At 38.7% G+C, this 60,502-nt stretch overlaps 1 non-coding gene and 1 pseudogene across 1 annotated transcript; one reads left to right on the top strand and one right to left on the bottom strand.

Annotated features, from left to right (window-relative positions):
- Window positions 1-46,886: 46,886 nt before the first annotated feature.
- On the top strand, window positions 46,887-47,344 carry LOC116593622 (annotated as a pseudogene).
- A 12,571-nt stretch (window positions 47,345-59,915) lies between these two features.
- LOC116594601 lies at window positions 59,916-60,020 on the bottom strand. Its single transcript, XR_004287312.1, has one exon. It is a non-coding gene; the product is annotated as a U6 spliceosomal RNA (small nuclear RNA).
- Window positions 60,021-60,502: the final 482 nt, after the last annotated feature.

Raw genomic sequence — 60,502 nt, 5'->3', positions numbered from 1 at the left:
TTAAGTGGACCTTTTCCTGATTGGTCCCTGCCTGACACATTGGATTGACCGTGTTCCTAATCAGGAGCAGCTTAGTCTTTGATAAATTGTGATGATTTTTTTCTGCCACTGAAATTAAAAGGATTCCAAAGACACCTCGGCAAAATAATAATAATAATAATAATAATAATAACAACAACAACAACAACAACATCAACACCCTGAGGGCAGATGAAATGAAAGGAGAAAAACACTCTATCAAAAGCAGCAGCAAATGCTCAAGCCCAATTTTGAAAGCATTTAGTAAAGGCATTTCAAGAACCCTCAAGGTCATTGAACTTACTCTGATGTTCATTTTAATGACTCTACGTGCTCCTAGTAATTGGGGCTTCTTGGTAATCCTAAAAGACATTGTAAACCTCCCAAAAAGTAAGATCTTTGAAATAAAAATAAGAACCTCTGCTCCTGTTTCTCTGTTCTTATTAATGGTTTAATCACTGGAATAGAGGGAAGGAGGGACAGAACATCTACTTAGCAAATACAAACCCTCCACAGGCAGGTTCTTACATGATATAATTTGCATAAAATGCTGGCACCCATAAAAAAGAGTCCGTTACCACAAGATGCTGGCTAATGCTTAAGGTATTCAGATTTGTTTTTGTAAATTTGAGTTCCTAGACTTAAAGAAAATTGATAAAACTTTATTTTTATTTCTATTTTAATATTCATTTCAATTTCTAAAATTACAAGAGGCAACATCATTTATCAATCACCACTCACTAGGAGAAATACTTTTTTTTTTTAAGATTTATTTATTTGAGAGAGACAGAGAGCACACAAGCGTAAGTGTGAGGGAGGGCCAAGGAAGAGAATCTCAAGCAGACTCCCCACTGAGTGCAGAGCCCCACGGAGGGCTTGATCCCATGACCCTGAGCTCATAACCTGAACAGAAGCCAAGAGTCTGACGCTTAACCGATTGAGTCACCCAGGTGCCCCAGGAGAAATAAATTTTAAGTAAAGAGATGAGTTGTATCTTTTTTTTTTTAATTAATTTATTTATTTTAAGATTTTATTTATTTATCAGAGAGAGTGGGCGAGAGAGCAAGCACAGGCAGACAGAATGGCAGGCAGAGGCAGAGGGAGAAGCAGGCTCCCGGCCGAGCAAGGAGCCCGATGCGGGACTCGATCCCAGGACGCTGGGATCATGACCTGAGCCAAAGGCAGCTGCTTAACCAACTGAGGCACCCAGGCGTCCCAAGATGAGTTGTATCTTAATACAGCAACCTATCTAGTTAAGTAAAGGATTTTACTGGGACGCCTGGGTGGCTCAGTCAGTTGGACATCTGCCTTTGGCTCAGGTCATGACCCCAGGGTCCTGGGATTGAGTCTCATATCAGGCTCCTTGCTCAGTGAAGAGCCTGCTGCTCCCTCTGCGTGCCGCTCCCCCAGCTTGTACACTCTCTCTCTTTTTCTCTCTCTCTCTCACTCTGATGCATAAATAAAATCTTTTTTAAAAAAAAGAGATTTTGGGGACGCCTGGGTGGCTCAGTTGGTTGAGCAGCTGCCTTTGGCTCAGGTCATGGTCCCAGCGTCCTGGGATCGAGTCCCACATCGGGCTCCTTGCTCGGCAGGGAGCCTGCTCCTCCCTCTGCCTCTGCCTGCCATTCTGTCTGCCTGTGCTCGCTCTCTCTCTCTCTCTGATAAATAAATAAAATCTTTTTTAAAAAAAAGAGATTTTGCTAATTCTTTAGATCAACTTTGCATAGTTATTAAAGAAGTTCAATGATTAAAATTACTGAAGTTTTGGAAGGGGAAAAAATTCAACTTTCAGGGAACGCTGTACTACATCTGTTGATATTATCATGACAGCATTTAGGTAATTGTCATGGCAACCACAATTTAATCCTCCATTAGTGTCTTGGAACACTCAGGCACCCCGGGAAGTGAGGAGGGTGATTCAGCAGACAGCACACTCCTGTCCTTGTGAGTCAGGAAAATACCAATGTTCTCACTCAGCATAGGAAATAGAAGATACTGCCACTACACGATCTGTGACAGTTTCCATAAGTGCAAGGTACTGGTTTCCTTAAATATTCTTTTTTTGTTGTTTTTTTTAAAGATTTACTCATTTATTTGACAGAAATCACAAGGAGGCAGAGAGGCAGGCAGAGAGAGAGGATGAAGCAGGCTCCCTGCTGAGCAGAGAGCCCGATGTAGGGCTCGATTCCAGGACTTTGGGATCATGACCTGAGCTAAAGGCAGAGGCTTTAACCCACTGAGCCACCCAGGCGCCCCTCCTTAAATATTCTTAATCACATTCTGTGTTCATGGATTTTGAGACAGATTTTTCACTTTGTGCTAATGTGCACCCTTTATTTGTCTTCCTTTTGTTTTCAGGCAATTCAAAACATATTCTTCACTTTTTTGGGATGCAAGGTCAGTGGAAAGTGAAACAGTTCTTTTTGCTGCCTTACCAGTTTTGTTTCGAAGGGAGAAAAGAGGGGCGCCTGGGTGGCACGGTATGTTAAGTGCCCAACTCTTGGTTTCAGCTCAGGTCATGATCTCAGGGTTGTAAACCCAGGGTTGTGGAATCAAACCCCACTTTGGGCTCCCTGCTCAGCATCAAGTCGGCTTGAGATTCTCTCTCCCTCTGCCCCTCCCACTTGTACACATGCACTCTCTCAGTCTCTCCCTAAAATAAACAAATAAATCTTTAAAAAAAAAAAAAGTGAGAAAAGAGATTGAATTTAATGGTTAAAATGAGATCGTTTTTTTCTTCATTTCCTGGCACGCCATCACAGAATCTCAAATTGTCAGGACTACTGAATTCAAATCCAGAATTGTGGTAAAGCTCATATGTTTGTGTATTCAGTGAGATCTGTGAAATCAGAGCAAGTTATTTAATGAATCTTAAACATCAAGTATCCACAGCATGATAAGTGGTAAAAAGAGGTTCTTTTTAAGATCTTCTTTATTTATTTGTCAGAAAGAGAGAGCGCACAAGCAGGGGAAGCAGCAGACTGAGGAAGAGGTAAACTCCCTGCTGAGCTATGAGCCAGATATGGGACTCAATCCCAGGACCCTGGGGTAATGGCCTGAGCCAAAGGCAGATGCTTAACCAACTAAGCCACCTAGGTATCCTAAGTAGTAAAAGATTTACCTTAACAGTAAGAATAAAACTAGGTAAATAATCTGGCTACTTTGAAAAAAAGCATCACAAAAGTTCTTGCCATGTATAACTTCCTAGGGTTTTTTTCTGTCTGATTAACTCATAACATTTCACGTGTGTGTGTATGTGCACACAGAATAAAAGAGGAGAGATTCTTTTATATCTAAATATATTTTTTTAAGTTTTTTTTTAAAGATTTTATTTATTTATTTGAGAGAGAGACAGGGAGAGAGAGCATGAGCAAGGAGAAGGTCAGAGAGAAGCAGACTCCCCGTGGAGCTGGGAGCCCGATGTGGGACTCGATCCCGGGACTCCAGGATCATGACCTGAGTGGAAGGCAGTCATCCAACCCACCGAGCCACCCAGGCACCCCCTATATCTAAATATGTATTAAATCCTACTTGAGTTGGGAGAAAATATATAAAAGAAAACAAAAGTTCCTTAACCGTTAAAGAAATTGTGTGTGGGGGGAGAGATTCTCTCTTGATTTGACAGTGTGTCTCCCCTCTCCATCTAAGCACCACTTATGATTACATTTGAATTTTTTTTTTTTTTTTAACAGAGAGAGAGATAGCAAGAGAGGGAACACAAGCAGGGGAGTGAGAGAGGGAGAAGCAGGCTTCACGTCAAGCTGGGAGCCCAATGCAGGACTCGATGCCAGGACCCCAGGATCATGACCAGAGCCCAAGGCAGATGCTTAACAGCTGAGCCATCCAGGTGCCCCAACATGTTTGAATTCTTGATCATTTGAAAATATCTACTGGTATGATTGATTCCCCTTAGCCTCACACAAATAAATCAACCTGCTGCCTGTTTTCCCCATCTTTGATGAAGAGGATTCTCTGATGTATTGGTACTTGATTTCCTCATTGCAATCCACACTAATTCCATAGAGAGTTCCCACATTCCCTTATCTGATTAGCTGGAAAGAGGGGCATATATTGTTGAATCACAAAGATTCTGAAGCCCTCTTCCTTAGTGTAACAAATTTGTTTCTTCTGATATTAATCAAACTGTTGAAACCAGATTGCAGGCTCTCTGTCAAACTGGTTCCACTTCATTTCGGTGACCTTTGTCCTCTTGTGTTTGCAGCTCTGCCCCAGCTGATAGACAATGGTATTGCATTGCAAGTGTAAGTTTAAAAAGATGCTTCCGCTGATTAAAACCTGCTCTTTGATGCCTATTTCTTAAACTTTCAGACCTACAGTATGTTATGTTTCAATAAACTCACATTCTTTGTCAGAAAACTTTACATACATATTTTAGCCTATTTGAAATAATCTTTTTTTTTTTTTTTTTAAAGTAGGCTCTCCACCCAACATGGGGCTCGAACTTACAACCCTGGCATTCAGAGTTGCATGCTCAGACAGGTGGCCCTGAAATAATTATTTTTACTGTGAACAGAAATTTAGCTCTCACAATAAAGAGGGAGCTAGAAACAGTTCCTGTTAAAGATGATCAGAAAATAAAATATAATTCTTTACTCTTAGAAGTTTTTACTCACTGGATGAGGGGAGAGAGGCAGGACAGATTTCTTGAGGCAACTTGGGACTAGTATGCTAACTCTGACAGGAATTAGCAGCATCACTTTATACGAGTGTAATTTTGGATGAAACCTCTCAGAGCCTCAGTTTCTTCTGTCAGACAAGAGAGTTCACTCTGATGATTCCATGGTACTTAATTCTCTTTATTGACCTCAGGATATTTGAGAGGAGAGACCATTTTTCAGTCTTGACTTATGTTCAAAAATGACATTTATTGGGGCGCCTGGGTGGCTCAGTCATTCAGTGTGTGCCTTCAACTCAGGTCATGATCCCAGGTCCTGGGATGGAGCCCCACATCGGGCTCCCTGCTTAGCAGGAAGCCTACTTCCCTCTCCTACTCCCCCTGCTTGTGTTTCCTCTCTTGCTGTTTCTCTGTCAAATAAATAAAACCTTTTAAAAATAAGTAAATAAAATAAAAATAAAAATAACATTTACTACAATGTAATAAACACTTAATGCTAGTTCTTTCAACCTCAAAGATTTATCTCTTATAATGTAATCTTCAAAATATCCGTTGGATGAGAGGAGGAACTATGATTACCTGCATATTTCAGGTTGGGAATTTAGGAAGTTTCAAGTGCCTATCAGTATCCGAGCCCTGTTTATCTTGAGCCCCGTCATTACCCGTAGGAGGAATGTTCTCTGAGCCCGGGTCTGGATAGTCACCTGTGCAGAGAACAGTTCAGTATCACTTCTGGGCTAGTAGTCTGCATTTATGCCCCCTTCTCTACTTGCTCTTGTTGTATCCATGTAAGAAAAATTATACATGGAAGTGCCAGCCTCCCAGGAAGGGCTAGAGAATAAAGGATGACACTCCAAGTTAAATTAAATTAAATGATAGCTAATTAGATCATTTTAAAAGATGACCCTGGAATGGCAACATGTGTGGAACAGCCATGGCCCCACTGTGACTCATACTGACGTGTATTTCTGGTGTTATATCATACAGAACGTAACATTTGAAAAGTGGTCAAAACTTACTAGAAGGCAGTTTTCAAGTGAGAGCTGGGTTCAGCAAAGGAACAGAACATTTTCACCACGGCAGTGTGTTCTTTTTTATTTCATCTGTACAGCAGAGGGAAATACATCACCGATCTTTCCTGCCCTTCCTGGTTTCTCCCTCACGGTGCTATTCTGATGCTGCCTCTGACAAGACTTGAAAGACCAAGACTTGAGGCGCCTGGGTGGCTCAGTCCTTAAGCGTCTGCCTTTGGCCCAGGTCATGATCTCAGGGTCCTGGAATCAAGTCCCACATAGGGCTCCCTGCTCTGTGGGGAGTCTGCCTCCCCTCCCCCGCTCCTGCTTGTGTTTCCTCTCTCACTGTCAAATAAATAAACAAAATCTTAAAAAAAAAAAAAAAAAAAAAACTTGCAAGGGGAAGAATTCCAGGACGTTGCATATAGAAGGTTCTCTGGATGGGGCTTGGTAGTTCTCTTTGTAAATGGGGATTACAAAGACCCCAAGAGATGAACAGACAAAGGGCATAAGTAAACAATTCATAAAAGAGGAAACTCAACTGTTTAACAAACAGTGGGAATAGGTTCCATCTCACTAGTAATCAAAGACATGCAAATGAAAGCACCAGTAAGAGGCCTTTTAGCAAACTGTTCGGTTGCTTGTTTTTTATCAGAATACCCAGCAATGGCATCAGTGTGAAAGCTACATTCTGCACATTGTTACTAGCAGTGTAAACCGATTTGGCTCCATTAAAAAGAAAATTGGCAGTGATCGAACTCAAAATTAAAGCATTAAAATATTTTATACTTTCTGGGGCACCTGGGTGGCTCAGTGGGTTAAGCCGCTGCCTTCGGCTAAGGTCATGATCTCAGGGTCCTGGGATCGAGTCCCACATCGGGCTCTCTGCTGAGCAGGGAGCCTGCTTCCTTCTCTCACTCTCTATCTGCCTGCCTCTCTGCCTACTTGTGATCTCTGTCTGTCAAATAAATAAAATCTTTAAAAAAAAATATTTTATACTTTTTGAATTAGTGATTCCATGCTTGGGAATCCATTCTAAGAAAGTCTAAATAAATGTGAACAGTATTTTGAATACACCAATGTGTTCATCACTGTGCCATTTGTTGAACAATAAAGGAGAAACAAAATCAATGTCCAACAATAGGTTAATTAAAGTACAGCTCAATCCTTACTAAAACACTATGAAGCAATTGAAATTATTTTATTGTTTCTAATCACATAAGAAGATACATATGTTATCATGAAATGTAAGAAATCAGGTCATAAAAAGCATGAAATCATCAAGAAAACAAAGGTTTTCAGAAGATAAAAAGAAACTTATTTCTAGAAAAAAACTGTGGGAGAAAATATGCTAAAATGTTAATAGCAGTTGTCTTCAGATTGGTAACTCTTTTCTGTTACCAGAATTTCAGGACTTATATCCTTTCTTCTTCTTCTTCTTTTTCTTTTTTTTTTTTTAGAATTTCAGGATTTCAATTTTTTCTATTGATCACTTATAATGAAGACAAAAACATATTTTAAAAAGGATAAAAGTTTTATTACAGCTCCCTTTATAAAAACATTGTCTAAAGGGAAAACAGAATTCCCTGGATTACATCTCTTCTCACTATTGTCTTTTTTTTCCCCCCTTTATACTTTACCTACATTAAATAGATAATTGTTTTGTTTAACAAAACAACAAGAAAAAAAATGTTCGTAGCTGTTTCGTAGAAGTTTTGTATGGTTGTGCTCTAATAAACAACTTCTTTTTAATTCCTTCCAGTTTCTTTTGAACTCTATTTAAAATTATAACCTTTATCTCATAAGCTAGAGCTTCTTTTTAAAATTTGGGTGACTGTATTGTTATTTTTCAAAACAAAAGAAAGGAAAATGGTAAAAACAATGATAAAGGATAGTACTATTTAGTCTTCAGAAATAACAGCCTGGCTTTTACCACAGGAATATTCAGTACTTAGAAAAAAGAACCCAGAGGAGGAGAAAATGACACATACCCAGTGAGAGAAAAATCCTTTCCCATGTAACCTGCCAAGGTATAGAACTGTACAGGAATTTTGCGCTATAGCATTCTGGGAATTATATGCATAAGATAGTGTAGCAAAGCGCTGGATTTGTATGCTTCCACCTAAAATCAAAAACAAGTAGGTATGCTCAATTAAAGAGAGTTTGAAAGACCGGTGAAGAAATATCAGGTTGCCTGGGTGGCTCAGTCAGCTAAGCGTCTGCCTCCGGCTTAGATCGTGATCTCGGGGTTCTGGGATCCAGCCGCACATCATGCTATGCCCTCTCCCTCTGCCACTCCCCCTGCTTGTGCAGCCGCTCCCCCTGCTTGTGCTCTCTCTCTCTCCCTCTGCCAAATGGATAAATAAAATCTTGGAAGGAAGGAATGAAGGAAGGCAGGCAGGCAGACTGAAATGTTTAAAAAAAAAAAAAAGAAGGGTGTCTGGGTGGCTCAGTTGTTAAGCATCTGCGTTTGGCTCAGGCCATGATCCCAAGGTCCTGGGATCGAGCTCCTCATCCAGCCCCGCATGGGCTCCCTGCTTGGCGGGAAGCCTGCTTCTCCCTCTCCCGTTCCTCCTGCCTGTGTTCCCTCTCTCACTATGTCTCTCTGTTACATAAGTAAATAAAATCTTAAAAAAATAAAAAAAAAAAAAAGAAATGTTAGCAGGATTCCTCTTCAAGTCATGGTGGCAGGGAAGAGAAATGGCCTCAGGTTTCAAGAGCAGTTCCTAAAGATTCCTGTCCTCTACCCTCTTCTGAAAATACTCTGAATCTGTGACTTTTTCTTTTAAATGAAGGTAATTTTGAATTTATTTTTTAAGTAGACTCCATACCCAACGTGAGCCTCAAACTCACCAACCCAAGATCAAGAGTCTCACACTCTACTGACTGAGCCAGCCAGGCACCCCTAAATTTGTGCCTTTGGTTAGGAGTATACCGTGTGTTTTTGGTGCTGAATTTGATAAACCCTACTTGAAAATCAACAGCTTCTCCACTCTATTAGCTTGCCTTCCTATGTGATTCTGAAAACAAACAAAAAAGTAACAATGGTACAGCTTGTTGTATTCTTAAATTTTACACCGATGAAGATGAGCGGTGTGATTCCTTTTATGATGGCTGTGATGGCTATGATGCCGATTTAGCAACCCCTTATTTATTGTCTTCTCCCGGGACTCATCATTTTTCCTACATTACCACATTGCAAGCTCATAGCCTCTAATGCTCACGCCCTTGTGTACATTCCATTCGGCCTGCTCAGCCATTATGGATTATTGCCATCTGGTGGAAAAACAGGGTGGACAACCAGATGGTAGTTTTGAAATATCCGGAAGTTTTCATCAGGGGAAAATATGCATTTGTTTCTCTCATGCATATTCTGGGGTTCTGAAAAAGCAAGCATTTTCCTCTTCCATTTCACTTTGGGGGAGTATACAATATGTTCTGCGGCTGAGTAGACGAAAGATCTGACTTTCTATAACAATCACACAAGAACAGTGCTTGTGAAAAAGTTGGGCCACATTTTTAACCCTAGTACTATAAAACAAAAGTGACAAGATGAAGCTAAAATGTCTCAATTGCCTTTCCCTTCGCCAGGGAGGAATGCAGTATTAGATGTTTTCTGCTTCTAATTTCTGTAATAGCACACTTGAGTCATTGAGCAATTTTCAAGGATATTAGTGCTTAAAATGAGATTTATTCATATTCAAAATTTAGCATCGTCTTCAAAGTGACAGGATGAATATAATTCTAAAATAATGAGGAGTTGTCATAAAATTTACTAACAGTATCACAATTTTTAAAGATCTAAATTGAATAAGATAGCAGGCCTGAGCTCCTCAAAAATGTCAACATAATAAATACAAAAAATAGCAGGGGGTTTGTTTCAGAGAAAAAGAGATTAATAACACACAGTAACAAATGCAGTAATTGTCAATTGGATTGTGATTCTGGAAAGAGAAAAGGATAATTAAAGAAATTTGAATGTGGGCTATGTAATAGCTAAAATTCTTGTATCAGTATTAAATTTCTTAGGTAGAATAATCCTATTGTGGTTATGTTAGCCTTCCTTGGAAGGTGAAGGATAAATATTTAGGTGTGAAACTGACTTTCAATCAATTAAAAATATATGGAGATAAAGCATATGTAGTAAAACACTAATTTGTCAAATCTAGATGAAAGGCTACGGATTTTCATTGTTCAATTTTTTCATATTCTCCAAAGCCTTCACATTTTTCAAAATCAAAAGTTGGGAGAGAAAACACCCCAAACGAGGAGAATAGTCTTTTAAAAAGACCTTAAAGGGGAGGGTGCTTCTTTTTTTTTTTTTTTTTTCCAAGATTTTATTTATTTATTTGACAGACAGTGATCACTAGGCAGAGAGAGAGGGGGAAGCAGGCTCCCACTGAGCAGAGAGCCCGATGCGGGGTTCGATCCCAGGACCCTGGAATCATGACCTGAGCCGAAGGCAGAGGCTTTAACCTACTGAGCCACCCAGGCGCCCAGGGAGTGCTTCTTTGTTAGCACATAATACTAAATGTCACTGATACACAGTGGATATTTGACCGAGTGTTTTACTCTCATTATTAGGCTTATTTCTCTCATCACTAGATCTCAGACCATGAGTAAAGTCATTTAATAAAACCAAAACCATCAAGTGGTTATTTATTCCAACCGTAATGGAACAGAAATTGGATTTACCTTCCCATCTTCAATAAGAAATTGGACAAAGCCTATGAAACATCTGTTCACTGACATTGGATAACAGAAAGCTTCCCCCTGGGAAGGAAAACAATTGAGGTGAGCACTACCATTGTCACAGTTTACTGTCTACAGTTTCCAGACTATAGCTCAAAGATGGGGGAACCCAAGCAGAGCCTAAGTTGAGGAAACAGTCGGAAATTATAGAATTGAGGTGAAGGTGGTTAGAATTTGGGGGAAGAGGGGTGGAGTACTGGACAGGAAGGAGCTGTATAGAAAGAGAGCTATGGGAGCTACCGGGTGTGCCCCTCAGGTTTCCAGTTGAGTTTTGATCAGTATATGCCTGTAAGGAAACTACTTGAGGCTAGAGAAAGGACCACCAGAAGGGAGGAGGCAGGGGCACCTGGGTGGCTCAGTTGGTTAAGCAACTGCCTTCGGCTCAGGTCATGATCCTGGAGTCCCAAGATCAAGTCCCACATCAGGCCCTCTGCTCAGCAGGGGGCTGGCTTCTCCCTCTGCCCCTCAACCCTTTCATGCTCTCTCTCTCTCTCTTTCAAATAAATAAAATCTTAAAAAAAAAAAAAAGAAGAAGGGAGGAGGCAGACTGATCCTCAGAGATCAAACAGGGTTGGGAATGGTTATTGTTCCCACCAGTCAGAATGAAAACCTTGTAATTATTAGACATTAAATAGACATTATTAGGCATTAATTCAGGTAAAGGGTCAAATCAGCTTTAGAGTAAAGCTAGTTTTTGTTCTACCTCCCAAAGTATAAAAGTAAGCCTTGACAAGATCAGTTTCCAAGTGACTTGATTGCATCCAAAGGCAAAGCTCAAAAGATATGTATAGGCATTAAAAAAAAAAAATCCAATACCTAACAATGTAAAATTCACAAAGTCTGGCATCTAAACAAAATCAAAGCATAAAAAGAAACAGGGAAATACAACCTATAGTGAGAGGAAAAATCAATCAATAGAAGCAGACCCACCTATGGAACATATGATAGAATTGGGATACAAAGTCATTAAGACAGTTATTATAGGGGCACCTGGGTATCTCAGTTGGTTAAGTCTTGATCTCAGCTCAGGTCTTGATCTCAGGGTCATGAATTCAGGCCCCATTTTTTAAAAATATTTTTAAAAAACACAGTTATTATAAATATTCTCCATGTGTTAAAGAAGCATGGCAAAAAAAAAAAAAAACCTATATAGAAGATATAACCCACATAAACTTCTTAATGTGGAAAAAAACGGGGGGAGGGGAATTAACAGCAGATCAGACACCAGAGAAGAAACAATTAGTGAATTTGAAGACAAAGCAATAAAACCTATCCAAAATGAAAAACAAGAGAAGAAAGATTGGATGTGAAAATGAACATAGTTCAGTAAGCTATGCGACAACATCAAGCAACCTAATATATGTGTGATTAGAGTTCCAAAGGGAGAGAATGTGGAATGGGTGAGTGGAAGTAGAAAGACTACTGAAACAATAACGACCAAAATTTTTCCACATTTGGTGAAAAGTATACACCCACAAGATCCATGTAGCTCAATGAACCCTAAGAACAAGAAAAATGACACAATTTATAAGACTTTATAACCAAATTGCTTAAAACTGTTAATAAAGAGAAAAAAAATCTTAAAAGCACAGAGAAATGACACAAGCATCTCACTGAAAATAATGCAAACCAGAAAATAGTCAAGGGACATCCTTAAAATAATGAAATTAAAAAACAGCCAACCTAGAATACTTTAATTGGTAAAAATATCTTCACAATTAAGGTAAAATAAAGACATTTGGAGGCATATAAATGCTGAAAGAATTCATCAGACCTTTGACCAACCCCTCAAGGTAGGTGAAAGTCCTTCAGGCAGAGGGAAGTGAAACCAGATGGAAATCATCTGGATGTCAAAGGAATGAAGACTACAGGCTATGGTAAATATGGGAATACTCTTTAAAGAAAACATAGTGCTAATAATTTTGAGGGTTTAATACATATTTACATGTACAATGAATAACTGCAATAGTGGAAAGACTAAGAAGAAAAAATGTAGGCAAATTGTAAGAGTCTTTAACTTATATGAAATTCTATTTGGCAGTAGATTGTGGTAACTGAAAGATGTAAATTGCAGCCCCTAATAGAAAACAGTAAACGTATTTTTAGATCTGTGATATATTTTCTAATCTTCCTTGTGATTTCTTCTTTGACCCACTGGTTGTTTAAGGGTGTGTTGTTGAGAGCCTGGGTAGCTAAGTAGGTTAATTATCAGACTCTTGATTTCGGCTCAGGTCATGATCTCAGGGTAATGTGAGATCCGAGCCCTGCATCAGGCCCCATGCTGGGTGTGGGGTCTGCTTAAGATTCTCTCTCTTTCCTCTCCCTCTGCCTTTACCTCCTGCTCACACGCTCCCTCACTCTTGCTCTTAAAGGAAAAAAAAAAATACTGTATTGTTAGATTCCCAAGTCTTTGTAAATTTTCCCATTTCCTTTGGGCTCTTGATTTCTAGTTTTATTCTCTTGCATGCAGAAAACATACTTTGTGCAATTTCAGAATTCTTAAATTTTTTAAGACTTCTTTTGTGTCCTAACATGTGATCTGTTCTGGAGAATATTCCATGTATACTTGAGAAGATGTATTCTGTTGTTGTTGGATGGATTGTGTATATCCAGTATATATCTGTTCTTCACACTTGTTTTATAGTGTCCTCAAGTCCTCTGTTTTGTTATTTCTCTTCTGCCTGGTTTTTGCATCCATTATTAAAAATTAGGTATTGAAAAATCCTACTATTTTTATGTTGTCTATTCCTCCTTCTAATTCTGTCACTGTTTGCTCTTATATTTAAGAGCTGTCATGTTAGGTGGAGATATATATATAATCATTATAATTGGAGTGCCTGGGTGGCTCAGTCAGTTAGGCATCTGCCTTTAGCTCAGGTCATGATCCGGCAGTCCTGGGATCAATCCCCATGTCAGGCTCCCTGTTCTGTAGGGAGCCTGCTTTTTCCTCTCCTCCTCCTCCTCTCTAACAAATAATATTTATTACAGAAAGAGAGAGCATGAGCAGGGGAAACAGCCGGCAAAGGAAGAGAGAGAAGCAGGCTTCCCACGTAGCAGGAAGCCTGATGTGGGGCTCAATTCCAGGATCCCTGGATCATGACCTGAGCTGAAGGCAGATGCTTAGCCGACTGAGCCACCCAGGCACCCCAATAAATAAAATCTTTAAAAAAATTTGTTATATCCTCCTGGTGAATAGACCCTTTTATAACTATATAATGTGCTTTGTCTCTTGTGAATTTTTACTTAAATTGTATTTTGTCTAATGTAAGCATGCTACTCCTGCTGTCTTTTGGTTGCCATCTGCATGGAAAGTCTTTCTTTTTTCCATTCTTTCACTTTCAGGCTATGTGTCCTTAGATCTAAAGTGAGTCTTTTGTGTAATTTTTTTTATCCATTCAGCCAATATATGTCATTTGGTTGGGATTCAGTACTTTCACATTTAAATAGTTACTGATAGACAAAGACTTAATATTGCCATTTTGTCAATTGTTCTATCTATGTCTGAAGCTGTCCCTCTTGTACTACCTGCCTTTGTGTTGCATTGATTTTTTTGCAGTCACATGCTTTGTCATTTTTGTTCTTTTTTATTTGTTTGGAAGGGGGTTAGTTTTTTTTTTTTTTAGAAGATTTTTAAATTTTTTTGTTTGACAGATAGAGATCACAGGTAGGCTGAGAGAGAGAGAGAGAGGAAGCAGGTTCCCTGCTGAGCAGAGAGCCCAATGTGGGGCTCGATCCCAGGACCCTGGGATCATGACCTGAGCCAAAGGCAGAGGCTTTAACCCACTGAACCATCCAGGCGCCCCGGGGGTTAGATTTTTATGAGTTTCTTTAGGCTATGCTTTTATTTTTTAAAAACTTTAATTTTTAGAACATTTTTAGGTTCAGAACAAAAATTGAGTGGGAAGTACAGAGCATCCCCATATACTCCTGTCCCCACACAGGCTAAGTGCCCCTGCCATTGACATCCTACACCACCATGATACATTCTTTATGACTGGTAAACCTACACTGATATTTTATCATCCAAAGTCCATAGTTTACATTAGGGCTCATTATTGATTTTGCACATTCTGAGTTTTGACAAGTGTATAATGACACCAATTCAGTGTCATCAGGAATAGTTTCACTGCTCTAGAAATCCTCTATTCTCCCTCTCGTCATCCCACTCTCTCCACACCTCTCCCTACCAGCTTTCAGTTACCACCAGTCTTTTCACTGACTCCATACTTTGGCCTTTTCCAGAATGTCATATACATGGAATCATATAGTTTGTAGCCTTTTTTTTTTTTTAAGATTTTATTTATTTATTTGACAGAGAGAGATCACAAGTAGGCAGAGAGGCAGGCAGAGAGAGAGGAGGAAGCAGGCTCCCTGCTGAGCAGAGAGCCCGATGCAGGACTCGATTTCAGGACCCTGAGATCATGACCTGAGCCGAAGGCAGCAGCTTAACCCACTGAACCACCCAGGCGCCCAGTTTGTAGCCTTTCAAACTGGCTTCTTGTGTTTGGTATTATGCACTTAAGTTTCTTCCATATCTTATAAAGGCTCGAGAGCTCATTTCTTTTCAGCATTGAGTAATAGTCCATTGTCTGGATATACCACGGGTAACTTATCTTTTCACGTACTGAAGGACAATCTTGGTTGCTTTTAAGTTTTGGCAATTATAAATAAAGTTGCTATAAATACCTGTGTGCAGGTTTTTGTGTGGACATAAAATTTCAATACCAAAGAGCATGACTGCTGTATCATATGGTGAGAGTATATGTAGTTTTGTAGGAAACTTCCAAACTGTCTTCCAAAGGGGCCACTCCACTTTGCATTCCCATGAGCAGTAAATGAGAGCCCCTGTTTCTCCACATCTTTGTCAGCATAGGGTGGTGTCAGGGTTTTTTTTTTGGGGGGGGGGGTGGCCATTCTAACAGAAATGTAGTAGTGTCTCATTGGGCTTTGGATTTTTTTTTTTTTAATTTGTCTTTTAGAGGGGGAGGAGGGGCACAGGGAGAAGGAAAGAGAATCTTAAGCAGGCTCCATGCCCAGTGTGGAGCCGCATGCTGGGCTTGATCTCATGACCCTGAGATCGTGACCTGAGCTGAAATCAAGAGTCAAACACTTAACTGACTGAGCCACCAAAGCACCCCATACTATTGTTTTAATTTGTAATTCCCTAATGAGGTATAATGTTGAACATCTTTTCATATTCTTACCTGACATCTGTTTATCTTCTTTGATAGGTGTCTATTCAGGTCTTTAGCCTATTTTTTAAATCAAGTTTTTTTCTTGTTTGTTTCCTATTATTGAGTCTTTAAGAGTTCTTTGTATATTTTGGATAATAGTACTTCTTGCTCTGATATGCCTTTTGCAAATATTTTTTTCCCAGTCTGTTCCTCATTTTCTCATTCTCTTGGTGTTGTGTTACAAAGTGCGGAAGTTTTTAATTTTAGTGAAATCCGTTGTTTCTTTCACAGATTGTGTTTTTACTGTTGTATTTGAAAAGTCACCAAAAAAAAAAAAAAAACACCTATATTTTCTATGTTATCTTCCAGGAGTTTGATAGTTCTGAATTTTACATTTAGTTCTATGATCCATATTGGATCATAGTTAGTTCTTGTGAAGGGTGTAAGGCCTGTCTAGATTCTTTATTTGCATGCAGATATCCAGTTTTTCCAGATCCAATTGTTGAAAAAGACTGTCTTTGTCCATTGCATTACCTTTGCCCCTTAGTCAAAGATTAGTTAACTATAATTACGCGAGTCCATCTTTGGGCTCTCCATTCTGTTCACAGATCTATTTGCCTATTCTTTCGCCATCTGGATTAGTACAGCTTTTTAGTAAGTCTTGAAATGTCAGTCCTTTGTTCTTCTCTCTCAATATTGAGTTTGCTATTTGGGGGGTTTTTTGGTTTTTGGGGGGTTTCTTTTTGCTTCTCCACATAAACTTTAGAATTACTTTGGCAGTAGTCACAAAATAATTTTCTGGGACTTCGGTTGCATTGAATCTATGGATCAAGTTTGAAAGAACAGCCTGAGAATGTTGAGGTTTCCTGTCCAAGGACATGAAATATCTCCCCATTTATTTAGTTCTCTTTTTGGTATCTGTTATGGATTGAATTATCCCACCCAAATTCGTATGTTAAAGTTCTAATTGCCAATGTAGTGGCATTAGGAGGTGCGGGTCTTTGGGAGATAATTAGGTTTAGATGACATCATGAGTTTGGAGCCTCATGGTGAGATTGGTGCCCTGTAAGAAGAAACAGAAAATCCCACTTTTCTCTTTTCTGCATATGAGGATACAACCAGAAGGCAGCTGGGAAAGCTGCCATCTGCAAGCCAAGAAAAGGGCTCTTACCAAGAATTAAATCTGTTGGCACCTTGATGTTGGACTTCACATCTTCCAGAACTGTGAGAAATAAATCTGTTCACTTCTGATAGAGGGGTGTAGACTCTGCAACAATAATAGTGGATTTATCTGTTTCTCTTTGTGCTTCTATCAGTTTTTGCCTCGCTTATTTTGATGATTTGTTGGTACTTTGTAGTATTTTGATACTTTGCATGTACAGGTTAAGGATATTTATGTATGTCTTCTTTAGGTATGGATCTCTTTATCATTATGTAATGGTCTTCTTTATATCTGATAACTTACCTTGCTCTGAAGTCTTCTGTCTGAAATCAATGTTGTTACTCCTACTATCTTTTGATTAGTGTTAGCATAGTATATTTTTCTCCATACTTCTCCTTTTTTTTTGCTTCAAGTTTTTATTTAAATCCTAGTTAGTTAACATATAGTGCAATATTAGTTTCAGGAGTAGAATTTAGTGATTCTCACTTACATATAATACCCGGTGCTCATCACAACAAATGCTTTCTTTAATAATCAACCCCCATTTAGCCCGTCCACCTGCCCACCTCCCCTCCAGCATCCCTCAGTTTGTTCTCTGTAGTTAAGAGCCTGTTTTATGGTTTGCCCCTCTTTTTTTTTTCCTCCTATGGTCATCTGTGTTGTTTCTTAAATTCTACATATGATTTCAATCACATGGTTATCCCTTTCCTTTAAATCTATATGTGTCTTTATATTTAAAGTGGATTTCTTGTAGACAACATATAGTTGGGTCTTGCTGTTTGACCCACTTCAACAATCTCAGTCCTTTTTTTTGTTGTTTTTTAAGATTTATTTATTTATTTGAGAAAGAGAGCTGGGGGCGGGGGTGGGCAGAGGGAGGGAGAGAAGGAGAGAATCTCAGTCAGACTCCCTGCTGAGTGCAGAGCCCAACGCAGGGCTCAGTCTCACGACCTTGACATCATGACCTGAGCCAAAGACAAAAGTCAGATGCCTAACCTACTGAGCCTCCCAGGTGACTCTCCATTGGTAATCTTAAAGAAGCTCCCTTACATGAAAAATGACAAATCATTTTTCTCTTGCTAATTTCAGTATTCCCTCTTTGTGATCTTTGGCAGTTTCTTTTTTTTTTTTATTTTAATAATATTTGTTAAAAAAAATAAAAAGCATAGCATTTAATACTGCTAACACTGTGGAGGAAACTAACAGAAGAAAATCAGTGATTCTTACTTTTTTTTTTTTACAAGTTTTTATTAAATTCCAGTTAGTTAACACACAGTGTAATATTAGTTTCAGTTATATCATACAGTGACTCAGCACTTCCTTGCATCACCCGGTGCTCATCACGAGTGCTCCCCTTAATCCCCAGCACCTATTTAACTCATCCTCCCTGCTTCCCTGCCCTCTTGCAACCATCATTTTGTTCTCTATACTTAATAGTCTGTTTCTTGGTTTCCTTTCTTTTTCCCCCTTCTCTGTTCCTTTGTTTTGCTTCTTAAATTCAACATACGAATGAAATTGTATGGTATTTGTGTTTCTCTGACTGACTTACGTGGCTTAGCTTAATACTTTCTAGCTCCATCCATGTTGTTGCAAATGCAAGATTTCATTCTTTTTAATGGCTTAATTCTCTTTATGTGACAACCCACCCCGGCAACTAAAAATGTCTGCCACCTTCAAAGTCAACAGCATGGTCATCAAGGAGCTGTTCAAGTGCATTTTGGAACAGTTCACTGCCATGTTCCAGCGCAAGGCCTTCCTTGTACATGGTACACGGGTGAGGGCAAGGATGAGATGGAGTTCCCCAAGACAGAGAGCAACATGAACATCCTGGTGTCTGAGTACCAACAGTAGCAGGACACCACGGCCAAGGACGAGGGTGAGTTTGAGGAGAAAGCTGTGTGAACTGTTTATTCACTTGCAACTTGTTCTCTGTGTGCACTTGTACTCCTTCCTGTCTTAATGTCACATGTGGTACAGATGCCACCATTAAAGCATTTTCATAGTGAAAAAAAAAATTCATCAGTTGATACTTTGGGGCTCTTTCCATAATTTGGCTATCATTCATTATGCTACTATAAACATTGTGGTGCTTGTATCCCTTTAAGGCAGTATTTTTTTTTATCCTTTAGGTAAATACCCAATAGTACAATTGTTGAGTTGTAGAATAGTTCTATTTTTAACTTTTTGAAGAACCTCCATACTGTTTTCCACAGTGGCTGCTCCTGTTTGCATTCCCACCAACAGTGTAAGAGTTCTCCCCTTTCTCTGCATCCTCACCAACATCTGTTGTTTCCTGAGTTGTTAATTTCAGCCATTCTAACAGATGTGAGTGATAGCTCATTGTAGTTTTGCTTTGTGTTTCCCTGAGGATGACTGATATTGAGCATCTTTTCATGTGTCCGTTGGCCATCTGTATGACTATTTATATCTTTTGCCCATTTTTTAATTGCATTATTTGATTTTGGGGTGTTGAGCTTTATAAGTTCTTTATATATTTTGAAAACTAACCCTTTATCAAATACATCATTTGCAAATATCTTCTCCCATTCTGTAGGATGCCTTTTAGTTTTGTTGACTGTTTCCTTTCTGTAGAGAAGCTTTTTATTTTGATGAAGTCCCAATAGTTTTTGTTTTGTTTTTTTTTTTTGCTTTGCTTTTGTCTCCCTTGCCTCAGGAGACATATCTAATAAGAAGTTGCTCAGGTTGATATCAAAGAGGTTACTGATGTTTTCTTCTCTCAGATTTCAATGGTTTCAAGTCTCACATTTAGGTGTTCGTCCATTTTTATTTTATTTTTGTGCATGTTGAAAGAAAGTGGTCGTTTCATTCTTTTGCATGTTGCTATCCAGTTTTTTTTTTTAAAGATTTTATTTATTTATTTGACAGAGATAGATCACAAGTAGGCAGAGAGGCAGGCAGAAAGAGAGAGGGAAGCAGGCTCCCTGCTGAGCAGAGAGCCCGATGCGGGACTTGATCCCAGGACCCCGAGATCATGACCTGAACTGAAGGCAGCAGCTTAACCCACTGAGCCACCCAGGTGCCCCTGTTTCTATCCAGTTTTATCCATACCTCTTATTGAAGAGACTGTCTTTTTCCCATGGGATATTCTTTTCTAATTCGTTGATTAGTTGACTATAAAGTTTTGGTTCCATTTCTGGGTTTTCTATTCTGTTCTATTGATTTATGTGTCTATTTTTGTGCCAGTGCCACACTTTCATGATCACTACAGCTTTGTAGTGTAACTTGAAGCCCAGAATTGTGATGTCTCCAGCTTTGTTTTTCTTTTTCAAGATTGCTTTTGTTATTGGGGTCTTTTGTGGTTAAATACAAATTCTAGGATTTTTTGTTCTAGCTCTGTGAAAAATACTGTTGGCCTTTTGATAGGGATTGCATTAAATCTGTAGATTGTTTTGGGTAGTATAGACATGTTAAAAATACTTACTCTTCCAATCCATGAGCATAGAATGTTTTTCCATTTCTTTGTATCATCTTCAATTTCTTTCATCAAAGTTTTATAGTTTTCAGAGTACAGATCTTTTACCTCTTTGGTTGGGTTTATTCCTAGGTATCTTACAGTTTTTGGTGCATTCATAAATGGGATCAATTCCTTGATTTCTCTCTCTGCTCCTTCTTTTTTGGTGTACAGGGTTGCAACAGATATCTATACATTAATTTTTTATCCTGTGACTTTACTGTATTCATGTGTCTGTTCTAGTAAGTTTTTGGTGGAGTCTTTTGGGTTTTCTACGTAGAGTATCATGTCATCTGAAAAAGTAAGCTTGACTTCTTTCTTACCAGTTTGGATGCATTTTATTTCTTTGTCTTTTCTGACTGCTGTGGCTAGGACTTCCAGTACTATCTTAAATAACAGTGTTCCAAGTGGTAGTTCCTGTCCTGTTCCTGACTGTAGAGGAAAATCTCTCAGTTTTCCCCACTAAGGATGATGTTAAGTGTGCGTTTTTCATATATAGCCTTTATTATGTTGAGGTATGTTCTCTCTAACCCTACTTTGTTGAGGGTTTTTATCATGAATATGATAATGTCAATTTGTCAAATGCTTTTTCTGCACTATTGAAAGGATCATGTGTTTCTTATCCTTCTTTTATTAATGTGGTGTTATAGGTGGATTGACTTGAGAATATTGAACCACGCTTGCAGTCCAGGAATGAATCCCACTTGATTGTAATGAATGATTTTTTTAATGTACTGCTGAATTCAATTTTCTAGTATTTTATTGAGAATTTTTGCTTCCATGTTCATCAGGGATATTGGCCTGCAGTTCTCTTTTTCAGTGGAGTTTTTATCTGGTTTTGGTATCAAGGTAATGTTGGCTCATAGAATGAATATGGAAGTTTTCCTTCCTCTTCTATTTTTTGGAATAGTTTGAGAAGAATAGGTATTAACTCTTCTTGAAATGTTTGGCAGAATTCCCCTGTGAAGCCATCTGGCCTTGAATTCTTCTTATATTGGGAGATTTTTGATTACTAATTCAATTTCTTTGCTGATGATCAATCTGTTCAAATTTTCTATTTCTTTCTGTTTCAGTTTTGTTAGTTTATATGTTTCTAAGAATTTATCCATTTCTTCTAGGTTGTCCAATTTATGGGTTTATCCTTTTTCATAGTATTCTCTTACAATCATTTGTATTTCTGTGGTGTTGGTGGTTATTTCTCCTCTCTCATTTGTGGTTTTATTAAATTTGGCTCTTTTCTCTTTTCTTTTTGATAAATCTGGCCATGAGCTTACCAATTTTATTACTTTTTTCAAAGAACTAGCTTCTGGTTTTATTGATCTGTTCTACTGGTTTTGTTGCTGCTGCTGTTGTTGTTTCTATAGCATTTATTTCTGCTTTAATCTTTATTATTTCTCTTCTGCTGGCTTTAGGCTGTGTTTGTTGTTCTTTTTCTAACTCCTTTAGATGTAAGATTAGGTTGTTTATTTGAGATTTTTCTTGCTACTTGAAGTAGGCTTGGATTGCTATGTACTCCCTTTTAGGACAACTTTTGTTGCATCCCGAAGGTTTTATACCATTTTGATTTCATTTTCATTTGTTTTCATATATTTTTAAAAATTTATTCTTTGATTTCCTGGTTGAAATGGTTAGCACTCTGGACTCTGATTTCCTGGTTGACCCATTCATTGTTTAGTCGTATATTATTTAATCTCTATGTATTTGTGGTCTTTCCAAATTTTTTCTTGCAGTTGACTTCAAGTTCCATAGCATTGTGGTCAGAAAATACCCATGGTATGATCTTAGTCTTTTTGTACTTGTGTTGAGGCCTGATTTGTGACCTAGTATGTAATCTGTTCTGGAGAATATCCCATGTGGACTTAAAAAGAATGTGTACAAACTGCTTTAGGAGGGAATGTTCTGAATATATCTGTTAAGTTCATCCGGTCCAGTGTGTCATGCAAAGTCATTGTTTCCTTGTTGATTTTCTGCTTAGATGATCTGTCCATTAAAATAAATTGGGTGTTAAAATCCCCTACTATTATTGTATTATTATCAATTAGTTCCTTTATGTTTGTTATGAATTGTTTATATTTGGGTGCTCCCATCTTGGGGGCATAAATATTTACAGTTGTTAGATCTTTTTGTTGGATAGTCGCATTTGTTATATACAGTGCTCTTTTTATCTCTTGTTACAGTCTTTGCTTTAAAATCTAGTTTGTTGGATATAAGGATTGCTACTCTGGCCTTCTTTTTACTTCCATTTGCATGATAAATGTTTCTCCATCTCCACACTTTCTGGGTCTAAAATGAGTTTCATTTTAAAAAACAAGATGGGGGGCGCCTGGGTGGCTCAGTGGATTAAGCCGCTGCCTTCGGCTCAGGTCATGATCTCAGGTCTGGGATCGAGCCCCGCATCGGGCTCTCTGCTCAGCAGGGAGCCTGCTTCCCCCTCTGTCTCTGCCTGCCTCTCTGCCTACTTGTGATCTCTCTCTCTGTCAAATAAAATAAATAAAATCTTAAAAAAAAAAAAAAGACATTTAAAAACAAGATGGGTCTTGGGTTTTTTTTTATCCATTCGGACACCCTATATCTTTTGATTAGAGTGTTTAGTCCATTTACATTCAGAGTAATTATTGATATATATGTATTTAGTGCCATTTTATTACCTGTTTTATTGTTGTTCCTGGAGATTTTCTCTGTTCCTTTCTCATCTTTGTCACTTTTGGTCTTTCTTTTCCACTGAAAGTGTCCCCTTTAATATTTCTTGCAGGTCTGGTTTAGTGATCATGAATTCCTTTAGTTTTTGTTTGTCTGAGAAACTCTTTATCTCTCCTATTCTGAATGATAGCCTTGCTGGATAGAGAATTGTGGGCTACAGATTTTCCCATATATATAGTGTATATCATGACACTCTCTTCTGGCTTGCCCAAGATTCTGCGGCGATATCTACAGGTAGCCTTATGGGTCTTCCCTAGTAAGTTAGGGACTTCTTTTGTCCTTCTTCTTTTAAGATTTTTCTTTATTACTCTATTTTGCAAATTTAATTATATTATGTCTTGACCTGCTTTTGTTGATTTTGGTAGGAGTTCTCTGTGCCTCCTTGATCTAGATGTCTGTTTCTATCCCCAGATTAGGGAAGTTTTCAGCTATGATTTCCTTAAATAAATTTACTGCCCCCTTTTCTCTCTTCTTCTTCTAGGTCTCTTATCATATGAATGTTATTGTGTTTGATGGAGTTACTGAGTTCCCTAAGTCTATTTTTGTGTTCCATAATTCTTTCTTTTGTTGAGCTTCATTATTTTCAATTCTTCTATCTTCTATGTCACATAATTATTCCTCTGCTTCTTCCATCCTGGTGCTCATTGCTTCCAGTCTTTTTTGTATATGTGCTGCCAAAGCGAGCATGCATCCAGTCTTTTTTGAATCTCAGTTATTGTATTTTTCATTTCTGACTAATTGTTTTTATCTCTTTTATCTCTGTGGTAATGGCCTCCTGAAGTCTTCCATTCTTTTCTCAAGCCCAGCAAGTATCCTTATGATTTTTGCTTTAAATTCTCCATCAGGCATATTAATTATATCTGTTTTGATTAGATCTCTGGACATGACCTTCTCTTGTTCTTTCCTTTGGGATGAATTTATTTGTCTTGGCATTTTGTCTAAAGTCTCTGTCTTCACCTTTGTGTTACAAGAGTCCATACATTTCCTCCTCCTGAAAGTAATGACTTTATGAAGAAGAGGTCATATAGTGTCCAGGGCCTGGCACTTCCAGGAGTTTCTCTGGTGTGTACTGTGTGTACTGTGCTATTGTGTTTTTACTGCTCTATCCCTCAGGTCAGTCAGCTGCAGAGAAGCTCCTTGCCTGCAGTGAGCAGTATTTGGTTCTTAGCCACAATGTGGTAAATTTTAACTAGGTTTCCTCTGGTCTGCTTGTTAAATGAGACCTGATTCTACTTCCACTTGAACGAAATCCTTGCCAAACTTTCTGGTCGGCAGACATGGTGTGGTCAGTGAATTTCTGCTGGTCTTCTGGGAAAGGGGCTTGCTGCACTGAGACTGAGGTACACTTGACCAGCAGTACCAGTAGAGCACAAGGGAGTGGAACCCAGTGTAAGCAGATTAGGCAGCGTGTGTCAGTGATGTGCTGTTTACTGAAGGTGTTTCCACATTTATGTTGAGAGGCGGTGGAGGGAAATGGTGCCAGCCAACTCCTTTGTCCCTGGAGAGGGATCTCTATGTTTACTGCCCTGCATCTATGCTGAGATGTGCAGAAGGGAAATTAATGGCACCACCAGTTCTTTTTGTCTCCAGAGAGGTATCTCTGTGAATGCCACATCTCACAGATATGCTCCAAGAAGAAAAATCAATACCCACTCGTGTGCCACAGGCATTCCTCAGATCGTGCTATCTGTCCCCTGGATTGTCTGCTTACCTTCTCTCCAGGAATAGGGCAGTGACCTCAGTGCTCTATCCCAGCCAAGCCCACTAACTTTTAAAACTCAAGTTTTTGAGCCCTGCAAGTTGCAGAAACTCACAAAAATCATCCCCTTTTATTTTCCCAGTCAATAACTTTAGGGATGTAGTCTCCTTGTGTATATCCCAATGTGCTCCACTCTCTCTTGCTTTTCTCCTCAACTATGGTTCCCAACCCTCCACAACACCTACAATCTGTTTCTTCCCTAAATCACATCTCTGCACTTCCCACCCTCCTTGATGTGACCTTTTCTCTTCTTTTAGTTATACAGTTTGTTCTGTCAGTCCTTAGGTTGATTTCTTGAGTATTCCAAATGATCTGATAGTTATCTGGTTGTGTTCAAGGGATGAGATAAACCTTGGGTCCTCTTACTATGGACTTTGGACAGTTTTATTATAATGTGCCTCATAGGTATCCTTGGGTTTTTCTTAGTTGAAATTGTTTGAGCTTCTTTAATTTGCATGTTCATTTTTTCCTCAAATTTGAGAAATTTCTGGCTATTTTTTTCTTGAGAAAAACTTTCTGACCTTTCTCTCTCTCTCTCTCTTCTCCTTCCAGGTCTCCAAAAATGCATATATTAGTCTGCTTATTGGTGCCCTATAAGTTCCCTAGGCTATCTTTACTTTTCTTCATTTTTTTTCTTTTTGCTCCTTTCACTCAATGATTTCAACATCTTTAAGTTCACAGATTCTTCCTTCTGCTTTTATGAAGTCTTCTGTTAAACCTCTCTAGTGAATTTTTCAATTTGGTTGTTGTATTTTTCAGTTTAAGAATTTATATTCGGGTTCTTTCTTATACTTTCTATCTCTTTATTGATATTCTCATTTTTGTTTATGAATCCTTTTCCTGATTTTGTTGGTTCTCTGTGTTTTCTTTTACATTATTAAGCATATTTAAAATGGTTATTTTGAATTCTTTGTCAGGTATTGTATTAATCTCTGATTATTTTGGATCAATTTCTGGAGATTTATTTTGGTCTTTTGATTGGACCATGTTTCCCTATTTTTTTGTGTACCTTGTGATCTTTTGTTAAGAAAAACAATCACCTCTTCCAGTCTTTATAGACTGCCTTCACTTAGGGGAAGACCATGACCAACAAGCCCAGCTGGAGATTCTGGGACCTCTCAAAATTTCTCTGGAGATATGTCTTCTTTGAGTTTGTGCATGTGATTGTCCAGTTAAGAAGTCTTGTTCCAGGGCACCTGGGTGGCTCAGTCAGTTGGGCATCTATCTGCCTTTGGCTCAGGTCATGATCTCAGGGTCCTGGGATCAAGCCCCACATCAGGTTTCCTGCTCGGCGGGGGATCTGCGCCTCCCCCTGCCTCTGCTCCTCCCCTCACTTTGCTCTCTCTCTCATGCTCTCTCTCAAATAAATAAAATCTTAAAAAAAAAAGAAAAGAAAAGAAAGAAATCTTGTTTCTATTTCTTTTCATGAGTCTATAATCTCTTTCTCTTGCTGCTATTTTCCTGAGGTAGTGTGGTCTCCCTAGTGCTGCAACATCTTGATGCTTGCCTTTCTTCTCAGTGGCTTCCAATCTGTCAAGCAAATATGCCACTAGTTCGCATCAGCACTTAGTCAAGTGAAACAGTATATTCCCTCAAGGAGCCCTATAAAATATTCAGACATATGTTCCAATATTCTCTTTCCTTCCTGAAGGAAAAACTAAACATTGGGAGTTTTCTCCCAATTGCACCATGCTGTGGGATGAATGCAGTGGGTAAGGAGGAAGCTAGGGCAGGCAAAATGCAACAAACTTTCCTACACACTTCAGTGCAGCTCTCTGGGCTTTGTATTAGCCCAGGTGCTGCAGCCTCTTAATTTAGCTTTCTGGAGATCTGACAAAAGCAATTTGATCTGTATATTGTTGTTAAGTTGCTATCTCTGTGGGAGCAAAGACCTTGGGCTTCCTATTTTGCCATCTTACTTTTGTCCCACCCTCTAGAGCTTTATTTTGAAGTATAATACAATATGCTTTTTTCTGGACTGAGACTAATTTTGCTCACTTTGTGGCAACCAAAAATTTACTAAACCATTTCAATTGCAAATAAGTGATCGAATTGGGGTGTTGTCATTCAGCTTCACAAACACAATGAAATCATTATTTTGAGAAGATACATATAGAAAATTCCCAGAGAACAGAGTATTTATTTTATGTCTATGTTTGTTGCTGCTGTTGCTTTACAGTCATATAAACTTGTGAGCACAGTCTATCTGGATTCTCTCTCTCGCTCTCTCTTTTTTTTTTTTTTTTTTTTAGGATTTATTTATTTATTTCAGAGAGAGAGAACACACATGAGCAGGAGGAGGGTAGATAGACAGGGAGAAAGAGAATCCCAAGCAGACACTACACGGAGTACTGGGCCTGATATGGGACTCAATCCCACAACCCCAAGATAATGACCTGAGCCAAAATCAAGAGTTGGACATTTAACTACTTGATCTACCCAGGCACCTCAGACTTCTAGACTCTTTCCCAAGCTCTACCACTTGTTAGTTGAATATTCCTGAGCAGATCATGTAATCTTTCTTGCTATGGCCTCCTCATCTTTAAAATGATAATAATAAAATACCTATTTTATAAGGTTGAGGATTAAATTTTATGCTTTGGAAAGTACCTGGCAGAGGATAAATGCCATGTAAGTACAGTTAGTTGACCTCTGAACAACGTGAGGGTTAGGGGTGCCAACCCCCTACACAGTCAAAACTCCTGGCTCCCCCAAAACTTAACTACTAATTAGCTACCATTGACCAGAAGCCTTATTGATAATATAGAAAATCAAGTAACAAATGTTTTGTATATTATATATGTCATATGTTATATTCTCACAATAAAATAGTTTAAAGAATGTTATCAAGAGGGGCATCTGGGTGGCTCAGCCATTGGGTGTCTGCCTTCGACCCAGGTCGCCATACCAGAGTCCTGGGATCAAGCCCTACATCAGGCTCCTTGCCCTGGAGGAAGCCTGATTCTCCCTCTCCCACTCCCCCTTCTTGTGTTCCCTCAAACATTATCTCTTGCTGTCAAATAAATAAAATCTTTTTTAAAAAGAATGTTATTAAGAAAAGCATAAAAGGAAATACATTTACAGTACTGTACTATATTTATTTTTAAAAATCCACATTTAATTGGACTTTGGAACTTCAAACCCATGTTATTCAAGGGTCAATTATACTTTCTATTGTTCTTGTTACTGTTCTGATTCACACAGAAAAAAAAAAGTACCTGAAAAAGTGAATTTAAAAATTGCTTTTTAACTTGGGGAGAAGGAAACTGAGAATCTGTGACATCCATGTGTTTCTTTTCTCAAGAGTGCTTTTAATCTTAAAGTATTCTCTACACCCAACATGGGACTTGAACTCATGACCCAAAGATCAAGAGTCACATGCTCTATGCACTGAGCCAGCCAGGTGCCCCTTTGCTCATGAATTCTTAATTTTTTATTTACATTAAAGAAAAGAATGTAAGTATAAATAAAATAGTGAGACAACTGTATATATCCAATTATATTTTATGTAAGCTAATCTTGAAATCAGTTTACTTTGCTTAGTATAAGTTAGTGGAATGGATTCACCAAGAATAATATGCAGCAAGGAAGGAGAAGAATGGGTCATATGGTATGAAAATGTGGTTACAATTGGTAGATGTTAATAATATTGTTAAATTCACTAGGCATTCTTTGAGTGTCAATCATTGTTCTAGGTACTTGTGGTTAGTCTTTCAGTGTGACAACACATTTAGGAGTAGATAGTAGTATTATCTCTATTTTGCAGATGAAAGAACTGAGGTCCTCTGTCTGTAAACTCTCTGCTCAAGATCATACAACATGTCACTGGCAGAACCAGAAAAATCAAAGTATGGATCATTGAGAATTAACTTCTACATGGTGAAGAAAACAAGAATGTCATTAATTAGGAAAAAAAATCTGAATTTGAAGAAATTTAAATGTAATCTAGCCAAATCACTAAGATACTGGTGTCTAGTTGATTATAGATATTTTTCTTTTTTTTTTAAGATTATTTATTTATTTATTTGATGGATAGAAAACACAAGTAGGCAGAAGTAGGCAGAGAGGCGGGCAGAGAGAGAGAGGAGGAAGCAGGCTCCCTGCCAAGCAGAGAGCCTGATGGGGGACTTGATCCCAGGACCCTGGGATCATGACCTGGGCTGAAGGCAGAGGCTTAACCCACTGAGCCACCCAGGTGCACCATGATTATAGATATTTTTCTTAAAGTTCAAGTACATAAATAACTGGATGCATAAGATTAATGCCTTATTATTTCAAAGGGGCTGTTTTTGTTTTTTTTTTACACGGTATGTGTCTTTTTAGTTTTCAGGATGCAGTTAATATTGTCAAGATAACTTGATATTTTTCTGCAAACTGAGGTAAATACTCCTTAAAGTAATCTTTCCTTTTCTCTTAATTTTTATGTGCTCATTTATTTTTTAAAGCTGTTTATTTATTTATTTTAAAGTAAGCCCTATGCTCAACGTGTGGCTGAAACTCATGACGCTGAGATCAAGAGTTAGCATGCAGTACCAGCAGAGCTAGTCGGAAGCCCTGATAATATTTCCTTTGAATGGATGTGTTGCTAGTAATATGTAATTTGAATCATCTGCCCTTTTTAAAGGAGTCCTTGTAGTTGTTTCAGAACAATCCTGACTTTGTGTAGGTATGGGAATGTGTGTATATGCGCGATGTGTGTGTGTGCGTGAGTGTGTGACAGAGAGTGAGAGAGAAAGTCATTCTCACCTGAAGGCAACCTCCCACCCAGGGGATATTAGGCAATGTCTGAAGACATTTTTGAGTGTCACAACTTGGTGGAGAGTGTTCTTTGTCAAGAACCATGGTAGACAGACGCCTGGGTGGCTCAGTTGGTTGAGCAGCTGCCTTCGGCTCAGGTCATGATTCCAGCATCCTGGGATGGAGTCCCACATCGGGCTCCTTGCTCGGCAGGGAGCCTGCTTCTCCCTCTGCCTCTGCCTGCCATTCTGTCTGCCTGTGCTCGCTCTCTCTCCCTCTCTCTCTCTCTGATAAATAAATAAAATCTTAAAAAAAAAAAAAAGAACCATGGTAGAGAGGCACCTGGGTGGCTCAGTGGGTTAAGCCTCTGCCTCCGGCTCAGGTCATGATCTCAGGGTTCTGGGATTGAGCCCCATATCGGCTCTCTGGTCAGCAGGGAGCCTGCTTCTCCCTCTCTTTCTGCCTACCTGTGATCTCTCTCTCTGTCATATAAGTAAATAAAATCTTTAAAAAAAAAAAAAAAGAGCCATGGTAGAGACTAGAGGTGGACATCATTCCTGCCATCATGGAACTTAGTATATCTTTTCCAAGATCTGAATGTTGTTGCTTTTATCTGCCTAGAACACCCTATTTCTAAGATTGATATTTTTCCCCAAACGGGGGGAAGAAAATTGGCTCTAGACTGCCTCAAGATACAAATGTAAAATGGAATGAAATCACTTAATCTGCTCATTGTTGGCTTCAGTAGGTTGTTGGGAAAAAATTGGAAATGTCAAGCCACTGATTTTTCTTTTTTCCTTTAGGTAGTAAAGTTTCACAGATATCATTGCTGTTACTAAAAGCAGCAGTCTCTTAGGACATAGTGGGACATTTACATTTGGAATTTGAAAAACGGTCTCTGCCGTTTTAATTTTGTGACAGTGTTATTGTGACTCATAATATGGCTGAGTTAGCCTTATGCATGAATGATTTGAGTACAGGAACTTAAAAACACTCAAAGTATCTATTCCCATCATGCCTGAAATTCCAGCACTTGAGAGTAATACCTTTATGTTAGACATTATACCTTTAACAGTTTTTCTTTTATTAAAATGCAGGTGCTCCAGAAAAAAAGAGGGCAGGAGAGAGAAGGTGACAAAGAGTAATGTTTGTAAAAGATTTTATTTTAAGTTTCACTGCTTTGGGGAATTAAAAAGGATATTCATTGTCTTGAAAAGATATGGGGGGATGGAAAGCAGATTACCATTTATGAAGTGGTGGGTACAATTATAAGATATATAATGTGTATAATGTCTATATATGCCTACAGTATGTATAATATATGGTATATAGTACATCCTGACTGGCATGATTATAGGTGATATTTATTATTTGCTCATACACAAATATTTTGTTTCATTTATAGATATTACTTGGCTATATTTGTCAGTGTTTTTTTTTTGTTGTTTTTTTTTTTTTACAAAGTTAACATTTCAGGTCAAAAAAAGAAAGCACTGAAACCTCACATAGTTTAGGCTCAGGGTGCTCTGGAGATCTGGGGAGAATGGAGTGGGGAGAGGTGTCACATTTTAGTAAAAGAGAGCACGTGTGGCCCAGGAAGGGCCTATCACAGAATCTCAGAGATCTAACTCTTGACAAATCTAACGTAAAGTTTTACATCTATTTGCACGGAGCAGGCCATGGAACTTACAAAGGATATAGCTCACTGTTAGAGATTGTGAGTGACTGTTTGGAGTTTGGAGTCAAAGGTTTTGCTACATGAGAAGCAAATCACGAGATTGTATGTTGAGCAGCCTTTGGTGGCATTCTGCTCAGCATGAGCTGTAAATACACAAACCCCTTTTCAAAACACACTGAAAAGATTTCATGCTCAGTATATGCAACCAAACCAAATGCACAGACATGTGCCAAACGTAATCCCCAACCCTCCTCAAAGAAAGGCTACAAATAGACACACTTCTAACTAGACCGCTTTTGTTGAGAAGCATCTGTCTAATGGCTGACAATTTTGCTAATGACATACTTGATTCAAAGAAATGTAACATCAGAACTTCAGACTATAGCTATATTTAAATGATAGCCCATTTTTCAGGTAACTGCTTATAACTTCTCTGAAATAAATCGTGAGGATTGTTCTCTGTTTTGGTGTCATTGTATATGATATTTTATGTATTTTGCCAGGCATATGTGGAGCACCTGCTGTGTTTCAGCTATGCTAAGTTAAATACAAGGTGAATAAGTGATGATCTGTGGACACAGGACGTAGAGTTTCATGAGGGGAACCAACCAATCACAGCTGGTAATGCTGTGGAGCCCAGAAGAGGCATGCTGGACACAAAAGAGCCCCGGGTTCTAAAAAACTGCTAATAGTTCTAAAAGATCGAATTGGACTTTGGTTTCTGACCAAGATGGATTGAGAAGTAGGTGAATATACCTTCCTTGCATCGGAAACGACTTTAAAAACAGGAAGAATATAAAAAAAGAACTGTTCTCAGTCCCTGCATGTCAGGCAACAGAGGACTGTGATCCCTGAGATTGGGAAAATAAATGAGGGGAGCCCTGTGATTGTCCTAGCTTACTGCCTGGAGAGAGTTTCCAGGGTATAGTTAAGAGAGTGGGAGTCTATGTGGGCCATGGGTGTCCAGGGAGGCTCTGGCACCTTGAGTTCTCAGGCAGAGTAGCAGGGAGAAGAGTGTTGCACAGGAAGAAAGTTCCAAAGACCTCCTGAAGGTCCCCAAGAGTCCTCATCTGAGTACTGATCAGCACCTGTGTATGGATAAACTACCTAAGGATAGGAGCGGAGGGAATAATCCTTGAATGAAAAGCCTTGTAATTTACAGGGCATTAGAGAGAGTATCCAAAAGAGCATTACCTCAAGTAATGTGGCAAAATTAGCTGAAATAAAGGCTGCTCCTCCTGCCTAACAAAACCTAAAAGAAGCCTTGAAAACATCAAATGATTTCCAAGTGATTTAACCGCTTCCTAGAATAAAGCTCAAGGAAATATTTATAGAGATTTAAAAAAAAAAAAAAAAAAAAAACCCAAACACCTAAGAAGGTAAAATTCGCAATGTCTGGCATTCAGTGAAAAAGGACCAGGCATGCAAACAAGCAGAAAAATACAATGAATACGGAGGAAAAGAAATCAATCAATAGAAACAAACCCAGAAATGAGGCAGATATCAAAATATACAAAGATAAAATTAGTAAACAAAGACATTAAAGCTGTCATTATAACTTTATTCTGTAAGTACAAGAATCTAAAGGAAAGATTGAGCATGTTGAGTAGAGATATGGAAGGTATTCAGAAAAAACTAGAACTTGAAAAATACATCTATGGTGAAAAATATACTGAATCAGATTGACGACAGATTAGGCAACAGAAGAAAAGAGTAGTTAAGTTGAATACATAGCAATAGAAACTATCGAAAATGAAGCAAATAGAGAAAAAGTGTTAAAAGGAAAATAACCAGAGCATCAGTGAGTTATGGGACAACTTCAAGCTGCATACATTATAATTCTGTACCTGAGGCCAACGTTGATTGATTTTTTTTTAAAGATTTTATTTATTTATTTGACAGAGAGAAATCACAAGTAGATGGAGAGGCAGGCAGAGAGAGAGAGAGAGGGAAGCAGGCTCCCTGCTGAGCAGAGAGCCCGACGCGGGACTCGACCCCAGGACCCTGAGATCATGACCTGAGCCGAAGGCAGTGGCTTAACCCACTGAGCCACCCAGGCGCCCAACGTTGATTGATTTATGGGTGGACACTTAACCAAGGACTTTCTTCCTTGGAATTTTGAATTTAGAGCCCAAAGAGAATCAAGCCAGTCTCATTCTGTGTGACTGAAATAAGAACATAGAAATCTTCATTGTTTCTCACCAGGTAGACTGAGAAGCAGAAGTTAGTCTGTAACAAGGGAAAAAAGAGACTTAAAGAGGAAAGTAGAGGTATAGTCTGGAGAGAGAAATCGTCAAGTTTTCCAGGTCCTAAGTCTAGTAGTTTTTGAGTCTAGTTATATCCCTATCTGTTCAGCTGCTTCTTAGATTCCATGAGATATGTTTTTGTCACATATAATTGAAAAAAGGTCTTAAAATATAGAGAGATGATACATTTGATTTTGGACATGTTGAAATGCTATTTGATTTGTGGCTTCATGTTTGGAGTATCTATGGAGTATTGATATAAAATATCAACAAGGCAGGTGATAGACTTTTCTGAAGCTCAGAGAAGAAGCATGTGCCCCGAATTTACATTTTGATTCTATAGAATAAATAGAGCACCTGAATCTATAAGAGTTTACCTAAATCCTAGGGATTATATGAAATCAGGAATGGAGAATACATAGAGGAGAACAGAAAACCAATGATGGAACCTGGAAAACAAGCATATTAAAAAGACAAAAAGAGTTTCCAGGGAAAGACTCTGAGAAAGAATGTTTACCAAGTTAAGGTAAGACCTTGATGTTGAGAAAATCAAAGGAAGGGAGAATCTAAAGAAAAGAGAAATAAATAACATTGTCAATTTCTGAAGGACCTATAACATTCCCGACCCTTGGTTGGCTTCCTACATTTCTAAGCTTACTTCCTTTTTTCTGCCCATATTTACCACATATGAGTCCATATTTCCCTGTTTCTGACCTCAACATTCTAACTTAGCCATAGTTATGAATCTCTTTGGGATAGTTTGATTTGGGCTATCTTAACACTACATTATTCCACTAAACCTAATAAGGATTAAAAACTCAATCAGAACAGACCAACAGAAAAGCTTTTCCTTCCAAAAGACAATTGTATGGCAATGTAACTGGGGGGGGGGCAAGGAAGGAGCTGGAGAAAAATGTATGGTTTTCATAAGAGGAAATGAGACCTCATCAGTTTATTAAAGTTCTTTTAGGAGGGCACAAACGCATATGGACAAAGCTCATGAATGGTGTCTATTTAGATTTTCAAAAAGCCTTTCACAAAGTTCCACACAAAAGGCTATTTTTAAAAATTGAGTCATCATGGTATGATGGAGACTGGTGTAATGCACAGGGAAGCTGCTTAGAGACAAGAAACAATGGTTTAGGATAAAAGGGTGCTTCTTGGAGGAAGAAGTATAAACATTCTTCTCTAACTTGCTTTGTTTAATATTTCTATCAGTTATTTGGAGGAGGGAAGGCATAATGAAACTAAGTTCTTCAAAGTATGAAAATTTTAAGTATGTGGGGATAACCTGAAGTTAGTATGAGACTATGTGAGTAGGCTGAAAATGTTGAATTGAATGGGCAAAAATAAAGTATTGAACTTAGATCAAAATACTCTAAATTGTGCTGAGAAGATTCATGTACTCATTCACTCATTAGATAGTTAATTGAGGATCGATTATGTGGCCAGATATTATGCCACAATTTGGGGAGGAAATTAATAATTAAGAAGGCACCTCTTGGGGCACCTGGGTGGTACAGTGGGTTGAAGCCTCTGCCTTCTGCTCAGGTCATGATCCCAGGGTCCTGGGATCGAGCCCCTCATCGGGCTCTTTGCTCAGCGGGGAGCCTGCTTCCTCCTCTCTCTCTCTCTCTCTCTGCCTGCCTCTCTGCCTACCTGTGATCCCTGCCTGTCAAATAAGAGAATAAAATCTTAAAAAAAAAAAAAGCACCTCTCCATGCTTTTAGAAAACCTAAATACAGTAAAAAGATTTTTCCTGAATCTTGAGAAAAGTAAATTTAAGGTGAATAAAGGAAGTAGTTCACATAACAGAAAACACATGGAGCTTAGGTTTCTAACAGTTAGGCTGACAAGATTGAAAAACTAAAGTCTCAATATCTAGATGATTTCATAAAGGGCACTGCTCTGTTGGTATTGTTAAGGTAACTTAGGATATTTGGAGCTCCAACATTAACATCTGGGTATATTAGTGTATTAGGACCATTTTTGTTGGAAGTGACAAAATCCAAATCGAAACTAACTTAAAAAAGAAGGTAAACTGGGCTTTAGGGGTAGCTGTATATAAAGAGGCAGGAGATGTCAGGAGAACTTGGTGTAGCTCATTCATTTTTTTGCTTCTCAGCTCTGTTTTTCCTGTCTGATTTCATTCTAAGAATATTTTCTCATGGAGCAAAGGTAGCCTGTATCTAAGTATGGGAGATGGAAGAAACTCCAGTTTTCAATGTTCTGCACCTATTTTCTCCCCGCCTCCATGTCAGTTCCTGAAAAGACATACCAAATGACCCAGCCTTGAACCACGCACTGCGGCCAAGAATTTGAAGTATTTTTACTGGCCAGGCCAGGGCACCACAGTGCCTCCCACAAAACTTAGGGTGAAGGGCAGTAGTCAGACTTTCAGAGCCACACAGACTGAGAATGAGGAAGAAGTCATTTCCCAAAAAGATGGTAGGCAGACTAAAAACAAGTGAGAACAACTACCCACTTCTCTAAAAGATCATCATAGACTGATTACAGTTATAATAGGAGCCTTAAAGCTACTCCCTCTTCCATGATCCTTACCTTCTGGTGTTCATGCATACTTGTAATCCCTGCTCCTTCAAATGTAGGCTAGATTTTAGTGACTCACTTCTAAAGAAAAGAGTATGATCGAAGTGATGGTATGTCACTTCTGAGTTAGGTTATAAAAGACTACAGGTTCCGTCTTGGATGTTCTGACTCTTTCTAGCTTTTTCTTGGATTGCTCACCTTGTGGGGAAACTAGTCACCATGTTGTGAGTCAGTCCCATGGAGAAACTCATGTAAGTGAGCTTGGAAGTGGGTTTTCTTGATAATAACCAGGTGTGCGAGCTTGGAAGTGGATCCTTCTCCAGTCTAGCCTCTACCTGAGACAACAGACCTGGCTGACAGCTCAACTGCAACCTCATGAGCCCTAGAGCCAGAGGCACCCAGCTAAGTGATGCCCACATGCCTGACCCACGGAAATGGAGAGATCATCAGTTTCTGTTCTTAGAAGCCATAAAGTTTGGATGCAATTGTTAAACAGAAATAGTTAAGAAATACACTGGGGTTGGTATAATAAGGTAATATTTATGGTCTTAGGTACAAATGACCAAAAAATAAATAAATACATGCAGGACAAGGTCAAAGAAAACCTGTTAAAATGTCAAATGTTATTTCTGTCGTGTTTGAATATTTTCTATGTTAAATGTGAAGAAAACTAACTTTCTGCCCCTAGAAGAAACTATCAGGGATTATTTGTATCCATGAACAGACTGAATACATAGCAGCTGCATTACAGCTTCTTTATAAAATTTATATTTTAAGTAATTTCTACACCCAATGTGAGGCTCAAATTCATGGATGGCTCTGAGATCAAGAGTTGCATGCTCTCATAGGCCAGTCAGGGACCCCTAAATTTAAGTCTTAAATGGAGATACAGCAATTATAGCATTCTGTAAGTGGGTAAAGTCTAGATTTCATTATTTGTCTATGTTCTTTGCTGTTTTCCTAATTTTTTAGTCATTCAAATGAAGCTTTCAATTGCAATCTGAGATTTAAAAAAAACCATTTTGCCAAGTCTCCTTTGACTCATTGTTTAAAAGATTTGAAATAAATCATCACAAAGTTAAGAACCATATAAGGTCAAAGTGACTTTGTCTTTGAGTTCTGTTTATGTTCATGTTTATAGGTTACCTAAGTACCTCTCTCCCTGATGAAAAGTCTAAAAAAAACCCAAAAAGCAAACAAAAAAAACCCCTCCAAGTGAAAAAGAAGACTAAGTCCAATATCAAAAGGATGTTTATTCAGTTTGAAGGTTCCTCAAAAAGTTTAAAATAAGGGCGCCTGAATGGTGCAGTGGGTTAAGCCTCTGCCTTCGGCTCAGGTCATGATCCCAGGGTCCAGGGAGCCTGCTTCCACCTTTCTCTGACTGCCTGTCTGCCTACTTGTGATCTCTGCCTGTCAAATAAATAAATAAAACCTAAAAAAAAAAGTTGAAAATAGAATGACCGAACAATCTAGTAATTGTGCTACTAGGTATTTACCCAAAGGATAAAAAATACAGGTTCAAAGGAGTACATGCACCCCAATGTTTATAGCAGGATATCAGCAGTAGCCAAACTATGGAGAGAGCCCAAATGTCCATCGACTGATGAATAGATAAAGAAGATATGCTATAAATATACGTATGGATTGGACTATTACTCAGCCATCAAAAAAAAAAGAAATCTTGCCATTTATAACAACGTGGACAGAGCTCGGGTATATTATGCTGAATGAAATAAGTCAGCCAGAGAAAGTCAAATACCATATGATCTCACTCATATGTGGAAGTTATGGCAGAGAACAGATGGACATTAGGGAAGGGGGTAAAGAAAAAAAGAGAGGGCAACAAACCATAAGAGACTCTTAATGATAGAAAACAAACGGAGGGTTGATGGAAGGTGGTGGGTGGGGGATGGGCTAGATGGACGATGGGTATTAAAGATGGCACTTGTGATGAGTACTGGGTATTGTGTAAGTGTATGTAAGTGATGAATCACTGAATTCCACTCCAGAAACCAATATCACACTGTATGTTAACTAAGTAAAATTTAAATTTAAAAAAGGTGTTTATTAAAGCCAATTTTCATTAGCAGCAGCTTTACAATAAAATAAAAGATATTTTAAAGTATATGTGTCTATAAACCTGGGTATGAACACCAGACTGATGTAGCCAAATAAAAAATATCGAGTTGTAACCTCTGAAAACGGAGCTGATAATGGAAATGTTGAATCCCCCCAACCAAAGTACTTACACCTGCTACTATATTCAGATGTTACTAGCTACCCTGGGGCATTTTTAACTTACATGTAATGTTGAGTGGGATTTTCCTATGATGATTGCCCTAATGTTTCAGAAATTCTAATTAGTAACTAATTACCATGCTACCCTGTCATCACACAGCCCCCACACTGCTGCTGTAACTTCATTTCTTCAAATATGACAGACAGAGGCTCCAACAAGTTCTGGTAATTATATAACACAAGTAACAACACAACCTTTGCTATTATTTCTGTAAGATACACCTGTATCCAGATAATAGGATGCTCAATGTAGAACCCCAAACAAGGTTGATTTGATTATATATTTTGCAATATCATTGTCTCAAAAGTGAGCTAAAATATGCCTCCCATCTTCTTATAGGCTATGCGTTATCTTTTTTTCTTTTTAAGATTTTGTTTACTTATTTGACACAGAGAGACAGATCACAAGTAGGCAGAGAGGCAGGCAGAGAGAGAGGGGGAAGCAGGCTCTCTGCTGAGCAGACAGGCCAACATGGGGCTCAATCCCAGGACCCTGAGATCATGACGTGAGCCGAAGGCAGATACTTAACCCGCTGAGCCACCTCTTTTTAATTGAGGTGTAATTGCTATATAACATTATGCTAGCTTGGGGTGAACAACATCATGATTTAATATTTGTATGCATGACAAAATGAATGCCACAATAAATCTAGTTACCATCCATCACTATACGATTGACCCCTATACCCATTTCACCCACCCACCCCCGTCCCTCTCTTCTCGGATAACCACCAGGTTCCACATGTAAGTAAAATGTCTTTTTTTATCTTACTTATTTCACTTAACATAATGCCCTCAAGGTCCATCCATGTTGTTGCAAATGGCAAGATTTCCTTCATTTTTATGATTGGGTAGTAGTCCATTGTGTACACACACACACACACACACACACTCACACAATGGATTAGTACTTACTGCATATACAAAAAATCATATATATATGTATATATATATATAATCTTTACCCATTCACCCATTAATGTACATTGAAGTTTTTATTTTAAGTATTTTATTTATTTATATGTCAGAGAGAGGGAGAACACAAGCAGAGAGAGCTGCAGGCAGAGGGAGAAGCAGGCACCCTGCTGAGTGAGGAACCCAATGCGGGATGTATGTTGACATTATTTCCACTGGCTATTGCAAATAATGCCGCGATGAACTTAGGGGTGCCTAGATTTCTTCAAATTAGTGTTTTCATCCTCTTCAGATACTCAGAGGTGAAATAGGTAGCTCATATGGTAGTTCTATTATTAATTTTTTCCCGTACTGTTTTCCACAATGGCTGTGCCAATTTATGTTCCCGCTAAGAATGTAGAAGTGTTCCCTTTTCTCCACATCCTTGACAACACTTATTTATTGTCTTTTTGATAATAGTCATTCTAACAGTTGCGAGGTGATATCTCATTGTAATTTGGGTTTGCATTTCCCTGATGATTAGTGATATTGAATATCTGTTTATGTTCTTGTTGACCATTATATCTTCTTTGGAAAAATGTCTAGTTAAATCCTCTGCCATTTTTAAATTGGATTGTTCAGGTATTTTGCTATTGAGTCGTTTGAGTTCTTTATATATTTTGTATATTAACCCCTTATTGGATTTATGATATGCCAATATTTTCTCCCATTCAGTAGGTTTCCTTCTCATTTTGTTGATGGTTTCCTTTGCTGTGAAGAAGTTTTTAGTTTAGTGTAGTCCCTGTTGTTTATTTTTGCTTTCATTGTCTCTGCTTTTGGAGTCAGATCCAAATGTTAATGCCAATACCAGTATATCAAAGAGTTTACTGCCTATTTTTTCTTGTAGGAGTTTTATGGTTTCAGGTCTTGCACTTAAGTCTTTGATTCATTTTGAGTTAATTTTTGTATGTGGCATAGCATTTTTCTGCATGTGACTGTCCAATTTCCCTAATATGATTTATTGACTATTTTATCCCCAATGCATATTCTAGGATCCTTGGTGACAAATTAATTTACCATACATGTGTGGGTTTATTTCTGGCTCTCTGGTCTGTTAATCCATGTGTTTGTTTTTATACCAATACAATACTGTTTTGGTTACTATAACTTTGTATTATAGTTTGAAATCAGGGAGCATGATACTTCCAGCTTTGTTCTTCTTTCCCAAGATTGTGTTAGCTATCAGCATTACTTGTGGTTCCATACACATTTTAGAATTATTATAGTTCTGTGCAGAATGCTATTGGAATTTTAGTTGGGATTTCATAGAATTTGTAAATTGCTTTGGGCAGTATGGACATTTTAACAATATTATTTCTTCCAATCCATGAGCATGGAATATCTTTTTCCTTTTTTTAAGATTTTATTTATTTATTTGACAGTAGATGGAGAGGCAGGCAGAGAGAGAGAGAGAGAGGGAAGCAGGCTCCTTGCTGAGCAGAGAGCCCGATGCGGGACTCCATCCCAGGACCCTGAGATCATGACCTGAGCTGAAGGCAGCGGCTTAACCCACTGAGCCACCCAGGCACCCCTAAGCATGGAATATCTTTATACTATTTGTGTTCTTCTATTTCTTTTTTTTTTAAGATTTTATTTATTTATTTGACAGACAGAGATCACAAGTAGGCAGAGAGGCAGGCAGAGAGAGAGAGAGAGAGAGAGAGAGAGGAGAAAGCAGGCTCCCCACTGAGTGGAGAGCCTGATACGGGGCTTGATCCCAAGACCCTGAGATCATGACCTGAGCCGAAGGCAGAGGCTTTAACCCACTGAGCCACCCAGGCACCCCTTTGGTGGAGTTTGAGAAGGATAGGTATTAAATCTCCTTTGAATGTTTGATAAATTTCACCCAGTAAACGATCTGGTCCTAGACTTCTGGATATTGGGAGGTTTTTGATTACAGATTCAATCTCCATACTAGTAACCAGTTTATTAATATTTTCTGCATCATGACCCAGTATTGAAATATTATCTGTTTTTAGGAATTTATCCATTTCTTCTATGCTGTTGAGTTTGTGGGCATATTTTTGTGTATAATAGTCTTGTGATCCTTTGTATTTCGGTGGTATCAGTTGCTACTTCTTAATTTCTAATTTTATTTATTTGAGCTTTCTCTCTTTTTTCTTAGAAAATCTAGCTAAAAGTTTGTTTATCTTTTCAAAGAACCAGCTCTGAGTTTCCTTGATCTTTTCTATTTTTTTAGTTTCTATTTCATTTTTTTCTGCTCATATCTTTGTTATTTCCTTCCTTCTTCTAATGTTGGACTTCATTTGTTCTTCTTTTCTAGTTCCTTTGAGTATGAAGATAGGTTCTTTATTTGAGATTTTTCTTGTTTCCTGAGGTAGTCCTGTATCACTATGAACTTTCCTCTTTGAACTGCTTTTGCTGCATCTCACAGATTTGGGATCGCTGAATTTCCATTTCCATTTGTCTCAAGCTATTTTTTAATTTCCTCTTTGATTTCTTTATTGACTCATTGTCCAGTAGCATATTGCTTATTCAGCACATATTTGTCTTTTTTTTTTTTTTTTCCAGTTTTCTTCTTGTAATCGATCCTTAGTTTTACACTATTGTGGTCAGGAAAAATGTTCAATATCTGCTGGTTCATTATTAGTGTATAGAAATGCAACAGATTTTTGCATACTGATTTTATGGCCTAACATGATCTATTTTGGAGAATATTTCATATAAACTTGAGAAGAAGGTGTGTTCTGCTGCTTTTGGATGAAATGTTCTGTATACATGAATTAAGTGGATCTGATCTACTATGTCTTTTAAGGCTAATATTTCCTTATTGATTTTATGTCTGGATAGTCTATCCCATTAATGAAGGTGAGATATGAAAATCATCCACTATATTGGTGTCATCTTCTCCCTTTAGGTCTGTTAATACTTCTATATAATTTAGGTGCTCCTATGTTGGGTACATACCTATTTACAAATGCTATATCCTCTTGCTAGATTGACTCCTTTATCATTATGTAATGACCTTTTTTGTATTGTTTAAAGGTATATTTTGTCTACACCAGGTTTTTTGCATGAAATTTCTTTTTACATCTTCATTTTCAGTTTGACTGTCCTTAGATCTAAAATGAGTCTCTTGTATGCAACATATAGATGCGTCTTGATTCTTATCCATTTTGCCACTTTGTATTTTGATTGAAAAATTTAGCCCATTTACATTTAAAGTATAACAATCGATAGGTATCACTTACTGTTATTTTGTTCATTCTGGCTGTTTTTGTAGTTCCTCTCTGTTCCTTTCTTCTTCTCTTGCTCTCTTCTCTTGTGGTTTGATTCTTTTCTTTAGTGTTATATTTAGATTCCTTTCTCTTTGTCTTCTGTATATCTTCTGTAGGCTTTTGCTTTATGGTTATGATGAAGTTCATAAATAACAACCTATACATATAACACTATTTTAAATTGATTGTATCTTAAATTTGAATGCATTCTGAAAACTCTACATTTTTACTCCCCCAACCCACATGTTGTATATTTTATGTCATATTTTACATCTTTTTATTTTGTGTATCCCTTAACTAACAATTGTTGTTGTAGTTAATTTTCTGCTTTTGACTTTTAACCATCATACTAGATTTAAAAGGAGTTAGTCCAATATCTTTATTGTATATTCTCCATTACCCATGAGATGTTTACTTTCATGTATTTTCCTGTTAGTGCCTTTTCAGCTTAAAGGAATCCATTTAAGGGGTGCCTGGGTGGCTCGTGGGTTAAAGCCTCTGCCTTCAGCTCAGGTCATGATCTCAGGATCCTGGGATCGAGTCCCGCATCGGGCTCTCTGCTCGGCAGGGAGCCTGCTTCCTCCTCTCTCTCTCTCTCTTTCTCTCTCTGCCTGCCTCTCTGCCTACTTGTGATCTCTGCCTGTCAAATAAATAAATAAAATCTTTAAAAAAAAAATAAATCCATTTAGGTACCTGGTTGGCTCAGTCAGGTAAGCAGCTGACTCTTGATTTTGGCTGAGGTCTCAAGGTCCTGGGATTAAGCCCTGTGTTGGGATCCACAGTCAGCAGGAAATCTGCTTGAAGATTTTCTCTCTCCCTCTCCCTTTTCCCCTCTCCACTTATGTGTGCTCTTTCTTTCTCTCTCTTTTGCTGTCTCTCTAAAATAAATAAATAAATATATTTTTAAAAAGTCTCTTTAACATTTCCTGTAGGGCTGATTTAGTGGTGATGAGCTCCTTTAGCTTTTGCTTGTCTGAAAAACTCTATCTCTCCTTTAATTCTGATAACATTGCCAAGTAGAGTATTTTTGCTTGGAAATAGTCTTCTTTCAGCACTTTGAGTATACATCATGCCACTCTCTTCTGGCGGGCAGTTTCTGCTAAAAAATCAGCTGATAGTCTTTTGGGGTTCCCTTATAGGTAACAAGTTGTTTTTCTTTCTTGCTGCTTTTAAAAACGTTTTTTAGTTTATTTATGTGTCAGTGAGAGAGAGAGAGAGAGAGAGAGAGAGAGAGAGACAGTGAGCACAAGCATGGGGAGTGGCAGGCAGGGGAAAAGCAGGCTCCCCACTGAGCAAGGGGCCCAATGGGAGACTTGATTCCAGAAACCTGGGATCACAACCTGAGCTGAAGAGAGATGCTTAACTGAGACACCCAGGGGTGCATTTTCTTGCTGCTTGTAAGATTCTTTTTATCACTTTAATTTTTACATTTTAATTATAATGTGCCTCTGTGTGTATCTCTTTGGGTTCATCTTACTTGGAACTGTCTTTGCTTCCCAGACCTGGATGTCTGTTTCCTTCCCTTGGTTAGGAAAAATTTCAGTCATTATTTCTTCAAATAAGATTCTACCCCTTTCTCCCTTCTCTTTCTGGGACCCCTATAATGCAAACCTTATTCTGCCTGATGTTGCCATAGAGGTCCCTTAAGCTATCCTCACGTTTTCATTCTTTTTCTTTTTAGTCTTCTCTGGGTGAGTGTGGCTGCCTTGTCTTCCAGGTCACCAATTTGTTCTTCTGCTTCATCTAGTCTGCTCCTGAACTGCTCTAGTGTATTTCTCAGTTCATTTATTGTATTCTTCAGCTCTGTGACTACTTTCTTATACTTTCTGTTTCTTTGGGAAGGTCTCGCTGTGTTCATCCTTTCTTCTCCTGTGTTCAGTGACTATATTTATGACCATTGCTTTGAACTCTTTATCAGGTATATTATTTATTTTTATTTCATTAAGGTCTTCTTCTGTTTTGTCTTGTTCTTTCATTTGGAACAAGGGAGGGATCAGCGATGGTGTTTTCCTGCCTATGTTCCCTGAGCATGCCTCTGTAGACTCTAATGGGGGCAGACTTGAAGGTTGTTCCTTCAAATGAAACTCCAGGACAAGTAGATAGGCCTTTTTCTCAGGCACACTGAGAGTACATTTCCGCTTGCTATCTGTGCAGTGCCCTAGGTATTATTGCCTGTCCAGAACCATCTTTCTAACTGGCATAGTCTTGTGGGACCCAGAAACAAGAGTTCCTCAGGCCACCAGGGCCAAGCGATCAAGGGGCATCCCCTTTTTGGACTACACTCACACACTGGCTTTGAGAGGGCTGCATGAGTGTGCTGAGGGCCAGGCATGTCCACAGCTTTAAGGAGATGTGGGAGCACTGGACATGGAGCTTGTCCTGTGACTTTAGTGAGGCTATGTCCACACACATCTGCCAGTGCTGGCAAGGTAGAGGGAGAGTGCAAAAATGGCACTAGCCAGTGCCTCCATCCCCAAAGAATGTCTCCATTCATCCCTGCCCCTCTGGCAGATCCTTTATGGTTAGCAAATGAATGTCCTTCACATGAAATCCAGTTGCCTCTCAAGATGCTGTCTTTGCACTGGTTCCTGGGATGAGGGAGTCTGCATGCAAGCCCCTTATAAGGAATATCTCAGCTCTTCCCAGATTCCCAGTTTCCTAATTTGTAAGCCCCTTGGATTTCCAAATTCAGATATTTGGGGGGTCTCATCTCTGGTACAGATCCCAAGGGTTTGGGTGCTTGATATGGGGCATGAACCTCTCACTCTTCAGGAAGAGGCTCCAGACCTGTGAGATCCCTCCCTATTGTGGGTTGCTGCACGGGGATGTGGTTTTTGGTGAGATTGTTTCTGCCTCTTCTACCTGTCTCAGTGCGGTCCTTTTATCCCTTCTTGTGGAGAGAGCTGTCCAGCCAGGCTTCCATTCTCTTGGAATTATCCCATACACAGCTGTATATTTGCTGTCTGTGGAAAGAGGCGAGTTCAGAGTCTTCCCTGGCTGCCATCTGCAGGCTCCAGGTTTTCTCCCAAGGGACTGGAAGCAGGACACTTCACTTGAAATTCATTGGAATTCGGTGAGTACTTGGAGTTCACTACTTGCTACCAGTTAACTCATTGGATGGTACAAATTCATTCATCCTAAGGAATTCTCAATCACGTACGTAGAAAATTCTGTTTTAACATATATTACATTTGATTGAGGTTTTTTCTTTCTTATATAACTTTCCATTACTGTAAAGAACTGTTTTAAAGTTATTTAAGTCTTACTGTTGTTTTCAGTCCTTTGAAGCTTTATGAGGAAAACTGTATGAATATACACATGTTCATACAGACATACCTTCTTATTGCCTATACTGTTAAAAACAAAATTTGACTAAGTTTGATGATCTAACTGGCTTCATTCAATGATTCATGAATCCTATTTAGCAAATAGAAAGGACCTCCAAGAGCTATACAAAATGGAAGGCTTTTATAGGCAGAAGAGGGAAAAGAGTGGATTGTTTCAGGCACAGTTAATTTCCTTTAGGAGACAAAAATGGATCCACCAGGTAAATTACCTCACTAGAACTGATCAGGACATTCCAGACTGACTGGTTAAGATTACATCTTTGTGGTGGGGCGGGTGCGGGGGGGTGGCACCTGAGTAGCTCAGTCAGTTAAGTGTCTGATTCTTAGTTTCAGGTCAGGCCATGATCTCCAGGTTGTGAGATCAAGCCCCACATTGGGCTCTGCACTCAGTGGGGAGTCTGCTTGAGATTCTCTCTCTCCCTCTCTCCCTCTGCCCTTCCTTCCACTAGAACACACTTGCTCTCTCTTTCTAAAATAAATTAAAAAATCTAAAAACAAACAAAAATACTACATCCTGGGAGGGGCTGAAACTTCATTTAGGTAAGGTATTATTAACTCTTTTTGGCTTGCTGATGTGGGGTTTAGCACAAGTGTTTCCATTTTGGAATCCTAATGTTTCTTTTTTAACACACACAAAGTTATTGAGTACAGGTAGTGTTTGTGATCATAGATGCTTTTCAGAGAGCATAATACCAGTCTGTAGGATCTGGAGAAGAAACAGAACTGATGCTCCCATCTTCTCTCCCAGAGTAAAGAACTTTGACATCTGTAGGCCCTTGGGTGTTTTAGATTGCCCTGGAGCAGTCACAAAGTTAATCCAGTTAATTCCAGTAATTAATCTTATTACAGGGAACTAGAGGGATTCTGTGTGCCACCATCATGACTTCATGTTGAAAAGCCAGGGTTTTTATTCTACATCCACATCATTCCATCAAGAAATGGTTATTATGTATGAGTATTAGCCTACTTAAAATAGAAAAGACTTCTATATATAATAGCAAAGAAAGAACATAAAGGGGAAAACTGATAGATTTTGCTATAAAAAAGGGAACATATTTACAAGTTAAAAAAACCATAAATTAAACTAAAAGGCAAAAAAAAAAAAAGGAAGGTATTTGCAAACCATATGACAAAGGATTAGAGCTAATGTTTTTAATACATGGAGCGTTCTTTCCAACCTCTATAAATAAAATTTTTTCCCTTTTGGAGATAATCTAGAGGCATTCAAATGGTCCAGCATTTGACATACCCCATTAGCTATTTTACAATACAGCGTCCAACAAAACTAGGCTGCCCTGAACCCCTGGCATTAGAATTGTTTACCGTTATAGCAAGAAAGTGGGACAGTACTAAATCCACCTGTGGCATGTGCCTAGGTCAACTTCAAGGGGTTTGTACCTTGAGAGCCAAAGTTCTTATGAGACTGTTTAAAACAAAAAAACAGGTCATCCAAGCCCCTGGTGCTTCCATGGTTGCAAAACGTGTCCATGATAGGATCAAGAGTACTTTTCTTATTGAGGGGCAGAAAATAATTGTGAAAGTGCTGAAGGCGCAAGTACGGAATCAGAAAGCTAGATTTAAAAATGGATCTTTTCTAAATATTTTTTAAAATATTTTATTTATTTGAGAACAAGCAGAGGGAGAGGGAGAAGCAGACTTCCCACTGAGCAGGGAGCTTGATATGGGGCTTGATCCCAGGACCCTGGGATCATGACCTGAGCCAAATGCAGATGCCTAACCAACCAAGCCACCCAGGCACCCCAAAAATGGACCTTTTTTAAATAATAAAAAAAAATCAGAAAACTCCTACAAAAATTAAGTTTCTTCCTTTATTATATCATGGAAAATGAATGGGCATATTTTCAACAAATTTGGAGAGATTTGGAGTGATTTGACTTAAAATACAGCTCCTGTATCGTACAAGGAATCCATTTGGGGAGAAACCAAGGAAGTTGGGCAGTCCTACTTTACAGCACCTGAACTGGTTTAAAGCAAGGCCTTAGGAGTGCCTATTGGGTCAGACATACTAGCGAAAGTATTACCAGTATAAAGGCTAGCTAAGACATCAAGTGTCGTGAGATCTAAAAGAAGCAACCCATGTAAAGGGCTGAACTCAATGCCTGGCACACTCATTTATTTTTTTACTCCAAAAATCTTTATTGAGTGACTGCTGTGTACCAGGCACCCTGTTTGGTGCTGGGGATAAGGCAATAAACAAGGCAATAAATAAGATGACAGCTATCTTTACCCTTTTGGTAAAGGGTGACTGACACATAGTAAAAAATCATAAAACAAAGCTAACATTATAATATAACACAACACACACAAAATTTAAAAACCAAGATATCTTTTTTCACCTGGTAGATTGACAAAGGTCCTCTGATAAAGGTAAACCTAGAGGTGCGGCCCAAGGGTGTGGAAAAATAGGCCCTTTTTTTTTTTTTTAAAAGATTTTATTTATTTATTTGACATAGAGAGATCACAGTAGGCAGAGAGGCAGGCAGAGAGAGAGAGGAGGAAGCAGGCTCCCCGCTGAGCAGAGAGCCCGATGCGGGACTCGATCCCAGGACCCTGAGATCATGACCTGAGCCGAAGGCAGCGGCTTAACCCACTGAGCCACCCAGGCGCCCCAGGGCCCTTTAATCTCTCTCTGAGGGCTGTATGAATTGGTGCCCTCAGGAGAGCAGCTGACAGTACATATCAAAAGCCTTTACTCCTTCAATTCCACTTCTCTTGATTTATTATCATAAGGAAATATTTATGGATTATCCAACAATTTCTACATAAAAGGAAAGTTAAGAGGTTCAGAGGCTGAGCGGTAGGTTTGCAGGCTGGGTCATCATCTGCTAGCTGTGACCCTCAGGTTAATTCGTGACTATCCGTCACTGTGCCATCTTGGGCAAATTTTTTATAACTTTCAAGCAACATGTTCCTCATCTGTAAAATGGTGATAATGATAGGATTTACCACTGTTGGGTCTGTTATCAAAGGAACGAGACTGAGACAAAGTGAAAGTTATGCAAAGCCTTATTCTACACCAAGCATTAAAAGTTAGACTGATCGGCCAGGGGAACAAGGCTGAGACAAAGTGAAAGTTATGTAAAGCTTTATTCTTTGCCAAACATTAGAAGTCAGACTGACCGGCCAAGGCCGCCTCCGAAGAGAGCAACCCCGCTTTGGTCTTACAGGCTAGTTTTATAGGGCACAACCGCAGACCTCTATGTATGTCGCTTTGGCTGATTGGATGTCTCCTGCCTGTGTGTTTTAGTAACGGTTACCCGGACCGATACTAGTAACTGCTGAGGCATTTATTAAACAACAAAATGGCTACCTAGGCAACGTGGGGTCGCTATGGCTAAGTAGGCCCAGGCAGGCCCTAGGGGTTTAACAGGTTTTAACGTGGAATCGGCCCCAACACCACACAGGGCACTGTGGGGAGTCAATGAGAAAATGCACATGCAACACTTAGCATAGCGCCTGATACATGGTAAGCCTTCAATCTACTTCAGCAGAAGAGAGAGAGAAAAAAGAAGTATATGCTCAGTGCAGCATTATTTACAATGGTAAAAGGTAAAATAGAAACCACCTCTGAGGGACACCTGGGTGGCTCAATTGGTTAAGCTTCTGTCTTTGGCTCAGGTCATGATCCTGGGGTCCTGGGATCAAGTCCTGCATCGGGTACCTTGCTCGGCGGGGAGCCTGCTTCTCCTTCTGCCTCTGCTGCTCCCCTTGCTTGTGCACCATCCCTGACAAATAAGTTAATAAAATCTCAAAAAAAAAATTTTACCTAAGTGATTAAAATATAAGCAGAGAAGACATACTATACAAATATTGAAAACCAAAATTGAGAGGGAGACAAACTGTAAAAGATTCTTAATCCTGGGAAACAAACTGAGCGTTTCTAGAGGGGATGGGGTGGAGGGATGGGGTAACTGGGTGATGGACATTAGGGAGGGTATAGGTTGTAATGAGCACTGGGTATTATATAAGGCAGATGAATCACAGACCTGTAACTCTGAAACAAAGAATACATTATATGTTAATTAAATGAATTTAAATTTAAAAAATGCAGATTAAAAAAAGAAAAAAAAAGAAAACCAAAATTGAAAAGCAGATGAATAATTGTATGACACTGGAAAATGATCACAATATGTTGGGAGAAAAAAAGTTGGTTATAAATAGTACATTCAATAACAATTCCAATTTCGGAAAAAATGTAGAAAGACAATACTATGTATTTTCCACGATGAACTTGCATCATTTTATAATTTAAACAAGCCCAACATATTTATAGCAGACGTATATAAGATTTTGGATGCCCAGCATCATCCCACTTCTTATAATATCCGAGCTTTCTTGTGGGAAGGAGGGTCCTTCCGTGAGGAATCCTGACAGGAGGGCAAGATTTAGCTCACCCACCTCACACCCACCTGGCACTTACGGAAGCCAGGAGGACTTTGACCTAGGATGGCGTGTGACAAGAATGGGAGATCTTTTGGAGGATAGTCTTAGTGTGGTGGTAGCACTGCCAGTGTGGAAGGGGCTGGGCTGGGCCTTCTTTGACCCCTGCCCCTTTCCCAAGCCAGGAATTCCTCCTCTTAGTGTGTTCATGAGCCCCTATTAGTCTTTCAATAAATCTCTTTTTTGCTTACATTAGCCAGAATATGTTTCTGTTGCTTTCAACCAAGAACTCTTACTTATACATTGTTTTTCATAACTGGAAAGTGAACCAAGCAAGCTGCACTTAATGCAAAGGGCTGTTCTTTACAGGAATAGTCTAAACACAGATGAGTTTGACTGGGTTAAGAGGAAATGCTAAATGACCTGGCTCTGGTCACAGGATGCCAAATATCTGGTTGGAAACTGGAAAAACTAATTTAAAAATTTACATGTTCCCAAATATCCAATTATTTGACATGTGACAGCAGATGATTATTATTCACTGATCTTTGTGATTTGCACTGACTTAAAATTTAGAACACTATGAATGAATGAAATGTTTAACTTCGCTAAACAAACACCTTAGACATACTGATAATAAATCACATAGATGAACGGAAACAAAACTTATGCCCTGTATGTTGATTGCATTATGAAACCGTAGACCTTTTAGCTAATACACTTTTAAAAGCTGACCCCAGGAGAATGCTATGAATTACAGCTCTGTTGTTATACTTTAACAATAACAAACATCTGCATATGTTCATTTACATTTAATTTTGGTAGGATGACACCATCTGTTTTCAAAAGTTTCCCTTATGTCATCTGCTATTAAAATGATTGCTGCCCTTGGCATGAGTAAGTTTGCTAGGTCTTAGTCACACATCCTCAGTCCTCATCTTTACATTTTGGGAGTGTTTGTTTCCAAAATCCTTTGACTTGCCTCAATTATTTAGTCCGTTTCTCTATCTCTTGTGGAGAAAATACCCTGCAACTGTGAGTCAGACCCAAGATTTGGACAAGTTCTAACACCTAGACAATATGGCCCATTAACAGAGAACAATTACCTAGCTTTCTGGGAACAATTACTCTAAACACAATTTTAGCTCAGTATGCAGTTTTTCATAATTTGTAATCAGTGTTGTTAAAGGCAGTAAGAAAAATTACATGTTACACTATTTTGCTTTAAATCAATACTCTCACATTTGAATATGCATATGAATTATTCTTTTTAAGATTTATTTATCTAGAAGAGAGAATGTGTGCCTGTGCAAGTGGGGGAGGGGCAAAGGAAGAGCATCCTCAAGCAAATTCCATGCTGAGTGCAGAGCCTGATGCAGGGCTCGATCTTGACCCATGAGATCATGACCTGAGCTGAAACCAAGAATCACATAAGCTTAGCTAACTGAGCCACCCAGGCACCTCAGTATGCATATGAATTATTGAGGGGTGTTGTTAAAATGATTCAGTGGGTATTCTGGTTATCTGTTGCACAGCAGATCATCCCAAACTTAGTGGTTTAAAACAGCCATTAAATGATTACTCATTTATTTTGCCCACAAAGCTGCAATTTGAGCAGGGCCTGGTAAGGATAGCTTGTCTCCATACCTGCTTAGATGGTTGGATTCTGAGGGTAACTTAATGGCTGGGAGCTGAAACCATCAGAGTCTGATGGTTGATGCTGGCTGTTGACTGAGATCCTAGATGGGGCTCTTGACCAGAAAGCTCATATGTATCCCTTCCAAATAGTGCTTGGCTTCCTTACAGCATGGTGGCTGGGTTTCACCAAGTGTCCCAACAAAGCAAGGTGAAAGTGCATGGCATTTTTATGACATCACCTCAGAAGTCACATAGTGTCACTTCAACCATAATCTACTGGTAGAGGCAGTTGTAAAGGTCTTCCCAAATTTTAGGGAGGAGACATTGTCCCCACCATTTGATGGGAGAAGGGTCAACTTCACAAAATGTGGAATGGAACATATTGTAGAGGCTATATTTGAAAAATATCTGTGTGGTGTGTCTGGTGGGGCCTGAGACTTTTCTAACTTCCAGGAAATATCAGAGCTGCTGACACAAGCCCGTGCTTCAAGTAGCAAGTGTCTAGACTGCTTCATGAAGCCAAATTTTATTATGTAGATTCTTTGGGTTGTTTTAGAAGTAGACAGAAAACACATACAAGCACACATGAATATTTTGGATATTCTTGAGAGATGACATACAATTTTTCCTTATTATTATTTTGTTTTCATCTTTTTTTCTTACAACATTCTTTTAGCCTAATCTCATTTACTCTTCTTTCTCCATACTACCCTTAAAGAAGGAAGAATTGCTTCATAAAACTTTGGTTAGGTAGATCTATCCCTCACATGTAGAATTTTGTACCAGATATTTCATAAAGGTGGTTGACATTATATTATAGTGTATTTTATTTAATATTTATAGAAATAAATATTTATTATTAAAAGTCACAATCTGTTTCTTAAGGGCAAAATTTGTGAGTTTTAAAGCTAATTAGTTTCATACAAGAAGAAACAGATGTTGGCAAACATGAGGAGAAAGGGGAACTCTCTTACACTGTTGGTGGGAATGCAAACTAATGGGGCCACTGTGGAAAGCAGTATGGTTCCTCAAAAGTTTAAAAGTAGAACCACCCCATGATATAGCAATTGCACCATAGGTATTTATCCAAAGGATACAAAAATACTGATTTGAAGGGGCACATGCACCCCGATATTTATAGCAACATTACCAACTATAGCCAAATTATGGGAAGAGTCCAAATGTCCATTGACTGATGAATGGATAAAGAACATGCAGTACACACACACACACACACAAAGGGGTATTACTCAACCATCAAAAATAATGAAATCTTGCCATTTGCAATGATGTGGATGGAACTAGAATGTATTACACTAAGTGAAATAAGTCAGTCAGAGAAAGAAAAATACCATATGATTTTATTCAAGTAAAATATGTGAACTTTTTAAAAACAAACAAACAAACAAACAAACTGATGACTATATGGGAAGAGAAAAAAAGAGAGAAGTAAACCATAAGAGATTCTTAATGATAGAGAACAAACTAAGGGTTGATGGCAGGAGGCGGGTAGGTGATGGGCTGAATGGGTGATGAGTATTAAGGAGGGCTCTTGTTGTGGTGAGCACTGAGTGTTGTATATAAGTGATGAATCACAAAATTCTATTCCTGAAGCCAATATTACACTATATTTTAACTAACTAGAATTTAAGTAAAATCTTGAAAACAACACTAGTTAATTTTAAATTAATTTATCTTTAAGACATCAATTTTTTAAATCCTGGGAAAATAATTTAATGTAGTCTCAAGGTCATATAGATCCATGAACCCTCCTATGAAATGATAAGATAACTTTATGGGATGCCTCTCTTACGGAATCACTGAAGTGCATTCATTGAGCCAGTGATTATTGAGAACAAGTGCAGGTGCAAGAGATACAAGAGGAACAATGTTCCTGCTCCTATGAAGCTTACTTTCTGGAGGGGATGGTTGGGAGGAGAAAACTATAAACATGTAAATAAATAAGTCATCACTTCCAAAAGTGTGGTCTATGGACTTTTGAGAATCACTAAGACTTTTTCAGGTGTCTGCAAGATCAATATTACACATGGGTGAAATATCCATCCAAAGTATAAATCAACAGTGCATTTTTTTAAAAGATTTTGTTTATTTATTTGACAGAGGGAGACACAGTGAGAGAGGGAACACAAGCAGGAGGAAGTGGGAGAGGGAGAAGCAGGTTTCCCGCCGAGCAGGGAGCCTGATGAGGGGCTTGACCCCAGGACCCTGGGATCATGACCTGAGCTGAAGGCAGATGCTTAACAACTGAGCCACCCAGGCGCCCCTGAAAAATGGATTTTAACATAACAGAGGTCAAAGAGCTCATTGATATGGTTTCAGATTCCACACTGCAGCTAACCTTTCAAAAACTAATACTTGTCAAGTTTTGGTGTAGTATCAAAGAAGAACATCCAGTTATCTGAAAATGCTGTGTCTACCTTTTCCAACGACACTCTTATGAAGCCAGATTAGCTTCCTAAACTTAAACCAAAACAAGATGCTGCAATAAATTGAATGCAGAAGCACTTAGGAGAATTGAGCTTTCTGTTAAACCAGGTTTTAAAGAGACCTGCCAATATGTAAAGCAATACCACTCTTCTTGTTTAATTTTTTTGTCTGGAAAAGATATTTGTTTTTGTATCAAATATGCTATTTGTGTTTGCATATAATGAATGAGTTTTATTGATGTCTAAAATCAACTGACTAATACTCCAAAGTTTTCTCATTTTTAATTTTGAACATGATATATATGGATAGTTGTAAACCATGTCAGGGAAAGCTTTTAGAAATCCTCAGTAGGGCAAACATTCCCCATGGGGTGTTAACCTTCACACTTCCAAGTTGTATCGCCTGTCCTCTTGTGCGGCCATTTGGGATGTTAGAACCCAATACTCTGCCATGTGGCCTCATCTGAGTCAAGAAGGAGCAGGAACAGGTGGAAACTCTGGGCATGTGGTTTGCCTGTTCACGTAGTGGCAGCAAGAGAGAGCCTTGCTGTCCTAGGCTGCAGGACTATGTTGGCCCTGATGGTGAAACTACACACTGAGGTAGAACAGGAAGCTGAGGGTCTGACAGGTGGCTGGAGCCAAGGGAGCTGGGAAGGCATATATTGGTATGTCTGATACAAGTATATCTTGGTCATCTTTTCACGGCAGTATATATAGGCCTACTCGTTCTTCAAAACAGACATATGGCTTTATATTATAAGGATATAACTTTTTAAACCAGTTCCCATCGTCAGGCATTTGGGTTGTTTCCAACTTTTGATTTATAAATGTTGCTGAAATGACCAGCTGATGAAATAAACATTGAAAAAAATGAACAAGATAATTGCAGTAGTGATTAGTGCTTTGTAAACAGTCACCAGCATATAAGCCTTGTAGGAGTAAGGATTTTTTAAAAGATTTTATTTATTTGAGTGTGTGTGTGTGTGTGAGCATGGCTGGGGGGAGGAGCAGGGGGCAGGAGAGGGAGAGAGAGTCTCAAGCAGAGCCTGAGCTGAGTGCGAGCCTTACATGGGGCTTGATCCCATGACCCTGAGATCATGACCTGAGCTGAAATGAAGAGTTGGACACGTAACTGACTGAGCCACCCAGGAACTCCAAGAGTAGGGATTTTAGCGTGTCTTTTTCACCACTCTATCCCCAGCAGTTAGAATAGGGCCTGTCATAGGTGCTCAAGAAGTATTTGTGAAAAGTTTGGAACAATGTATGATAATGATTGGGAGCAGCCCTCAGGAAACATCTGCATTTAAGCTGGGACCTGAGTGAGGGGAGAGAGCCAGCCTTGGGAGGGGTAGGGTTTCCAGGGGTTTTCAGGCAGAGGGAAGAAGCTGTATGAAGGGCTGAGATATGGAAACCTCTTGGCATATTTGAAAAACAGAAAGGTTCATGTGCGGGAGGGTTGTGAGCAAGGGGAGAGTGTCAGAGATGAGGTTGGAGAAGAGGGCCATATGCTTAAAAATGGTTAAAATGGAAAGTTTTATGTTAGGTATAATTTACCCCAATTCTAGATGTGTTCTCAATAAAAGTTTGTAGAGGGGCATGGCTGGTTGTCCCATCAGTACCCCTCCTTCTTCCTGACCGTATCTGCTTTCTCCTCTCTCCTTCCTAGCAGATTACGACTTAGTGTACCTTTCCACTCCCTCTCCTAACAGCTGGAAGCTCTAGGAGAAAATGACCCAGCCCCTCCTTTGGTGATAAGGCAGAGCAGTTCCTAAAATGCAGCCAAAGACCCTGGGGTTTCTGAGACCCTTTTCAGGGGTCTGTGAGTTTCTCCCTTTTCTGGCTACATATCTGAATGAGGCTGGATTTTTTTTTTTTAAATACTTACTTCAACAGATTCCAACAGATTGAATGAATGCAAAAGCATTTATGGGAATCCAGCTGTCTTAACACTAAGCCAAATAGTAGGGATTTGCAAAAATGGAAAGCAAGGCCACTGTTCTCATTCAGTGCTTTTGCTACGGCTAATAACAGAACTTCCACATGATCCAGCAATTCCTCTTCTGGATATAACACCCCCCAAAAATGAAATCAGTATCTTGAAGAGATATGTGCAATCCCCTGTTCACTGCAGCATTATTCACAAGAGCCAAGACATGGAAGCAACCTAAGTTTTTGTCAACGGATGAATTGATAAAGAAATTGTGGTATGTACATTCAATGGAAGATTCTCCAGCCTTAAAAAAAAAAGAAAAAGGAAACTTTGCCATTTGTGACAACATGGATGAACCTGGAGCACATTATGCCAAGCGAAATAAGTCAGACACGGAAAGAAAAAAACCATGATCTCACTTCTATGCTGACTCTTTAAAAAAGTCAAATACATAGAAACAGAGAGTAGAAAGGTGGTTTCCAGGGGGGAAATGGGGAGATGTTGGCCAAAGAGTACAAAGTTGCAGTTATGTAGAATGAGTAAGTCTAGATCTAACATACAACAGTTGAAAATACTGTATTGAATATTGGAAATTTGTTGAGAAAACAGGTTTCAGGTGCTCTCATCGCACACACGGTAACTATGTGAGGACTAGCAATGAGTGTGATTGTAGTAAGCACTTACATGTATATCAGATCATCACGCTGTACACCTTAAATACACGCACTTTTTATTTTAAAAATGCTTTTGCTTTGGAAAATATAGCTATGTTAACTTATGTTAACATTCAGTGGGTTTATTGTTGTTTTTAAATTAATAATTATTTAGAAATTTTAGTAATAGATACAAACCATAATAATAAAAGCCCTTTGAAATCCTTAATTTTTAAGCACCTGAATTGGTCCCAAGATAAAAAATGTTTGAGAACCACTGGCCTGGAGTATTGTCATTCCCTTTGCTGGGGATTGGTGTGGGAAGGCTTCATGGACCCCAGAAATGTCCAGTGAGAACAGAGAAGTCTATTGGAAGCTTATGGGAAAAGTTTTTCTAGTCCTAGAAGTGAGCCCCCAGAAAGCCACTCTCTTCTTCCCCTGGATGTTGATGCGTCTGGATGTGATGCCTAGGTCTGCCGTGGCCACCTTCCTACCACCTTGAGGAGAAACACACCACCAAAGATGGCAGTGATGTTTCCAAATTTCATGATTACAGTAATTCAACAAACATCTTTCTACATAACATATCTTTGTTTGAGTATTATGGTGGAATTCTTAGAATTGGAGGTGCTGGATATCATTAAAATACACACATTTAAAATTTTAATACCGATTGTTGGTAAGTGGTCTTCCCCTGAGTTTTTACCAATAAAAATGTCTACCAATATTTATTTAACAAGAACTTATGTGAAGTTTACTATGTGCTAGGCAACTGTTCTAAGGTCTTTACAAATATTAACTAATAGTATATGCGAATGCATATTTCTCCATACTTCTGCTAAATTATTATTTATTCCTCCTTATCTGAGAAGCAGGAAATATCTCACAATTTCAAGTTGCATATCTTTGCAACTTGCAATTAGTATGGCTGAACATTTTAAAAAATGTTATCTTTAAATGGTCTATTTATGTCCTTGGTCCAATTTCCTTCTGGGTTTCATCTCTCTTTTTCTTATTAATTTCTAAGAGCTCTGTGTATATTAGGGATAATTGCCCTTCAATGTCATATGTGTGACATATAAAATTCAATAATCACTCATTCACAATTCCAACATCTAAGAAGCTCTTAAGTTTCTTGTCAATTTGGTGCAAACTCATTTGATAACAAAATGTGACCTCAGCTGACATAAGACTATTTCAGCTTTTGTATATTCCACTTAATGGAAACAGTGGTACATTTTTCCAAAGAAAAAAACTGATTCCAAGGCACAGGCCTAGACCTCACGGGTATTAGGGTATTTGTACTAGGTATTACCTTTTCTAAGTTTGGTAAAACTCAAAATTCCATGAAATAGTTGTCCCCAGGGATTTCAAGTAAAACGATGAGGCAGTTTATTTACACACATAACGTTTGAGAGTTTTTTAGTGCCTGGGAGGTCTTCCACTGGATAAGGTCTTCATGCTGTTGGATATAGGAGTTAAAATTCAAGACAAAGATCAGGGTTAGAGAAGGAGATTTTGGGTTTATCAGCTATGGAGGATGATTGCATTAGAATCATGAGAGCTACATGTTAGAAACCATGCTTTGCCAGAAAAGCAATGGGGGCATCTGTGTTTAAGGGTTGAATGAAGAAGCATGGAGAAGCAAGCAGGAATTGGACAGAGCAGAGGTGCGATCATTCTGGAATGTGACCAACAACGGGGACCATGCAAGACAGCGCAGTTGTCCTCACTTCAGAGTCTCAGTGGAGTTATTGTTGGGTTTCAGAGTGAACTTAGCCTTTTGGAGCCTGTGGGGTGGGGGAGATGGGGCAGGAAGGGCTCGTGGTTGCCTCTGTGTCCAGGCTCAGCGATGTGGCCTCAACACTCCTAACAACCCAGTATCGTTCCATCAGTCTTCTTAAGAAGGGTTACACAGGCTTCCTCTCCCATAAATGTTCTGTGAAAGGGTCTGCAGCATTTTCCCAGCCCCATTAGCTCCCTGTGGGCCCCATTCTCTGTGGCTCAGACCTTAACATGAGCGAGCTATTGCGATAGTGGCCGTGGGAAGATGTTGGTCCTTGACACTAATACTGGGCCAGAGAGACCAGAAGAAGGTTCCATTTCTTCCTGTTTTATCTTTCAGATAGGCCTTGTCATCAACCTTGGCAGGAGCAGTTAGAAAATACTTGCTGATGGGGTGCCACTTTCAAAGACAGGACAGCTGGAACCTTCTAACCTGCCCGCTGCACTTAAGTCTGTAAACCAGTTATGTCTTATGGAAGAAAATTCCGTTTTTCCTTTTCAGTTGAATGTTCTCAGCCTTCAAATGTGTGCCTTTTGTTCATTCTAATTCGCCTACATCTGCATAAAACAAAAGTTCATTTTCAGAGCAGTGTGGAGAGAGACTGTGCACAATTCCAGTTATTGTATAGAAAAGCTGTGTGCCTAACTTTTTATTCAGCGAGAAAATAATATATCCAAGATGTTAATGTGGGTGTTTTCTGTAGCTCATACTGGTGATGTCTTGTCTCTCTCTCTCAAGAAACAATGGGCATTTATTTGGGATTGCTTAGATTTAGTTACATTACTTTTTTTTTTCCCAAATGGCTCCCAACTGTTAAGTGGGTGAAAAAAATGAGTTAATTTCTTGAATATTTTAAATAGTTGTCATCTAATCTTACCTACAGTGGAAACATTTGAAAGTTTATAATGTTAACTTTATTTTATGAAGCTAATATGAAATGAGCAACACTAAATAAATATTTTGGTATAGAACATGACCCAATTCCAATCCTGAGCTAATTTTTACATACATTTTCTTTAAAAAGCACTTCTCTTCCAACACCACTGAATCGTACACCTAAAAATGATTAAAATGGTAAACTTTATGTGTGTTTTACAATTAAAAAAACTTCTAAATTTTTTAAAATTTGGAAGCATTTATTTAATAAGGAAGTACTTTCAATAAACGTTTACTTCCATTTGAGAGAGCTTGTGAATTTGTTTTTGTAGATATAGTCCGTGATTGTGAAGGCTTAATTTGAAATAAACCCTTCACATGTGAGATATTTATATATCTATTTATATTTGTATATATAATATATTTATTTGAACTCAGAGAATCATCTTAAAAATATGGAATGCTTCATGAATTTGCATGTAATCTCTGTGCAGGGGGTCGTGTTAATCTTCTGTGTATTGTTCCAACTTTTAGTGTATATGCTGCTGAAGCAGGCACCTGATGTTATATTCATAAGTCTAGAAAAAGTTACTTGGGATCAAAGAATGTTAGAGCAATAAGAGATGGAAGAGTCACCTTTGAGGTTTTCAAATGACAACTCATTGTTCTACAAATGAACAAGTTAAATTCTGTTAGGTCAGAATTCTGGTTCTGAGTGGTCAAGCCACTCAGAATACCAAGCTGAGCCCTGAAAAGTCAAACATGCTCTAGAAAACTTGTTTCAAAAAGCGGTAGTTCCCCCACCCCCAAATTAAAAATAAAACTAAAAAGCAGTCCCTGCCCCACCTTTCTTGTTTTCCACTCTCCAGAAGCAGCCACTTTCATTTTTTTCATCTCCAAATCCCTGCTTCTTGATAATTCAATTCATGGTTAAGCACTATCAGTTGTTACTGTGGAAGATGAGGCATGAACCCTCCTCATCACCACATACACACACACACACACACACACACACACGCACACCCTAACCCTCTTC

The sequence above is a fragment of the Mustela erminea genome, chromosome 6 (assembly GCF_009829155.1).
Source record: "Mustela erminea isolate mMusErm1 chromosome 6, mMusErm1.Pri, whole genome shotgun sequence".
Taxonomy (NCBI): domain Eukaryota; kingdom Metazoa; phylum Chordata; class Mammalia; order Carnivora; family Mustelidae; genus Mustela; species Mustela erminea.
Note: the sequence above shows the minus strand (reverse complement) of the source record. Positions and strands in the feature narration are given on the sequence as shown.